The sequence below is a fragment of the Sceloporus occidentalis genome, unplaced genomic scaffold (genome assembly GCF_023333645.1).
Source record: "Sceloporus occidentalis isolate IW3139 unplaced genomic scaffold, rSceOcc1.0.p SCAF_5, whole genome shotgun sequence".
Taxonomy (NCBI): Eukaryota; Metazoa; Chordata; class Lepidosauria; order Squamata; family Phrynosomatidae; genus Sceloporus; species Sceloporus occidentalis.
In genome coordinates this window covers 182,986,020-183,052,970 of record NW_028316985.1, presented here as the reverse complement: position 1 = coordinate 183,052,970, position 66,951 = coordinate 182,986,020, and the positions used below count along the sequence as shown (strand labels likewise).

The 66,951-nt window shown below is 43.3% G+C and overlaps 1 protein-coding gene across 1 annotated transcript; it reads right to left on the bottom strand.

The window, feature by feature from the left end:
• Window positions 1–8,902: 8,902 nt before the first annotated feature.
• Window positions 8,903–63,920, bottom strand: LOC149313251 (alpha-1D adrenergic receptor-like). The gene is made up of 2 exons (XM_089526347.1): window positions 62,691–63,920; window positions 8,903–10,686 (listed from the first exon to the last, which is right to left on the bottom strand). The coding sequence occupies exons 1-2, from the start codon at window positions 63,664–63,666 to the stop codon at window positions 10,112–10,114; spliced, it is 1,551 nt and encodes a 516-aa protein (XP_089382473.1). The 5' UTR covers window positions 63,667–63,920; the 3' UTR covers window positions 8,903–10,111.
• Window positions 63,921–66,951: the final 3,031 nt, after the last annotated feature.

Here is a 66,951-nt window from a genome sequence, read left to right as displayed (position 1 = left end):
ACAACCATTGCAACATCAGAGCAGGGCTTTGGGGTGTACTTTCCAAACAGCAGATCTGGCTTACCCAAAGTAAGTTCAGTAATAGGCATTAGCATCCCAAAGTGTGTGGTGTGCACACATGTTCGCAATTAGTCTGGACAATCAGTATGCAAAAGGATCTTGTAGTACCTTGGAGACTAACTGCAAGAAAGAAGTTGGTAGCATGAGCTTTTGTAGACTTGACATGCATCTATTTCTTAACATGCATCTGAGGAAGTAGGCTCTGGTCTATGGAAACTTCTTTGTACCAACTTCTTTCTTTCAGTTAGTCTCAAAAGTGCTACAAGGTCCCTTTGCATAATGCCTATACAAGATTATTACATCCAAAGTGTAAAATAATCTAATTGCATCACTACCTTGGTGCTAGCCCTCCACAATTTTGTGGATTTCATTATTTGCAGTTTTGATTAATATGTTACCTTTAGGAATCTCTAGATCCTCCAGCTCAGTTCTGCCAGAAGGTGACCATAGAGCTGTGCTGGAGAACCTAGACGTTCCTAGAGAATGTCTAACTATTTGTAGGTCTTCCAGCATGGTTCTGTGAACAACCTCTGGCAGATGTTGACCATAGAGTTGCACTGGAGGAACTGAAGATTGCTAAGGAGGTGTTCCCTTAAGTAAAAAGAATAGTGTCTTTTTTATTTGTGGTTTTTCCACATTCACCCCTAACCCCAGTGACTGTGGAAGGACCACTGTAGTAGCTATGTGAGCTGGGAACAAATGAAAACATTTCCCTTCCAAATAAAAAATCTGACCCTCCAAATGAAATTTTTATTTCACTTTTTTTGCAGGTTGGGGCAGAATTTTATTTGGGGGCAGTGCCCTTATTCCCCAACCATATTGTAGCTACACTGTTCTGCTGGAGGCCATGCTATCTCGGGTTTTATGGATTTTTAGTCTCAAAAAGTGACATTTCCAAGCTCTGCTAAGGATTAGCAACTCAAGTAAAGAGACTGCATATTTAAGTTAAGGAGGTGCTTTTTGGCAAAACTACAGTGATGTTAAAGACTAGCCCAGATTACAATAAATGAGGTGCTAAAAGGTGCTTCAACGCATGTGTGTGATATGAGCAGAAGTTCACATTTTCAGTGTTGACACATGTAAGTTTTTTTAAAAAAAACTCATCCTTGCATGTAATAAACTGGCACATCATGTAATAAGTTAGCTAAAGATTTAACACAATCTTGATAGGCTAGTTGTCTGGAGGCAGAGGCACTTAGATGTTTTGGAGCATCCCCAAAGATCACCACTTGTTGAGACTGTCCAGAATTGTGTGGAGTGTTGTTCCTCATGATATTTTGACAGTATTATCATAACTCTTCTGGGCTTTCCTTGCTAGACCTTTGAAGCCTTACCTGAGTCACTGCTTGTTGTTGCTGTAGTTATGTGAGTTCAAGATTTGTTCTTGTTGTTGTCTGCTTTCAAGTTGTTTCTGACTTAAGGCAACCCTAAAGTGACCCTATCATGGGGTTTTCATGGCAAGTTTCTTCAAAGGGGGGTTGTCATTGCCATCCTCTGAACCTGAGACAGTATGACTTACCCAAGGTCACCCAATGGGTTTCCATAGGTGAGCCAGGATTTGAACCTTGGTCTCCAGAGCCACAGTCCAACACTCAAACCACTACACCATGCTGGCTCCTCAAGTTTGAGTTACCACAGACATATGGTGACTCTGGGGTTTCTTGGTCCTATTTACTCACAGGAGGTTTACCATGGCCTCTCTCTGAAACTGAGAGTATGTGGACACCCAAGTTTGAGTGGAGATTTGAACTCTGCTCTCCCAGAGTCCTAGCCGAACTGTTACACCACCACACCATGCCAGCTCTGAGTAACCTATGAGTTTGCTTTGACATCTCTAATGTTATGGAAGCTCCACAGAAGTCCTGAAGGTTGATAAAGAAAGGAAAAGTACCACACGCCTAAAACAATGCATTTCCTTAGGCAGGCTTATCTGTGTATTTGGTACAAATGAACAAAAGATAATGTGCATTCTGGTTTTTGCAAAGGTATACAGAAATCAACCCAGCAGAATTCGCATCAAGTGATAGGAAAGAAAACCTCACTCCAGCAAATAAATACACTTGCAGATTTCAAAAATGAAGGAGGAAAAAAGATAAGGAGACATAAAATACCCAAAGATTCATTTAAGGAAATGTACACCTATGTACACATCTGTAAACCATAAAATAGAGAGGTTATAAAATACAGTATCAGTCCGACATGACTGTGGATGAAATTTTCTGACTTCTTTTGTGTTAAGTTGTGAGATCCAGCTGATCCATGGACTCCAGCCAACTGTACTGATCAGAGCCTTGTGTAACAGAAAAGGAAAAATGAGGAGGGTCAGATCTGAAAATTGAGACCCCCCTCGTGTTATTTCCAAGATGCAAAGCAGGGCCCCCTGGTTGGTCTTTCTTTGGTCATAACTATGGTCAAAGAGGCAAGTGTTTTGAAGAATGGAACAGTGGCTTGTCTCTTCAGCAGTGGAAATGTCTACAAAGAAGGACCAAGAGAAGGTCTTGCTATTTGGTGACCCTCTCCTGCCTTGTCAGGATCCTTTCTTTGGATCAGGGCCTGAGCAAATGGCCACGGATCCTTGTGCCTACCATTCATACAGACCGACCTATAGATTCAGTGCTGATTCACACCCTGTGATTGTGAACCTGTTGTGGAATTTAGGAATGGTGAAGTTTCTTCACTGATTTTACCTGGAACTGCCATAGGATCCCTTTTACCCAGCCTGCTTAGATGGCAGTTCACTACAGACTGGTTCCACCAAGCTATTTTGCAGTGATTTCTTGTACATTGGTCTCTGTGATCTGGGCACATTCACAAGACAGGCTTAGCACTACCATCCCACGCGACACTATGAGCCCTGCCACTTTTGACACACGCACACACAAACACAAGCAAACAAGCCATAGCTGTATGCATTAGCATGAGTTCTACTCTGGAGATCCACCCTTGTGATCTCTCTGTTGTGGGTTCCCTGTGTGAATCCTACTTTAATTCTTCATGAGTCTGGCCACCTAAGATAAGGCATTGGATTACCCAGCCATGCCAAAGGGTGCAGATGCTATGTGAGAATGACCCTTAAGAAAACCTGTTCCTGAACTCTCATAACATACACCTGTTATGTATGTTGCTGTTGGCTTTTATTTTCCAAGAGACTGGCAGCTGGCATTTCAACTGCCCAGCTGATACCAGACATAGGCAAGTCACGGGGTATTGGGAATTAACCTGAGGCTGTCATATTTTGGACATATCATGAGATGGGACGTGACCCATTGGAAATGACGATAATGCTCATTAAATTGAAGGCAGTAGGAAAAGAGAGAGACCACATTATAGATTCCATCAAGGAAGCCGCAGCCCTGAGTTTGCAAGACCTGAGCAGGGCAGCTGGTAACTGGGGCTCTTGAAGGTCTCTCATTCAAAGGTCACCATAAATTTAAATCAACTTGATGGCAAATAATCCCACTAACAACATAGTGATCTTCTAGTCCTTTGCCAGGAAACCAGTGGTTTCGATAATTTCAGTACAGCTTTAGGTTCTCTGTACTTAAAGCAGCGTCAAAAAATAATTGCACTGGGGGATTGCAGAACGAATTTAATTCTCAAGTTTAAAAGTGTTTCTTATGGGTTGGACAAAGTTATAAAAAGCTTTTTGTTATGACTGCCAAAGTTAACAGTCTTCACAGTTTTGTATATTTCATAATAATCACTATAAACGGAGTGTGTTGAGTTTCCTCCTGCCTTCAGGTCTTAGCTATTGATTTATCTCTCCCTGGTCCATTGCACAAAGAGACATTCCCATCATTTCCTGAGTTAGCTGTATGCAGAAGGCTGCCGCCAGGGCCATTCCAAATAATAAAGTAAACCTTTGCTTATTTTATTCTTGCATGCAAGGATAAAATAATTTCAAAGATCATGTCCCTGCTGGATGAATTTATAAGAGGTTTTCACCTATTTTTCAATTAGATCTAGCCATTTAGATCTTTTTTTTGGGGGGGGGGGATTGTGCAAAAAAAAAAAAGATTTTGTGCAAACTTACAACTTTTTTTCGGGGGGGGGGGGGAGAGAAAAGAAAACAACCTGTTTTGTACAAAACATAGTTTCCTAGGCAAACCTCCCAAAGGTTTATTTTGCAGAGAAAGGATGGGTTTTAGAATGAATTTTTCACAAAAAAGCTCCAATATGTGAAAAAAAAAATCTTTCCCAAATTCACCCACTTTCTCAACATACTGTCAAGACTTTTTCATTGAGAACAAGAAAATGGGTGATGGGCGTTCTCTAGTTCCATGCAGCTGTCCTCCTTTTCCAGAACACGTCCTACATTTCAACCTTCTGTCCAGGAGGAATGTCAAAATCTCCTCCATTTTGAGCAGGACTAAAAAGTGTACATTTACATTTGTTTTCAGCATGAATTTACATCGTGTTTTCAGCTTTTATTTTGTAATGTCTTACATTTCCCTGGAATGCCCTACACTTTGCAGCACCCTGCATTCCTTTGTGGTCAGGACATCTGCGTGCGGCTGCCTGAGACATGTTGGTGCTCCTGCCTTTTCATGTGTAAAACCCAGCTGGTGTGCAGTTGAATCTTTCTTCAACTCCAGCAATGAGAAAGCAGCATCCACCACATGTAGCAACAGGTCTGCTAAGGGAGCACAGAGCTGGCAGTGTGGCATTTTCCTCCTTCTTTGCCACCTCCCAGCATCTGCTGCCTGAGGCAATCGCTTCTCTCTCCCCAGTGGTTGAGCCAGCCTTGGTTGCTGCCTGTGAAAGTTCAAGCCACAGGAAAAAGGAGCCATCTTAGGGCTGGTGTTTATGTGGTGGAAAAGGCACAGTTACCTACCTCTTCTGACATCTTCTCATTGGACATATGCCCTAACAAGGCTCTAAGAACCACGGGGCTCGACAGACCGGCCATTAAGGCAGAGTGATGCCGTGCACTGCTCCACATGGTGTGCAGTATCACAGTGCTCTTCTGGCACTGCATCTACATGATGCAGCGCCAAAGGACCACAGAAAAGCCACGTGCCAGTGACTATGGCGCCCTTTCCAAGACACAAAAAGGAATAACTTTTTGCGGCTCCTTTTTGCACCACAGAAAGGAGTGCGGTTCCTGTGGCCCCGATCTGATGCATATACAGCCAGCTGCAGGCCGCCCCTTAGGGCTGGTCTGTTCAGCCTATATATGATCCAGCAAACACTGTCTTGCCTCAGTCTCCACTTCCTCCATCAAATTGGTGGCTTCATAATGACATCATCCCGTTTACAGCTCAATTCTTAAGGGTACGTTTGATGAAATGATTGGAATTGTGCACCATTTTGGGCAAGAGATATTTCCACCCACCACCAATGGCTACTTTTTACGTCTGAAAATCAAAACTATTGAATATTCATTGCAATGGAGTCCTCTAGTATTATGCCAGTATCCCAAATGGTGTGATGCTCACTAACCACTGTGGGGTCATCTACACTGTAGAAATAATGCCATTTGACACCACTTTTACTGCCATAGCTCCATCCTACAGAATCCTGGGATTTGTAGTTTTGTGAGGCACCACCACGGTTTGACAGAGAAAGCTAAAAACCTTGTTAAACTACAAACCCCAGGATTCCATAGGATGGATTTACAACACTTAAAGTGATGTTAAACTGGATTATTCCTAACTGTAGATACACCCAATGTGGCCCAAATCCTGCCCATTTTGAACCTCAGACAGTAGAAAGCCTGTGATTTTAATAGTTGCTCAAACTATCCATTCAAAAGAAATACTCTCCATGTTTGGAACTTCCCAGGGATTTCAAGCTGAACTTTGACCATGTGCCAGTGTGCTTTCAATCACCCATCAAAAACTTTGCCCATGAAAACATCTACAGGCATCGTTCAATGACGCCAAAGCTATTTTCAGGGCTTGGGTTTGATTCACAGTCGCTGTATAATTGAATTTGCTGGCTCCCACCCAAGTTCAAATACACAAGAGGAGGTGGGGAAAAACTACCAGTCCCACCAAGGCATCTCATGGGGAATTTCGCCATCTACTTAATATGAGGTTTGCAGAGTTTACTTATCAGCTGGTTGTTTTAAAATATTAGTTGGTAAACCTGTCTGTCATCTGTAAAAAAACAACAACCCAGAAATGGTGGACCAGAGGCACTTGTGTCAAGGCCAATGTTGCTTGATGCTATTGGCTGCCTGAGGGGCAAAATATTTTGACAAAATACAGAAAAGCTGCTTGTAATGCATCCAGCTCATGCTTTGACTGCAGAGAGAGAAGGGAACAGAACACATACCAGTCACCCTCTTTCTGCATCCCTTCTTCTTAGTCTTTCTCAGGGTGCATACAGCACCAACCAGGACAGCAACAGCCTTCTTATTCTCCTTTAAAATATTTTAAAACAATTAAAAAACCCTTTCCATCCATTCCACGTTGGTACAGGCTGTTGGAATTCCAAAATCTGAAATACACCAAAGACCAATTTTTTCTATGGATGGCTGAGACACCAACACATTTGCCTTGTGATAGTTCAGTGTACACAGACTTTGTTTTATGTACAAAACTATTAAAAATATTGTATGAAAATTACCTTCAGGCCTGGTGTATCATAGAATCAGTGTAAAAGGTGTACAGTCAGCCCTCTGTCTCCACCGGCTCTTTGTCCATAGATTCAAGCCTCCATGGCTTCAAAATATTTAAAAATATATATATAAATGCCCAAAAGCAAAGCCATTTTATACCAGGGACACCATTTTACTAGGCCACTGTATTTAATGAGACTTGAGCATCCACAGATTTTGGTATCCACAGGGGGTCCTGGAACGAAACACCAGTGGATACCAAAGGCCCAATGTGTATGAAACCTAAATTATTATTTTTTTGTTTAGATTTGGATTCCCTTTCCAAGATATTTCCATATGTCTGTATTTACACAGCACCCCACAGTGCCAACTGCTATTGTGAGTTGCTCCCTCTAAGGCCAGAAATGAGCTGCCCTGTATTGACCACATGGCCAGTCACCTTGGCCTGACATTGAAGGGAATTATGGCTTGAATTCACTGCAGAACTGCAGTGAAGACAGGCTGCAGTTGAGTCAGGGCTTTGGTCCTGCTTTGGAGTTTATCAGACAAGGGAAACTGGAAGTATAATCCAATGGCAATCTGAATGCAATCATGGGGTTTAACATTATTGCGTGATAACACACTACATGCAAATTCGGTCAATGGGAAGTCAGTCCAAGCGCAATCATGGGGTTTCACATTATTGCGTAATAGATTGCCCCACACAAATTCGGGCAATGACATGCTAATTTTGGGCAATGGGGAGCCAGTTCTAATGCAATGAGCATTCACGTAATTTCACTAAACTAGCGACTTTACGTGAATGCATTCTGGCCCCTCTTTCTTTTCATACAAAATTAAGAGAAATCCCTCATGTGTGATAAACTCCTTTGTGTAGACAGGGTGACAGGAGGGTGTGGGGAAACTGGGTCACTTGGCCACTTGTAGAGATGACCATGGACTCTCTAGTCCAGTGATTCCCAAACTTTAGTTCCCAAGGTGTTTTGAACTTCAACTCCAAGAAGCCCTAGCCAGTTTGGCCAGATGTCTGGAATACTGGGAGCTGAAATCCAAAACATCTGAAAGACCAACGTTTGGGAACCACTGATCTATTCCAACCCCTTGCCACGCAGGAATACACAACCACAGCATTCCTGAAAGATGCCTATACAAACTTTGTTTAAAGACCTCCAGAGATGGAGAATCCACTCCATCCCACCAGGCAGGTTTTTCCACTGTTACAGCTCTTACGCTAAAGGCATTCTCCCTAACGTTTAGGTGGAATCTCTTTTCTAGTGCTTTCAATCCATTGGTTTGTGTCGTAGTCTGTGGAGCAGCAGAAAACAAGCTTGCTCCATCTTCTACCTGACATCCACGGGCTCTTTGTAGAGCATGGACGGCAACAAGACATTTTTGCTGTCTGAGGCAAAGAACAAAATGACACCCTTCCTCTCTTGCATGAAAGCTATTTGGACAGGTTCTTGAAGGTTTCTTCAATACTGGGAATGAGAGAACACCCTGGACCATACTTGAAGGCAGCAAGGTAGCATGGGAAGCTCAAGGCAAACGTTTTGGTATACAACTGTTCACTCCCCTCAACGGCTTCCTGCTTCCTCCCATCCCCTGAAGCCTAAAGTGTTGAATTTACTCTGGATGCATCTACACTGTAGAACTAATGCAGTATGATACTGCTTTAACTGCCATGGCTCAATGCAATGGAATTCTGGAATTTGTAGTTTTCTGAGAGATTTAGTCTTCTCTGTCAGAGAGATCTGGTGCCACAACAAATGACAAATCCCAGGATTCCATAGGATGGAGCCATGGCAGTAAAAGTGGTGTCAGACTGCATTAATTCTGCAGTGCAGGCACAGACTTTGTCTAAAGGTTAGTCTGGCCCTATTTTGGAGCTCCTTTTGAAGGCTGGGGTCTTATACCTGGAATATGTGCTTCAAAATATAACAAGAGAGGTGCCTCTGAGCACATGCAGAGTGTACTCCCCTCTCCACTGAGAAAACATTGTCAGTTTCTACAGGCCTAGAAATAGGGGAGTTGGAGCAGATGGAAACAGCTTTGTGGTGAGATGGTGGTCTGTTGTGTCAGGTCATTGTGTTGAAGTGAATTTTCCCACATTCCCATTGTCAGTTGTAAATATGGGGCAGTTTTGAAAGAATAGTTGATGAAGAAAGATGGGATCTTGGGGATATGGATAAATTCCCTTATGTATTATTGACAATCTCAGTATTATTGACACTCTCTCTCCTTGCTGATGCATTATCCCTATCCCCTCCATTCTTTTTTAAAAAATGGCCACAGTGTAATAATTTTGGCTCGATTGCCCTTGGTAGTCAGAATACACTAGACTTGGCTTTTTTATGTCTACTGTTTTCAGTATCTGAGGGGGAAAAATCAAATTTTTAACCATCATTGGACTTGAGCTCCAGAGGACTTGAACCTTTGAAAAACAACTTTCCAACCCAGTCCTCATTCCAAAAACAGGTTTCCAACCCTTATTGTTGTAGCAGTAATGGCTGAAACACTAGCTATAGTTATCTTCAAGGCACAGGGAGCTGTGCTTACAAGAAAATATCCCCTCTCTTAGTGGTTTGTTAAAAACAACAATGAAACCAAAGGGGGGGGGGTGTTGTGTCAATTATCAAACTCTTATTTCCCTCACCCTTGAAATCTAGCAGCTTGATCAAGGACATGGAGCTCTTGTGTGTTGATAGGTTACCTATATCTCTACCTGAAGGCCCATCATTGTCTTCTTACTTTCCCATGGCTCCAAATCCCAATTTTTGCAAAGAAGTGAGATCAGAATAAAGCATCATTGCTGGGTGACTTTAAGCAAACCCTCACTGATGATTTTTTTGCATAATTTATTTCTGAACCTCTCGGCAGATCACTGGCATTTTTCAAGGGGCCAGACCTTTCTGCCCCAGATAAAATGGGGAACCTTTGCCATGGATACCACCACCCCTGCCATTCAGAGAAATAGGCCTTTCTCCTTGCTTCATAGTATTTGCTGGCCCACCTCTTCTATGTATTAATTGATCATCCCCAGAATCCATAGAGCTCTTTTGCCATTTCATGGCCAATAGCATTATTTTTCTTCATGAGGTACCTGCCCATGTACAAGGTGCTATCATCATACAACCCCCCAAAAAACACAGAGGCAGATGCTTCATACTGAGTCAGACCATGGGTCTTTCTAGCTCAGTGTTATCTACACTGATTTCAAGTGGTTTTCTGAGATCTTGGGCAAAGAGAAATTTTCTACTCAGCCTCGCTGGGTAGAGCCCCTTCCTTGACTGGAGATGTTGGTGATTGGGCATGAGACCTTTGGCTTTCTGTAGGCCAAGCCTGAGCAATGTCAACTGAGCTTTGACCTCCTTCAGTCTACCTGTCTCAGGTATGTACCACATCCACCTGACAGCTGACCCGCATGTTAAGACACAGACACAATAAAATGGAACCCCAAAGGGGTTCGAACGCTTATCCCTGCTGGTTTTAAATATCTGTTTCTTTAAGCCCACAGGACTCGGAGTCTGTTAAATCATCATAGACTTGATAGTCAATACATTCCATGAACTCGTTGGGGATCCCTATGGAGACCGATTCCACCTCCGTTTTGTAGGAGGCCGCCATGCCGCCTTTGGCAGATCCTCCTCGGATCTTGTTGGAGAGGCTGTTCATTTTTTCTTTCAACTGTGTGGTTGGCTTTTGGAAAGGGGAGAACATTCTCCACCGCTTGAAGTTCAGAGTTCTCCCCTTGCTCGAGCTTTCCAAGGTGCCAGTGTTTAATATGAATGACCCGTTGATGGTCGAAACCCTCGACCGCGATTCCCGCTCCGAACCTTGGCCAGAGCCGTTGACGGAGGCTCCTCGCCAGTGGTTGTCATACACCCTCCAGATGGGCCTTCTCCTCCGGCGACACTGGCATTTCAGAAGCCGAATGAAAGCTCTTTTGAACTCTTTGCTCGAACAAGGGTAGATGATAGGGTTCACGCAGCTGTTGAAGTATCCCAGCCAGAAGATGATCTTGAAAGCCATTCCCTCGGGCTTCACAGAAGGAAAAAAGGAACCTAAAAGGAAAAGGCAAAAGGATACATGAAGGTAGAAATGGCTGTATGGGCAGAGGGTCAGAGTGCCATCACTTATCTCCTTTGTTAGCAATTTCTTTATCTGAGTGCCAATTATGGATGTAAATAATATTATTAATATTCACAAAATCTTCATTAGGGGTGTAAGGAAAATGCATAAACATCCACAAAAACCTGATTAGAGATGAAAGGAATATTCACAAATATGCACAAAACCCATTTAAAGGTTTATAAATGTTCAGCAAACAAAATCTTATTAGTGATGTGAGGATATTCCCAGATATTCACAAAATCCAAATTAAAGGTGTAAGGAACATTCATAGATAGTCACAAAATCCTGATTTGGGATATAAGCAATATTCATAATTTTCTTGTCCTTGACTAGAAATAATATCTCAAAACACTGAGATGCTGCACTAAGTCCATCCCTGTGGAAATTCTCTCTCTCTCTCTCTCTCTCTCTCTCTCTCATCTATCTATCATCTATCCTATCTATCTATCTATCTATCTATCTATCTATCTATCTATCTATCTATCTGCACACATTTCAGGTCTTTGTTTTTGTCAAAAAAGTCGAAACACTAACAAACTGGGCACAGAAAACATGTTTTTGTTCAGATACTTTCCCCCCCACAAAAAGCCCCAAACTGTGGAGAAAAAACTGAAAAATGCAAAAAGACTCTCAAAATATCACCTGGTGAGGACAAAATTTTAGAAAGGATTAGTTCTTCCTTGCATGGAACAAATAAGTACAAATTTATAGCCTCAGCACGGATTCTTCCATAGTTAAAATAGCACCACCCATATGTAGGAGGAAGGCATCACACAGAGTTTGGAAGCAGCGACTGGCATCATGTTGGTACTTTGTGCACAAGTAAGTTTCTTTATACATGTGGTTGCATAATGCTATATTCTGTTTACAGTTGCATAAGCAGAGTTCTGCAAATATAACCGTTGTGCATGTTGCTGTGTATTCTAGGGCTGCATCTACATTGTAGAAACAGTGCAGTTTGACACCACTTTAAGTGCTGTCACTCCATCCAATGGAATCCTGGGATTTATAATTTCGCGAGGTCTTTAATCTTCTCTGCCAAAGTGTGTTGGTGCCTCACCAAACTACAAACCCCAGGAATCTGTAGGATGGAGCCATGGCAACTACAGTGGTTTCAAACTGCATTATTTGTACAGTGTGGATGCACTCTAGGATGTCACATAGCTACACATTAGTGTCTTCAGTATCACACATGATTCACTGAGATTGCAGGAATAGCAAGTACATTGACAGATATGCAACAAGTGTACCTGAAGTATAGCTATGAGTTGTGTGTGTGTATGTGTGTGTGGGGGATGAAGCCTTTGCGCTAAGTATCCCACACACCAACTTTCCCTTCATTTCCAAGATTTCTAGTATTGCCAAGAAGGATACAGCAAAGATCATTCATAGCTAGAACTAGACTTCTGTTATGCTGGAGTTCCTTGGGTCACTATGCTTGCTCTTTTGCCTTGGATACCTAAACTCTATTCCTAAATGCTCAACTGAAGTTTTAAATTACTGCAATGCTAGAAATATGGGGCCTGAAGGTAAGTTTTGCTTGAGGCGGCAGAACTGTATTGTGGGGCAATGCATTGTCTACTTCCCATCTATACTTCTGGGTTGTACAATGTTGGGATGTAGCAGAAGGGTGGGATAGCAGAACCATCATTTAACTACAGCTGCTTCCATGCACCTTTATCTGCAAATGTTGGTTATTTTGGTGCATTCCAGGGTTAAGTCTGACCTGACCTGCCCCAGTCTGAAAGCAGAGCTCCAAATTCACATTCTTAGAAAACCAAGGGAGGGGAAAGTTTGAGAGGTGGAAAAACAAATAAAACATAGTCTTGGGAGAGACCCAACCATTGCACTGTGTTCTCCCAAATCTCCAGGCAAACGGTTTGAGCATCTGGGCCTTTTGGTTTGCCTGTGCATGTAACCCATCTCTGTAGTTTCCCAGGATCACTGGAAGGATTCCCCCAAGTCCTTAGCAAAAAGGAAAAACACTCCCATTGAATGAAATGGTTTGCTTTGGACCAGGAGGAGAGGATAAAATAGGGGAAAAAACAGAGTGCAAATGCAGAGGGAACATGCTTTTCAAAGTAGCGTTGCTTACGGTCTGAATCCTATTGATATTCCCAACTAGAGGAGACCCACTGGATTGAGCAATTTACCTACGTGTCGACTCACCATTCAACAGTTGATCCCATGGCTCTACTCAGCTGAACTGGGGTTTGTTGTGGCACTGGAGCTCTCTGGCAGAAAAGGCTAAATATCTCACAAAACTACCAGTCCCAGAATTCTATAGCATTGAGCCATGGCAGGTGTCAAATTAATTCTGCAGTGTAGATGCAGTGTACCATACACGTGTGGTAGTGAAATAGTAGTTTAACCCCAGGACATAAGATAAATTATTAAAGATACTCATTTGTTAAAACAATAACAAAATCACATATTACTTTTACATATTTAAAAAGTAACATACAGAATGGAAAGTGGTGGTTACCACACATGATAACAATCCTCATATTAAAAGTGGATGCCAGATACAATTTGGCCAAAAATATATCCGGTGCAGCAATTTTCCTAATTTTAAGAGAGAAAAAGCGAGTATAGATTTATCCGCACTGCAAAAATAATCCAGTTTGACACCACTTTTGCTGCCATGGCTCAATGCTGTGGAATCCTGGGAACTGTAGCTTTGTGAGATATTAAGCTTTGTCTGTCACAGAGCTCTGGTGACACAACAAACTACAAATTCCATAGCATTTGGTCATGGCAGTTAAAGTGGTCTCAAACTGGATTATTTCTGCAGTGTGGATGCAGTTTATGAATTACTTAAAACACATCTGGGAATTTGGTTTAGAACTTGGAAAAGTTACTTTTGGTGATGAAACCACCTAAAATCCCCCAGCCAGTATGGCCAGTTAACGGTGTGAGCCAGAGAGCTTGGAAAAGTGACATTTATGGATGGCAAGTCCCAGAATCCTCTAGCCAGCATGACCACTAGGCATGATGACTGTGGGGATTTTGGCATTTCCCTCCAAAACAGTAACATTTCCATACTGCAGTGAGATGACAGTAAGTTCTTTTTGTGAAAACGCTTCTCCTGAGATTTCAAATTAAAGTTACTTTTCTAGCATATAACTCTCAGAATGCCCCTCCAGTTCACAGGTTTATGATGTTACTATCTGGGGGATGCTAGAAGCTGTAATCCAAAATGTAACTTTTCCAAGCACTGCATCTCAAATATTTGTCTGACTGGGATGGCTGGGGATTATGGGACTCGTAGATCGAAATGATAAATTTCCCAGGCTTTGGGTTTAATGTATCATCCAGTTTTAACTGTGAGCCCATACAATTGCAGTTCATTTGCAAAAGTAATGGAGAGGATTCAACTTAAACACTTTTCTCCTGGCAGAGCTTATCTTCAGAAATAGGAAACTGGTAAGCTGCACAAAACCAATCGTTTGGTTGTGGCATGACATGCGCAAATAATTTGGAATGGCTTTCCTTGCGAGGACTAATCCTCATTTGTTCCCATTAATCCGGATTGATTAATCGTTTCCTTCCCCGACGTATCACTTCTCGGCTCTTGCCAGCAGGGGGCACCCTTGTACTCTCTGGACCTGGATGGACCTCTGCCCAGGCAGCTCTAAGAATAACTTTCTGACTCAGCCCAGTATCTTTTTAATTTTAGATGAATCATGATGCTGCGTGACTGCAGTGTTAATTTGTGTTATGGGTAAATAACATGCGCTTCCAAGGGATCGGCGCTAAAGCGAAGTGTCAAAACAGCTCGGAGGGGAGCATTCGGCATCGTGGGCATGCAAACATGAAAATCCCAAAGGCAGGAAGGAAACGCACACATACACACACAGACTTCCCTAAGAAAGCTTCTGAAACCTGTTAACGGAAAACAACACAATTGCTTCTGGTGCCCCCAAATCAGCAGAGCTTGTAATTATGTTCTTAAGGTTGCGGGATCCGAAGGCAAGCGTGTCACACTGACTGGGGAGCCTGGTTTTCAAAAGAAACTGGTCTGTAGAAACCAGCCGAGTTCTGGCTTTGCGTTTGCATCATTGGCTTTTTTCTTATAATTTTTATTGCAATTGTACAATATTCGTTCTTCACATTTCATAGTTGTTAGCAATAATCACTTATCATCCTCCTTCCCTTTGGCCTTCATTAAATTCAAATTTATGCACCTATTAGCATCATTATTCTTATCCATATTCTTCCTTCTTATTGTGTCTTATAAAATTTTTACAACTCAACTTTTACGTTTATGTTTTCTGTTCATCTTAAGAGCCCATACTCTTAAACCTTTTATAACTAATATTTACATTAACTATGGCATGATAGTTTAACCAATATCTTATAACAGTTCACATTTTGTTCAATACTTCCCCACTCTACCATTACTTAACTGTTTCTTATTTTAGTTATTCAAAGTCATTTCTCTCTGTAATACATATATTTGCTCTATCTTTCTTTGCAGTAAGTCATTACTAGTTCTTCATTTCAGTTTTTAAGTGTTTTTCCAATATTTGCATCGGTTATTCTTGCGGCCAATGATGCAAATCTTTTTTTTTAAAAATGGGTATCCTGGGTTAAATAGGGTTTTTTGGCAGCCCCCCCAAACTTAATCAGGTGCATTCGGGATGCATGTGAACAATGGAGATTCAACCTGGATTCATCCTGGATTATATTCACTGTCTAAATAACCCCTTAAACATGGGAGGGACACAAAACCCAGACTTAAAGCCCTTGTGTGAGGCACACTTTGGATTCCCCCTTGCCTGATTTTGGTGAAATGAACCCCAAATCTTCCCATTGTTTTTGGCTTTCTCAGTCACCCTGCTAGCAGGAGGGAATCCTTCATCCTCCCATCCACAGAACAATTTTTCTCTTGACATTATCACAGCACAAGAAGCCGGTGTAGGTGCATACACATCTATGTGCCTGGGTCACCATCAGCCACATGGCCCCCTAGTCATTGAGAGCCTCTGCAGCAGGGTGAACAGACATCCTCTTTTTCCAGGGCTTGTCCTACATTTCAACCTTCTGTCCTGGAGGAATTTCAAAATATACTCCATTTTGAGCATGAGTAAGAAGCCCATTGAGTAACACCACGTTTGTTGTTCCCTTTTGATAAATTTGTCTACTTAGCAGCCTGTCCTCGCTGGAAATAGGGGGATAAGATGGATCCTTCAAAAGTTCTTTTTCCCTAGGAGATGCAAGAGCAGAAAAGACTTGCACCCAGAGCTCAGGGCATATTTGTTTCTTGGAGGAAAAAAGTACAGCAAACGTGTTAGGCAATGGGCTGCTCAAGGACGCAATGCAAATGTTGGAAGGGTTTCCACCCCCTTAATTTCAGCACAATAGATAAATGAAAGGAATAATTTAAATGTAGAAAGCCCAGTGTGACATAGTGGTTTGAGTGTTGGACTATGACTCTGGAGACCGGGGTTCAATTCCCCACTCAGTCATGAAACCCACTGGGTGACCTTGGACAAGTCACACTCTCTCAACCTCAGGGGAAGGCAATGGCAAAACTCCTGTAAACTACTCTTGCTAAAAAAATCCCCATGATAGGGTCACCATCATTCAGAAACGAGTTGAAGGCACACAACAACAAAAATGCTGTCAAGGGTTTCTGGCTAGTAAAGTACAGTTTTAAGCATTTGTCTTGCTCAGAGTTCAGTAACAGCCTGTACAGACTGACCATTAAGGCCAACCTGGGGGTGGTGTCTGGGTGTGGTGTCCACACAATGCATGCCCTGACTCCATCCCCATGGAGATTTGACGCTGTACACTGCACCACATGGTATGTGGCGTCATGACGCTTCTCTGGCGCTGCGTTTAGATGATGCAGCATCAAAGGAGCACTGTAAAGCTGCGGCGCGGCGACTGTGCCACCTTTTCCAGGGTACAAAAAGGAGGCACTTTTTGTGGCTCCTTTTTGTGCCACAGAAAGACCAGATGAGGGCCACAGCATGCAGTTGCCATGACCCCAATCTGGCTCTAAAATTGGTGGTCTGCACAGCTCCTAAGTATATTGCAAGCCAGTAAGGTATTTAATGAAGAAAAATATGGTTGAGTACATAATAAAATACAGTATATGGAATATAGCTGTAAATAAAACATATAAAATGAATTTATGAGTGTTTTTGGCTTTTATTTGGCAATGTCCTACATTTTTTTTAAATTTTGTGGTGCCTTGTCCTCTTTTGTAGTGATCATATCTGCTCCACTGATGATCCAGGCTTTACTCAGGGTGCCATTTTTGGACCATGAGCCACACCTGGCCCATCCCTGGCTTGAAAGGCCTCAATACTGAGAGCAGGTTTACAAACCCAGCCACGCAGCCTTCCAGCTTCTGCTTCCTCTGCACCACTGCTTTTAACAGCGGAGAGTATTTACGATTGTATTTTCCTGGCTCTGTCCAATGCCCTGTTAAGCAAATTGAGATTTATTCATCCTCCGCCTCTGAGCTCTGCCAATGAATGGGTCCCTCTATGTGTGTGTGTTTGTGTGTGTGTGTGATTTGTGAATCAGAGCATGTATTGATAAATTACTTGCGCATTACAAAACAGAACGGCTTGCCTCGTAGTTGCGCGCTACAAATCTGCCCAAGTGAGACACTATTCTTGGCTTCATTCATCCTTGGGGCTATATTAATCTTTAAAGCTACCCTTCTGCATTGAAGGAGCTTCCACCAGAGGAGGAGAAATTGGCTCTTGGTTGGCAACAGCATGATAGAGATGTGGAGCTCTCCTGCAGATTAAAATATGTATTGGTGCAATGGGGCCGGTGATATTTATTATCTGCTAAGTGGGATGAATTTAACACCCCGATCATGCACATAATATTGCAGTATTCATCCGTGAGTTGCTGAGGAAGAGAATGAGGAACAGAGCATCCAGCAGTTCAATCCTGTTCTGATTAATTAATTAATTAAGGAATTAATCCAGTTTGACAACACTTTAACTGTCTATACTATGGAATTCTGGGAATTATAGTTTGTTGCGGCACCAGAGCTCTCTCACAGAGAAGGCTAAATACCTCACAAACCTACAAACCCCAAATTCCACAACACTGATTCATGGTAGTTAAAGTGGTATCAACTTGGATTATTTCTGCATGTGGATGCAGCCTAGGACATTTTTTTTTTTGCCTCTATTTCTGCAACACATCTTCAGTGTAAGGACCCCCTTTCATTTTACCCTATAGCTACCTTTTGGACAGTGCATAACTATCCAGCCCCATGCAAATCTCTCTTTAGCCTCTCTTCGGCCTGTTACAGACTGCCAAAATAAAGCTGCTTCGAGTCTCTTTGGAGGTATGCTATTTAAATGATGCATGGGTGCTAAGAGTCCGGAAGCTGCACCAAAGCTGCACTCCGGTGCTCAGGAATGGAGTGTGGCTTTGGTGCGACCTCCGGACTCTTAGGACCCATGCATCATTTAAATAACATACCTCCAAAGAGACTCGAAGCAGCTTTATTTTGGCAGTCTGTAACAGGCCTTCATTTGTTTTAAAGAGAATAGAGAAAGAAATGGTGTCTGTATGTACACTGCAGAATGAATGCAGTTTGATGCTGCTTTAACTGCCATGGCTCAGTGCAATGGAATTCTGCGATCTGTAGGGTTTTTTTTGAGAGATTTCACCCTCTCTCTTGGAGAGCTCTGGTGCCACGAAAAATTACAGATCCCAGATTTCCATAGGATGGAGCCATGACAGTTAAAGTGGTGTCAAACTGCATTCATTCTGCAGTGCGGCAGCAGCCCAAGAGACAGGAAAATTATTGTGTGTGTGTGTGCGTGTCTATTAAAAATACACTTTTACTAATTTTTCCCCTTGCCTTTGGAGTCTTCCCAATTGGTCCAAACAAGTTCTCACATTCACATTGTTTTTTGCCAGTTGTTGCTTTTTAAAAATTAGTATTTTAAAGATTTTTACTGAAACATACATATCTAGCAAACTATGCATCTGTGAGATGCATTGTGTCTTTGTTTCCTGAATAGCCAGTGAAAAAATGCTCAGCTTGACACAGTTATGAAGGAGTATCTTTCCTAAAATCAATGTGCGAGGAAGGGGAAGAGAGAAGACTGGCCTTTCCATTTGCGTAACTAATAAACTTGTAACATGTCGCACAGAATTTGGGTGGCCTGTAGTAGCCCTTACTCTTTCAGTTAATGTTTTCTTTAGCATGATGTTCCAGATTTTATCTATCCACCGAGAAAGTGACAGGGCATTTAAGTCTTTCCAATTACACATGATCTCTAAACGTGCTGCCAGACATAAATGCACAAACACTTTTTAATGTGAAATAAAGTCATTTGCATGGTAAAAAAGAGATAGTAGTCCCAACTCTGGTGATAAAAAACATAGTCGGTGATGCAATTTGGCTGATTTCTGCAAATGCCAAATTCCAGAAATGAAGTACTCATGGGCATGACTGACATATATGCTGGTAAGTTCCCAGGTGCATCTGCCCTGTAGAAATAATGCACTTTGACATCACCTTACCTGCCATAGCTCCAACATCCTGGGAGTTGTAGTTTTGTGAGGACCAGGACTCTTGGGCAGAGAAGGCTAAAGACCTTGTAAACTAAAACAATAAATTCTAGGATTCACTTAAAGTTGTGTCACCTGCCAACTTGCCATATGGCTGCCAACAATAGTCATTTGAGCCTTTAGAAAATACTTTCATTTTTACTGGGGTTAAATGCCATATATATATATATATATATATATATGCCAGTTGTTGTTGCCATTAGTCCCATTCATGTGGAAGGCTATCTGTGGCAACCTCCTGACATATTGATCCAGTCTGGAGGAGCCCCCTTAGTGTACTGGAAATAACCATTGGACATATACAATGGCAGCTCTACACAACTGCATGTAGATCAGAAATGTTGAACAACACTTCAGTAACTGGGTGACATTGAGCAATGCACAACATGTGATACTGTAATGTACAACTGCAACAAAAAGCATAGGATGCACAACTGCAATGTGTTACCACAATACAAAGATAGGATGTACAATAAAAATGGAAAGGATTGCATGTACAACCATAACATAAAGTATACGATGCACAACCAAAAAGGAAAGTATAGGATGTGCAACTGTACATAAAGTAAAGGAAGCGCAACCATAATGTACAACCTGCAAAGATAAGGCACAGATGAACATGTTGTTTAACCAACCCTGCTTCCACTCTTATCAGCAGATTAACCAAACCAACAAGCTTAATTAAAGGTAGATTGCAACTGTCAGTGGAGGTTCAACCAGCACCACACAAAAACGTTAACACTTCTGTGTATCTGACTAGATCTTTGAGATCTCTGGACCTTCTGTGTCTGTTGCACAATGGTGACTTTTCACCCTATATGTGTAGTGCGGCGGATACATACATATGTTCAGGGATGTAGCCAAGGGGGGGGGGGACTTGGGGTCTGGACCCCCCCTCCATTAGAAAAATGAATGGTGTGTGCTGCTGCGCCGCTGCACCCAAGCCCCATTATAATGGTGGCACTTAGTCTGGACCACCCTTCCTAAAATCCTGGCTATGTCCCTGATATGTCCCTTAATGAATGCTGGCCCATGTTGTTTTTTCTTCCACTCAAGCATCCTTGTCAGTCCATTACAGACTGACTTGTAAATATCCAAACATCCTCTATGTATTTATCAATTCAGATATGCAATATTGAAAGCAGTAACAGAAGCAGATGTGGCTTGTGATGGCATCAATGGCACTGGAATAGGTAGTGTGAATGACACATACAGCCAGCCATGTGGAACAGCTTGGAGTTGGAGAGGCTTACTACAAAGGAGCACCGATTTATTTACTACAAAGGAGCACTCTCCCTCCCCCTGCATAGAATCACAGAAACACACAATTCAATTTCAGACAGAAGATTGAAAAGCCAAAGGATGAGTTCTGCCAGATCAAACAAGGCCAGAATCTCAGTTTCATCTCATGTGTGTTTCCCAAAATCCCCATTCCTGTCATCTATTACTGGGGATTCTAAATCTTGTTTAGGGGTTGCAAAGTCCATGAAGCATCATTAATCAAAATCAAACCCCTCTCATATCCTAGATATCTAAACAAAGGGGCTATCCAGACTGGCCTGAAAGTGAACTCTACTTCTGCCATCATCAACTGGATACAACCACTGCGCACAGTCCATAAAACATACTCTGCAGACATAGCACAACTTAGATTCATAGAATCATAGGGTTGGAAGAGACCACAATGGCCACCCAGTCCAACCCCCTGCCATGCAGGAATTCACAATCAAAACATCCCTGACAGATGGCCATCCATCCTCTATTTAAAAGCCTCCAGGGAAGGAGACTCCACTACACTCGGAGGGAGTGGGTTCCCCTGTCGAACAGTCTTTACTGTCAAGAAGTTCCTCCTAATCTTGAGGCGGAATCTCTTTTCCTGTAGCTTGCATCCATTGTTCCATATTCTAGTCTATGGAGCAGCAGAAAACAAGCTTGCTTCATCCTCTGTGACATCCCTTACACCTGTATATGATACTTACAAGATGCTGGTCTGTGTATGAATGTTTCTTGTTGTCTGCTGTTTCAAAGGGCAGCTTGTATGTGCAAGTGATCCAGCACATAAAAACTTTAAACATCACAAACATCACCCATTACCCCAGCCACCCAGATGCATGTGTACACATCAAGGACGGTATTTCTAGTTGGATCTCTGAAGCTCTGTCAAAACCAGCTAAGTCAGACCAGCTGCAAACCTGAAGGTCATGAAATGGAGTTCTGTTTTGTTCAGACAGCCTCTAAGCAGCCCATGACTGATGCCTCTCCTTTTCATTAATTGCATTTTATTTTTAATGTCTTTATCATGACATTTGATGGCTGGCTTTTAAAAACACTATTACATTTCTCCTGGGAAAAAAAATTGTTTTGAATCTGCAGAATAATGATGGCTGATGTCCTACATTGAGTCTGAGCAGTGGCATTGCTATGGTTGATGTCACCCGGTGTGGTCAGTCATGGCAGGGGGCAGGAGTTATGGTGGTGGGACTTCTGGTGTGGGACTTCCAGCGCATGCAGAAGCATGCACACACAGTCAGAATTCTCTCGCACACCCCCAGGGAGTAGCTGCATACTCCTGGGAAGGGACGGAAAAGAACTCCCAGGACCTGAGGAGGGTGGAAAATGCCCCGCACGCCTCCAGAAAAGACCAGGAAAGAGCCCTGGGACCCGAAGAAGGCAGAAAATGCCCCACATGTCCCCAGAAATGCTGGAGAGGCGCCCCGGAGACCTAGGGAGGGCTGGGGTCTGACAGGGTGTCACCCCCCCTTCTGGGGTGTCACCTGGTATGGTCCCCACCCCTAGTGACACTACTGAGTCTGAGTAGTGTAAATATACACCAAAGGCTTTGTGTGTTGGTTGTTCTGCACTATCATTTGGCACCTCTCCATTGGGAGAGGAAGGGAAGTTACAAATAAAAACTATTATTATTATTATTATTATTATTATTATTATTATTATTAACATGGTGCAACCGATGGTGTATTTGCCAGTGTGTCTGTTTTTCGTTTTCTTGTAAAATGAGGAATAATACACAATGTTTCCACAAACCCAGGGAATCCCTTCCTTTCCCACCTGTGTGTATGTGTGTGTTTATGTGTAACAGCTGCCTATTTCTAGCAGAGAGAGAAGACCAAATTTCAGGAAGGTGACCAAAATTGTGAAAGGTCGGAAATCATGCCCTATGAGGAATGACTTAGGGAGCTGGATTGGTTTAGCTTGGAGAAGAGGTTAAGGGGTAACATGATGGCTATGTTTAAATATTTTGAAAGACTGTCGCATTGAGGATGGAGCAAACTTGTGTTTTCTGCTGCTCCAGAGAGTACAACATGGAGTAATGGATGCAAACTGCAGGAAAAGAGATTCCACCTGAACATTAGGAAGAACTTCCTGATGGTAAAAGCTGTTTGATGGTGAAACAAGCTGCCTTGGGGAGTGGTGGAGTCTCCTTCTTTAGAGCTTTTAAAGCAGAGGCTGGATGGCCATCTGTCAGGAGTGCTTTGATTGGGTATTCCTGCATGGCTGGAGGGGATTGGACTGGATGTGGTCTCTTCCAGTTCTGCGATTCTATGAGTTGGCAATGGCTGAACCAGGTGGCATTGGTCAGAGGCCCATCTGTCATCTCCTTGTAGAAGGCTTCTCCAGGCTTGATCTTTTGGCTGAAGAGTGGGGTATGTATGTATGTATGTATGTATAAATAATAATAATAATAATAATAATAATAATAATAATAATAATAACAATTCATACCACATTGTGAAGCAAGCTGTGTCTCTGATTCTATGATTCTATGCAGACCAGCATGCTCCAGAGCGAGTGAACTTCTTGTGCTCTTTTAAAGGTTTTGCTAATGTGTTTTTGGCCTGAAATAGTTTGAGGCTGAAAGGGGAAAGGTTTCAGGAAAGCTGAAATGCTCCCTGACAAATTCAATTACTCCATCACTCTTTCTTTCTTTCTCTCTCTCTCTCCAAATTGTGCCAACTATTTTTTTTTCTGATGCTCTGTCTCATTTCCTTCTTCATTAGTGGCTACTGGTGGCCCCTGAGATCTGTAGTTTGCTGAGATATTTAGCCTGCTCTGTCAGAGAGCTCCGATGGCACAACAAACTACAAATCCCAGGATTCCATAGAATGGTGCCATGACTGTTCAAGTAGTGTCAAACTTCAGTAATTCTGCACTGCGGCAGCAATCTGAATCTTCATCAAAGCAAAGTAGAGTTGAGTTGAGTACAGCCATGGGATCAACTGTTGAATGGTCCGTCGATCTGTAGGCAAATTGCCTTGGTTCAATGGGTCTGCTCTAGTTGGGAATAACAATAGGATTCAGGCTGAAGGCAATACTGCGTTGGATTCTTTCACACAGGGACCTATGTGCTTCCACCCCCAAAATGGTTAAAGTGCTAACATCCCAGAAAAACAAGCCAATTTGCTAATGGTTGTTACACACAGAGCACAACAAGGGCTCATTATTTAGGGTCCAATGAGAATTTTGCTCTCAAATGGGTGAGGACAAATACCCATTGCTAGCTTAGAAATACCTTTTCTGAGCATACTCCAAACTGTCATTTCCACAAGTGCACACAAACACAAGTCTGTGATTCCCTGCCCAGGAGACAAAACACAAACTTGCTGCATTTGCACCCTAATTCTTTCCTGTATTTTATACTCTCCTCCTGGTCCAAAGCAAATCATTTCATTCAATGGGAGTGTTTTTCTTTTTTACTAAGGACTTGAGGGAATCCTTCCCGTGATCCTGGGAAACTACAGAGGTAGGTTACATGCACAGGCAAACCAAAAGGCCAAGGCAGCAGATGCTCAAATGTTTGTTTGGAGACTTGGGAGAACACAGCGCAATGGTTGATTCTCTTCCAAGACTATATTTTGTTTGCTTTTCCACCTCTCAAACTCTCCCCTTCCTTGGTTTTCTAAGAATGTGAATTTGGAGGTTGAGCTCAGTTCTGTTTCCAGACTGAGGCACACATAGGTCAGACCTAGCCCTGGAATGCACCAAAATAACTGAAATTGTTATTCATTTGCAGCTAAAAGAAAGAATTTGTTGTTGTTTATGCCTTGAAGTCATTTCCATACCTAAGGTGAACCTATCTTGGGGTTTTCTTTGGCAAGATTTGTTCTGAACGGGTTTGCCTTTGCTTTCCTCTGAGGCTGAGAGACTATGAGCTGAAAGGATTACTCAACTTGTTTTAATGCAAGACTTTTAAAGCTGCTTTTAATATGTCTGAGTTTTTCTCTCCTCCTCTCACTTTCCCCCTTCGTCCTTAGCATTTGCTGCAAAGTTAATTCAAAATGCAGATGCAAATACAAAAGCAGTTTGCACACAAATAACCCATGGAGGGGGGGAATTTCTTCCTTCTCAGTAGGCTTAGGCAAAAGCAAACTGCTGCAGCCTTCCATAGCTTTTCTTACCTTCCTTATTGATAATGTTTGCCATTTGGACCATATTCTAATGTTGCTTGGCCACACGTGTCCCGGTTTTCATCTGCAAAATGTTAAAGGGTGCATTTCTGTTTCCTCTGCCAGTTTAATTCATTGTACAGTTTACTTCCCAGGTCCTGTTTTATTATTATTTTGAGCTGCTGAAATCTGCCCTGGAAACATTGTACCGATTCATTACAACCATCAATCAGTCAGTCAATCAATTGACCAAACCCCTGAGGCTGGAGTGAAGATAATTTATCTTTCTAGATCTGGAAAAGAGGAGGGAAGCCCTAGGAAAAAGATAACTGTGTGATGGCAAGCAACACGGTCCGGATGGGAGAAAGTGTCCTGGGTTTCAAACAGCTGTTGGCTGAACCTACTGCCAAGTTTTCCCTTTTTAGGATCAGTGATGAGCCCTTGCCAAAAGGAACATGGATGACTTGCCAAGTCCCAGCCTTTCTCTGACCGATTCCGTGTGAAAAAATGCACATCATTTCCCAATTTTTTGACAGTGGCGGAACATCTCTTTCTCACTCCCCAAGTTCTTCCTTCCTTCCTTGCTTGTGTATTTATTTAAAATTTTTATTCTGCCTTTTATTGTGAGATCTCAGGGGGGCAAGCGGATAAAACAATATAGACATTTTAAACAGTTCCACACTAAAATCAATAAATAACTAGAAAAAGATAAAACCCCAAACAAGTCAAAACAACTTTTAAAAGACTAAAAGATTTCTTTTAAAAACATGGATGTACTTAAAAGTAGAAGAGCCTCACAAAGGCTTTGATGAAAGGCCCGATGATGAACAGAAACCAATGTTGGCACCAACTGGACCTCCAAGGGGAGGGCAGTGTACAAGTGGGGTACCACAGTTGATAAGACCCTGTGCGGTATCCTCCCCAATTGTACTGTCTTCGCTGGGGATCACAGATGAAGACCCCAATCTTTGGTCAGTCAAATTTGGGCCTCATTCCCATTTACAAATAAATCGGTTTGCGATCCGAATTGATGGATTGATTTGACAGTGGAGCGTGGTTTCCACTACATTTGCCCCAATCACATTCCCCTCCCCCCCTGTAAAATAACCCACTTGTGGTCCACATTCACAAATGGATCGATTCAAAATGGACCTGCACCAGCCAGTTGAAGGGCAAATTTAAATTGATTCCTATCCACATCTGGTTCACACTTGCACGAAATCGATTTATCCAAAAAAGACGTTGAAAAAATCAGCATCAAAAAGACATGGGTTAAATGGGTCTAGCACATGGCCCCCTTTCCGAATTGCTTCAGCGATTCAGTTCAAGTGGGAACCAGGATCATTTGAACCAGTTCAGACTGATCTGCAATCCAGTTAAATAGGTAGTGGGAATCGGGCCATAGCATAGAATCATAGAATCGTAGAGTTAGAAGAGACCGCACAGGCCATCCAGTCCAACCCCGCCATGCAGGAAATCCAAATCAAAGCATCCCCGAGAGATGGCCATCTAGCCTCTGCTTAAAGACCTCCAAAGAAGGAGACTCCACTACACTCCGAGGGAGTGTGTTCCACTGTCGAACAGCCCTTACTGTCAGGAAGTTCTTCCTAATGTTGAGGTGGAATCTCTTTTCCTGGAGCTTGCATCCATTGCTTCTGGAGCAGCAGAAAACAAGCTTGCTCCCTCCTCAATATGACATCCTTTCAAATATTTAAACAGGGCTATCATATCACCTCTTAACCTTCTCTTTCCAATTGTCCTGATTTGGCAGGTCCAGTCTTGATTAATCTGCCATCCCATTTTTTTTGACTGCGTTTAAAATGTCCCAGTTTCTCTCTCCTCTTCCCAGTTTCCCCCCTTGTCCTCATCTGACTTCACTTGCTGCAAACTGAGTTAAAAGTGCAAAAGTTGTATGCACTCCAGTAACTCATAGGGAGAGAGGATAGTAAGGGCTAGAATCTTGCCCTTCCCAGGAAGCTCAGGCAAAAGCAAACTGCTGCAGCTTCTCCTAGCTTGTGTTTTCTTCCTCATTAGTAGTTTTTACCATTTTGCTCATAACTCTGATATTGCTTGGCCACATGTGTCCCAGTTTCTATCTGTGAAATGTTGAAGTGTATGCTGTTTGTATGAGCCTGTGTGTGGCATAGTACTTTGAACATTGGACTATGACTCTGAAAACCAGGGTTTGAATCCCTGCTTGGCCATGGAAACCCACTGAGTGACCTTGGGGAAGTCACATACTCTCAGCCTCAGACAACTCCTTGATGTATCAGGAAGAGGTGGTACCTGAAGTATCAAAGTCCCAAGCCATTTAGGGCTTTGCATATTTACCTTCACCACTTTGATCTGAGGTATTGCTTGCTCTCCCTTCCCACCTAGAGAAACTCAAGACTGAAGGAGAAAACCTTGATTCCTTGGAGGTTTTCACTTTACATCTGTGTTCTCACCTTCTGACAAAGTCCAGGAGCGACAGCGTCAGAAGGGCTGCCCCATTTTTCCTGCTGAAAGGAGGAAGCCTGCAAATGTTGAAAGGGAAGCTCATAAACTCTTCCTTGAAAGGGAAGTGCAGTGTAAAACCAGGCCACTATGAATGGATCCATCAATGGTTTGCTACCTTCTGCCAAAGGGAGGACAGGGGGAGCTTTGTTTCTGAATGTCTACAAGATGGATCTAGGCTTTGGTAGATGACAAGCAACTTCCTCTGGGATTCTTCGGCTCCACGTGAACCAGATTTACTTTTGTCTATGTTGTTGTTGGTTGGTGCCTCCTTATTTGGGGCTATTTATGAGTTTCCTTTTCGACATTTGCAGGCTCAATTCAACTGGATATTCTCAGTTCATCCAGAAAGAGACAGGTCAATCCTTGATTGCAGAGCAAATGCTTTGGCTGCAGGTTTAGAATTCAAGTCCTGGTACCTCTAGTGAGGCTGGGAAAGACCTTGATCTAGAATTCCAAACAGCCACCACCAATTTGGGCAAGTAGGCCCTGGTCTAGATGGGGAATGGCCTGACTTGGGGACAGTCAGTGTTGTATAGCAATTGCATTGCTGGACTCAGGTTTGGGAAATCCTAGTTCAGCTTCCCATGGTGCCATGAAACACACTGGAGAACCTTGGGCGAGTCACTCTCTCAGCCTGACCTTCCTCACAGGGAAGTTGTGAGGTTAAACTGGGAATGAGGAGAGCCCCTTGCACTGTCATATACAGTGGCTGCTAGTGACCTCCATGCCAATAGGCCAGTGATTTCACTCTGGGTTTTAGTCCAAACTTTAAAGCCACAATGCAACAAGACACAAAAGTTACTTAGGACCTTATCATACTAGACAAATCCCATGCAGAAACAGGGTTTTAAAAGTAGAAAAAACCCGCAGATGTGGGAAGTTTTTCAGACGTGTTTGCATCAAAGAGCAATAATGCGAAACTAAAGCCAAGGGAAAGTCGACAGAAATGACACCTTTTTATTTTTGGAAGTTCCCAAAAGTAAAAAGGTGTTGTTTTTGTCAACTTTCTGTTTGCTTTATTTTCACGTTATTGCTCTTTGGAAGAAACATCATCTGAAAAACATCCTGCATTTGTGGGTTTTTCCTATTTTAAATCCCATTTCTGCTCGGGATTCATCTAGTTTGATAAGGTCCTATGTCAAACAATGAGAGCCAGTGTGGGGTAATGGTTTGGGCATTGGACTGCGACTCTGGAGATCAGGGTTCAATTCCTTGCTTGGCCATGAAAACCCACTGGGTGGCTTTAGGCGTGTCACACATTCTCAGCCCCAGAAAACCCCATGAAGGTTGCCATAAAGCAAACATCACTATCACTTGACCTATGATGGTGCTCAGTGGACAATGGCTGCTTCTCCTCTGGGTGTTCCAGGGCAGGCAAATGCTCCACGCTGCCTTCCTCTCAGTCATTGATCAGTTGTGGAGAGGAAAAGTAGCTATTCCCTCCAATAACAGTAGTAGCTGTTTCTTCTCTCCTGGGTCAGATAATGACTGTTAGGACATGTCTACATTTGCTCCTGGAATATTCTGGCCCTGAATTCCCCCCTTACCTGTTACTGTGAAATGTGGCAACAATGGGTGGCTGCCTTCCCATGTGGTCCTTGTGAGCCAGCCGCCACCATCACTGTGGGCATGAGCAGCTCTGAGGTTAGAATGAGGTGCCCAGCCTTGTTCTGACCTCAGAGCAACTTGTGCCCACAGAGCAATTTGGTAGGGACCACATGGGAAGTTAGCTGCCCGCCATCACCACATTTTACTCCAGGTTTTCTTGAAAATCCAAGCAAAAGGTAAAACTTTTTAATGTGGGACAAGGGGTGGAAACCCAGTATCAGGTCCAGGCATTGTGGAAACAGCCTGGATCTGATCTGGGTTTTTGGCACTGTGTAGAGCTAGTGTGACGTAGTGGTTTGTGTGTTGGGACTGTGACTCTGGAGATCAGGTTTTGATTCCCAGCTCACCCATGAAACCTACTGGGATATCTTGCACAAGTCACGTGCTCTCAGCCTCAGGGGAAGGCCATGGAAAACCCGCACTGAACAAAACTTGCCAAGAATACCCCATATCAGGTTTGCTTTAGGGTTGCCATAAATAAAAAAAGACTTGAAGGCAAGCAACAACAACAATAACAAATGTAAACAGCATGAAGTCTGCCTGGGGGGAATTGGAGCTATATAGGTAATATAGACAAGCCTTTAGACAGCTTTATGGGGCACCCTTACAGGCAATCAGTAGCCAGGAGGGCACAGCTAGGCCTGTGGGTGCCCATGCATACTTGGGGGAAAGAAGCCAAAAGTTATATTCAGGAGCTGCCAGCTGCCCTGGTACACAAGGAGGCAAAGATGTACCTGCCTCCACAACTTCTTTAATAGTACTTATGCTGCAGGTTAAATCAGAGGGAACCAACAGAGGATGCAGCTCCTAAAACAAGGAGCTTTCCAAGGTGCTGAACCTATTTTAGGAAGATGAGATCAGTACTTTGGATCACAACATTAAAGTTCAGGCTAAAAGCCAAAGTGGATTCACTGCCCTCTGGAAGCCACCTGCTGCTACTCTTGCCAGGAGCTCAGGGAAGGAATGCTGGAATATAAATGTAACTCATAACAAACAAATGAATAAAGAAATGAGGCAGCTTCTTATGCTCTTACGATGTAAATGCGACAACCAGCAATTAAGGACATTGAAGGTATATCTGTTTTCTAGAATTCTAAAAAATGCACCTGGCATCCAGATAGTGACCTATGCATGTTTAGGTTCTACTGCAGAAGTGGCTGGCCCTTTTAGTCTATCACAAAAATCTGTATTCAGCTGAAGGCTATAAAAGCACTTGCACAAGCAAACTCTCAAACTGTCCTCATTTGGTATGGCCAGCCCTGATTAATTTCTGGTTGCCCTACTTTTTCAGCTGTTTTAAAAATGTCCCAGTTTCTCTCTCCTTCTTCCAATTCCCCCCCTTTGTCTTCATCTTGCTTCAGTTGCTCCAAACTGAGTTCAAAGTGCAAATACAGTTTGTGTTCATGTAACTCAGCATGGAGGAGATGAGAGGTGGAGGCAGAATTTTGCCCTTCCCAGTCAGCTAAGGCAAAAGAAAACTGTGATCTGTGGAATGCTGGAGTATGCACATCCAATCCCATTGCCCATGTGGTGCCATTGTGCATTATGCACTGTAATGTATACATGCACTGAAAGCTCCAATTGTGCCTTTCAAATTTGTTTGTATGTTCAATTCTGCAAGTTTGCAATCCATGAAAGCACAATTGTCATGGGATTCTGTGAGTGTAGGTTACACTCAATCTTCCTGATGTAGGATTTCACCCTCTCATTCTGCAAGGCAGCTTCGTGATCTCCCACAGAACAGAACTGTGTGGTCCTCCAAACTATAACTCTCAAGCTCCTTTTGGAGCGAGGCTGTGACACTTCAGCTGAAATAAGTATATAACCCATATCTGCCCATAAACAAATAACTCATCTTTCTCAGCCTGGGGTCAAGCTGTAGGAGAAAGGAGCAGCAGATGGTAAATGTCTGTCTAAAAAAGAGCAAGAGAGAGCGAGCACGCAGAAGGACGGTCTGCATTTTTGTCTCTCTGTAACCCAAATGCTGGCCTTTCTCCTCATCAACACCCGAATTTGACTTTTAAGATCAGTGCTATCACCAGCCTACCCTGCTGAAAAGCCTTGTCCTGTTGCTCTTTGGGCCTTTTGGGAAGAAACTGTTCCCTGTTGGAGCTGGGATTGCTCAGGCCAAAGGAATCTGGGCTGAGGCCCTGAGGGGAACACTATGTTCCCTTGTCACAGCCAGGGAGAGCTGCGTGCCTATCTTGAGATACCTCTTCCAATGACCCTGCTTGCAGCCACTGCTGTCGCCACTTTTGCCACAATATCAGCTCAGCAAGGGCTGGCTGGCTCCTTGGTATGTGTACTGTAGCACAGGACGATGGGAAAAGACCCAAAAGACACAACTCTGCCTGATGGAGGGTGATCAATCTTTGAGCAGGAGATGGCTGGTATCTAATGTTGCCAGAGTGTAAACAGGAGCAGGTTCCTGTGCCTTATATAGTTGCATGGAAGAAAATATTTCACCTGGTGTCCCATGTCATCTAACCAGGTAAACTGAAGCTGAAGCTTCCTCTTTTGCACAACCATGACAGGTAGAAGAGCCCTCTCCAGTTTTCACACTAGCAGCCCTATTCAGATGCAGCCCATTGATTTTGCAGAAGAGACAACCAAACATTTTAGAGCAGTGCTACTCGAAGTAGTGGTTGGTGGACTGGCACATGCTGAGTTTCTAGGAAAGAAAGAAGCTGTCACCAATGAGTACAACTATCATAGAATCATAGAGTTGGAAGAGACCACAAGGGCCATCCAGTCCACCCCCATTCTGCCATGCAGGAAATCCAAATCAAAGCATCCCCAACAGATGGCCATCCAGCCTCTGCTTAAAGACCTCCAAGGAAGGAGACTCCACTACACTCTGAGGGAGTTTGTTCCACTGTCGAACAGCCCTTACTGTCAGGAAGTTCCTCCTAATGTTGAAATCAAAGCTACCTTTATAAGAAAGAAAGAATTAGGGTGATGTGAAGTAACATTCTGCAACAGTAACTTCTGTTGTGAACAAATCATGAAGTATGGTTCCAGTCCCTAGTGTGTAAAAAAAAAAAAGATTTAAAAAGCTAGTCCTCCACATACAATAGCCTAAGAAGCACTATCTTAAAATACAATCACATTTGTTATGGTGTACTAGTCCATGTAGACAATGAAGACACTGAAATAGTTCAAGATTTTCCATACCTTGGCTCAATCATTAATCAGAATGGAGATTGCAGTTAAGAAATCGGAAGAAGGCTAGGCCTGGGAAGGGCAGCTATAAAGGACCTAATCAAGGTGCTGAAGTGTAAAGACATATAATTGACTATTACAGTTAGGATTGTCCATGCCACCATATTTCCCATTTCTATGTATGTGAAAGCTGGACAGTGGAGAAAGTGGCTAGCAAGAGAATCAAGTCATTTGAGATGAGATACTGAAGAAGAGTTCTGTGGATACGGCCAAAAAGACCAATAAATGGGTCCTAGAACAAATCAAACCAGATCTCTCCTTAGAAGCCATGCTGACTAAACTGAGCCTGTTGTACTTTGGCCATATCATGATAAGACATAATTCAATAGACAATAGAAAAGACAATAATACTTGCTAAGACAGAAGGCAGGAGGAAAAGAGAAAAACCACATTCCAAATGGATAAGCTCAATCAAGGAAGCCTTGGTCCTGAGACTGCAGGTTCTGAGCAGAATGTTTGAAGAAAGGGAGACTTGGAGGTCTTTCATTCATAGGGTCTCCATAAGTCAAAGTTGACAACAATTAACAACAACAACAACAGTTAGCAACACCAACAACATCAATAACAATAGCTTCCATGGAATAGTGACCTCTTTGTCCAGTGATGTAAATGCACCCTCGAGTGGAATGATGAATCATTTCCATACTTTCCTCCTTGCTGTGTGAGAATGCAAGGAATTCTATGCAATCTTCTCTCAATATTTGCACTTTGAGAATTCTCTTGAGGAATTATTCTGCACAGAAATACTCCAGTTTGTCTATGAAAAATACACATTTCTGGGGGAGAGGAAACTGTGGCCAAGATCTTACATGGACCATAGTGTAAGAATTCCACATGTGGAACCCCACTGGGCCTCCCCTGTCACCATCTCTGGGAATCACAGTTGTACTGTGGCTCTATGCCACCCATGGCCATTCAGTGGCAGGTGGGGGGGGGAAATAGAAGTATTTGGCTGGGTTCCTATAGCCAGATGCAGGGCAAAAACATCTTCTACTGAGGTCCTCTTCAGGTTTCAGTCAATGATGTCATTGGTTTATGTTTGGCTATGGGGGACATGGCCAGATGCTTCTCTGCTTTCCTTTGATCTCCATGGGAGGACCCTGTGACACACACATGAGAGTTATTTGACAGTGGAATACACTGCCTTGGAGTGTGGTGGAGTCTCCTTCCTCAGAGGGTTTTAAACAGAGGCTGTATGGCCATCTGTGAGGCGTGCTTTGATTATGTCTTCTTGCAAGAGGGTTGGACTGGACAGACCTCTTCCAACTGTATGATTCCATGATTCTAAGGTGAAGGGGGCTTTCATTCAAGGAAGCTTATGCCACAAAAAATTGTGAGTCTCTGGGGCTTGCCAGCAGCTCTTTTTTGTCTCTGCCAGAACAGTTCATTTTTTTTGGGGGGGGGGGGCATTTCTGGGGGTGTGAACTGCACTGGGTGACACCTCAGAGGGGGGCGTCTGCCTTCTGATGTGGAATGTTTTGCTGTGCCTCTCCTGGGTAGACGGCATGAAAATCACACTGCAGAAATAATCCAGTTTGAGACTGCTTTAACTGCCCTGGCTTTGTGCTAGAGAATCCTGGGAATTGTAGTTTATTGTGGCACCAGGCCTCTCTGACAGAGAAGACTAAATGTCTCATAAAACTACAGTTTCCAGAATTCCCTAGCATTGAGCCAGGGCAGTTTAAGTGGCCTCAAACTGGATTATTTGTGTAGTGTTTTGGACCAGGGACTCCCAGAAAATGAAGGTCCTAGAAGATGGCAAGGAAGCTGGCTAGAATGTTGTTGGCATGCCACGGTGAACTCTTAGAGGTTTCTCCCATCACCCAAGGCACCTGCATCCCTTTGGGACTTGCGAACGAGTCCAGTAGAGTGGAACATCCTGGGACACAGACAATCCCTTTTGGTTCCCTGGTCCACCAGCTACTGGCAGCAAGTAGACTGGAGCCTTTCTGTTCCATAGTGGCTGAATCTACCCCTGAGGGACTATTGGCAGGAAGCTCCAAGCCTAGGGCTGACAGCATGAGTTACCGCACTGGGTGACACCAAACCTAGTGATGCCTTTTTTAAAAAAACTTATTAGAAGTATTTAAAAATGGATTTTCTGCCCACCAGGGAACCCACCAGCACTGCACAATAAAATCTCACTCTGTAAGGGAAACAGAAACAAAACATCCTTTAAAAACCGACTAAAGATCCTCTTTGAAAGCCCTTGGCCTGATAGAAGACAAGAGTATTGGCTGCTTGCCCCAAACCCAATGATGATGGAGTCAGCCTGTCTTCTTCTTGGGGTGGAGGAGGTTCAACAAGGGACTAGAAATGGCTTGGAATTTCATTTCCGTACATTTTCAGTACGGTGTTGAAGAAAATTTATCAGTTTCCAAATTTATTTTAATTTGAATGGCAAGAAATTTACTCCCCCCCCCCCCAATAAATATGAGAGAAACCATATCTTACAAAATTGTAAGTACAGACCCAGAGGTCTGAGTTCTGGATCCCTCTTTACACAGTCACCTTTGTGGTGCTGAATTAGGCTTGCCATCTCCCCCCCCCCCCCCGCAAGGGGCTCCTCATCTTTAACATCAGACTGGTAGGGAAGCACAACATGGCTCTTTCCATATTGAGAGAAGCTCTTACCTACTCAGTTGGCCCAGGGCAGATGGTGGAGAAATTTGATTAAGTCTCTTATTGACGAATATATCCAAATTTATACATCTCTTTCTAGCAGGGATTAATCATGGCTGATGGCTTCCATGTCAATGGGGTGTGAATCCAGTTTCATCTGAACTTCAAAGGAGCAATCTAAACCTCAGAATCCTATTGCCAAAAACTGGTCAGCATCTTAGACCTGTCCTTTAAAGTTCGGACTTTTGCATGGATTCACCATCCCACAGGTATGGAATCACCACTTTCCACAGTTTCTCAGGCTTTCCCTCTTTCTCTAGCCAACAGTTAGGCTGTAACCAGGCAGTGTGTCACCATTTTAATATGTTTCATGGTGGAAAAAGTGGAAAGTCTGCACTCTCTCTTGCATGAAAGGGCTGCTATTTTGGACTTCAGGAAAAGAAAGACCTGCTCACAAGGCGAGGCTCTTTTCCATTTACAAATCAGTCATTCCCCAACACCTAGGAGAACATTTGAGAGCCAGGGTGGTGTAGTGCTTTGGGTATTAGACCAGGACTCTGGAGATTCAGTGTTCAAATCCTTGCTTTAGGCATGGAAATGTCTTAGGTGACCTTGAGCTCTCTTGAGTCTCAGAGGAAGGCAACAGTGAACCCACTCTGAACAAATCTTGCCAGGAAAACTGGGTGATAGGCTAGCCTTAGGGTTGGCATAATCATACAATCATACTATCGAACTCATAGAGATAGAAGAGACCACCGGAGCCATCCAGTACAACCCCTGCCATGCAGGGACATACAATCAAAGCACTCTCAACAGATGGCCACCAGCCTCTGCTTAAAAACCTCCAAAGAAGGAGACTCCACCATCCTCTGAAGCAGCACATGCCACTGTTGAACAGCTCTTACCCTCAAGAAGTTCTTCCTAATGTTTAGGTAGAATCTCTTTTCCCATAGTTTGAATCCATTGCTCTGTTTCCTAGTCTCTGTAGCAACAATAAAATAAAATAAAATAAAAAAGAAGCCTGCTCCATCTTCCATATGACATCCCTTCAAATATTTAAACATGGCTATCATGTTACCCTTTAACCTCTTCCCCAAGCTAAACATATCCAGCTGCCCAAGCTGCTTCTCATTACATATGGTTTTCAGACCTTTCACCATTTTGGTAACACCCCCCCCCCCCTCTAGATATGCTCCAGCTTGTCAACATCCTTTTTGAACTGTGGTGACCAGAACTGGAACCAATATTCCAATATTCTGACCAAAGCAGGAAAGAGTGGTACTATTACTACCCTCAATCTAGACCCTATACCCTTATTGACACCATTGACTCACATTCAGCTCACAATCTATTAAGTCTCCCAGATTCCTTTTGGAAACAATTTGAAGGCACACAACAGCAAGAACAACAGTAACAAACAGGAAGCACCAGTTAGGGCAGAAACTAAACGTAGGGTGAGGTATTTGCACACACCTCCAGCAGTATCAAATACAGGTCTACCTTCATGAATGAATTCAGTTTGTTCGCAGGTGTTACTTTTTTAACAGAAGATTTGGTCCCAGAGGCAGAAATAACACAGAGAGCCCTGGGATCGAACTCACAACCTTGTGGCTGCAGTGCTGGCACTGAGCCACTGTACCACCAGAGCTCCTTTTGTGGTGGTTCCTCCACCACAAAAAAGAAGAGCACTTCAACATATTTCAGCAGAAGGCTTATACAAAACTAGCAATATGCATGTGAAATGAAACAGCCAGGACAGGTAAGCCTTTGGGAGCAGCAAATATCAACCACCTTGTACCACAATTGCCAATGGAAGAGCTATCCATCACTCCACGTGGCTGCTAGCTATTAGAGTAGATTTGAGGAGGCATATGCAACCATGGCAATAGCGCCATGATCATGACTATATGGTATTAGTGAAGACAAAGTAGTTAGAAATCTGTAACTCTAGGTTATGACTCTGTAACTGCCACACAAGATGCCAGCCACTGATTTTATTGTTTATCTTGCACCACCTGCTTCCTGGGTTAAAAGGCAAGGTGCTAATATAAAATTTATACCTTTTGCAATGACGCTGACATCCCTGTACCCCCACCCCCCGAAAGTTGGGCTGTCTTTCTCCCAAGATAGCCATGATGACGCATTTGCCAAAGGACCATGTCTTCCAGCACCAAAGAGAGTGACTGCTGCTTGGGGCTTTTTCAATATTTGCAATTCTCTTATCGAGTCTGCAACTGGAGCGAGTAGCAATCACTGCTACTTTCATGCTCTGCCATACAGGAATGAATACTGCTTTCAAGCGCTCTGCCATTACATTGGAGCCATTCTGATTTCAACTTGGAGAGGTTTTTCTCCTTGAACAAAGTCTTATCCTTTTCTTCCCCTCCTCCAGCTTTCTCTTCATGAAAAGCATTTGAGTTTCTTCAATCACCTGCCTTTTAAACTGAACAGTTCTGAAAAGTAGATGTGTATTATCGAAACCTCAAAATGGGCATCTGTTCCAGAGATTGAATGATGTGAAAGAGCTTATGGGTGTGACTGAGCCAAAAAGGAAGCACTAGCTCTTATTCTTTTCACCTGGAGAGCATTAAGCACATGTTTAAATCAAGCCAGGAGAGGAAGGGATGGGGACCACAAAAAGAGCAGTGGGAGCACATGGACCACATGTCATATTTACCTACACCTAACACAGGGGCTAGAAACATGAGGCTGGCATCCTGTTGGTGTTTTGGCCCTGGTGTAACATCTATATCCAGTTCACAGTTGCCTAAATGGTGTTGTAATTTTTGCACATAGAGTTGCATACTCTTGGATGGAATCTAATTATTCATCAGCACCTTCAATGTACTGCCTGATTCAATGAGGTTGTGGAAAGAGCAAGCACATTTCTAGATACATGGCTGCTTGCACAATGTTGGTGTTTCGTAAAAGGGTGAACGTTCTCCTTCTAAGATCAATGTAATTGAATTAGATTTGAAAGGTGGAAAACCTATACAGCTATGCTTCTTTCATGTGCTAGAGACAGTGGCTGTTTCTCTTGTAGGCAGGCACACAGGGAAAAAGTAGTATGTTCAGAAGTCTTGTAGCACTTTTGAGACTAACTGAAAGAAAGAAGTTGGCAGCATGAGCTGTTGTAGACTTTAGTCTGCTTCTTCAGATGCACTTGGAGGATATGCATTTGAGGAAGTAGACTTAAGTCTAGGAAAGCTCATGCTGCCAGCTTCTTTCTTTCACTTGGTCCCAAAGGTGCTATATGGTCTCTTTACATACTGATTTTACAAGGCTATCTTTGAATTTTATCTTAGGCACAAAGTTGGCTAGAGTAGAATTCCTCTCTTTCTTAGCTTAAGCCTTATTTACTGCATTGTTGCTGCAAACAGACTGCTGCAACCCAGCACAGAAAATCTGTGTTTTTTCCAACCATCACCCCAATATTAATGCTGATCAAAAAACTTTCAAGATTACATAGAGGAAGGGAGGAACGGTGGTGATAAAATCCATTGTAAACCACAGCATCACTCTCCAAAGGCTGAGGTACGCCTGTAATAGGAAGCTAGGTTCTTGCATGTAATAAAGGGAAGGCTTTAACTGGCTGTTTGAAGCAACAGAGCAAACCTTATCTGATACCAGTCTTCTTATCTGGCTTTGCATTCTCTCTTCTGCTTGATCATGTCTCAAGTTTCTAATTATGTGTCTCCTATAGCATCAGTAATTAAAATGGAGTGCAGCCTTTGCAACCGCAGACTAATTTCCATAGCTTGGAGGTCTGTGCGCCCTGATATACTGCCATATAGTTCACCCATGCAATGTAAAAGGTTTTCCCCTTGGAAATGGAGATCCTGCAGTTATCCTTTTAAAAAAAATAGTTAGAAGTCCACAGATTGAATGAACAATCTTCTAGAGAATGGCATTGTGTCTGAAGGGGTAGAACAACGATAGAGCTTTGAGAAGGAGGGGAAAGAAATAATTTTAAAGAGGGGGAAGATAAAGGCTCCTCTTTTGGTATTGTCAGGTTCACACAAAAGGACATCATTGCTTGGAAAATCTGGAGGAACATCAAAGAAAAACAAGGCAAACCAGTGTGGAGGCTTGAGATAGATTGCCTGTCAAGATGATTTCTTGCAAATGGTTTCGTTAGTCTTCTGTCTTGAAGCTGCCTGCATAGTTTCTTTATATAGGCCAGTCTTGCATAGATATACTAAGATTAACTGCTATATTCGGTGTAAGTGTGTATGGTTGCAGATTCCACAGAGCTCCAAGTTGTCTAAAGAAGGGGCAGGAATCGTGTGGTCCTTCAGTGCATGCAGTCCATATGGTTAGGCTGCAACTCCCAGAAGCAGTATGGCCAAGTAGAAGGAATGCTGGGAGAAGCAGCCCACAGACCCCTGAAGTGCTACATGATTCCCAACCATGGTTGAAAGTCAAATTAAAAATGGTTGGGTTGGCATTGGACTATGACTCCAGAGCCTAGGGTTTGAATCCCCACTCAGCCAAGGAAGCGCACTGAGTGACTTTGGGCAAATCATATTCTCAGCCTCAGAAGAAGGGAAAAGCAACCCCCCTCTGAACAAACCTTGCTAAGAGGTGCTTAGAGGCACCATAAGTTGGAATCATAATATGTAACAGAATCTTACAGTACGAGTTTTTTTTTATTTTGGAAAAGAATTAACTTGTAAGACTGCAAATCACACAGTGGTTGAGCAATTCCACCTCTTTAGTATACTGCTGTTGCACAACTGAGTCCATTAAAAATGTGCATTCACATCTTTGTGTGTTATGCACAATTGCAGTGATGCTCTACATGCAATGTTACCCAGCATGTGATGAGGCAGAATGGGCCATGATACACATTATGTTTACACTTCATGCAAAATTATGCACAATGCAAATGTACATCCATATATAATGCACAGCTGTGCTCAGTACCACCATTAGCCAACTCTGCTTCTTCAGACTTGATGTGAATGCAGCTGTTCCACATTAGACAGTAAGTCTCCAATCAGTTCTTTAGGGACTTTACACATGTGTAAGACACCAACTGGATTCCAGTCACAGAATTCCCTTCCAAAATCTACACTTTGGGTCAAGAAAACATAGTCCATCCTACCCATTTTCATGAATCAATTTCTCCCCAACTTCTTTATTTTTCATTGACTTCTCCTTCTTTCCTTCAGCTTCAAAACACTACCACTTTTTCCTCTGGTCTCCTTTTCAGCTTTTCCAGCTGTGTTTCCCTTTGCTTGATGCTTTTCAACCTATTTTCATCTTGCCATCTCAGCACAGCCCATGCTCTATATGCAAAGACATCTTGTATTACCTTTGAGACTAACTGAGCAAAAGCTTTTGCAGTCTTGGTCTAGTAACTCAAATGGATAGAGTACATATGAGAAATTAGATCAAGAGTGCATCTACACTGTAGAAATAATGCAGTTTGGCACCACTAACTGTTGTAGCTCCATCCTATGGAATCCTGGGCTCTGGCAGCTTTACAAGTTCTTTAGCCATTTCTGCCAAAGAGTGCAGGTGCCCCACAAAACTGCAAAGAGATTCCTGAGATTGTGTAGGATGGAGCCATGGCAGTTAAAGTGGCGTCAAACTGCATTTGAGCCCAGTCTGAACAGGGCTTTAGTCTCAAAGGGACTACAAAATCCCTTTGCACATTGATATTCTAGATTAACATGGCCAAGCCTCTGAATTTATGTCCTTACTCTGTTGCTTACTCCTAAACTCTTTGGCTTGTCTTGAATCACTTTCACAAGCTTTCCTTCCTGCCAGGGAATTCAACTGCTCTTATCACTAGGACAAATTTTCACCCCACCCCACCCAAACCATCACAAATGGATGCTTCCCTTTCCTCACAGAAACTGCACTGCCACATCAGCCTCGGGGGGGGGGGGGGGGGACAGTTTAGAATGCATTGCATCCTGGATAAAACCATTGACAAAAGGTCACCTTGCTGTGGATGCTGTTGTTTGCTAGCCAGAATATCTGATCATCTCTAGCCAATAATGTCAAAATATATATCAGAATGACTAAAAAAGTCCAAGAGGCTAAACAACATCTGCCAACAACTTCATTGCAACTGTCTTATTAACTTCAGCTGCTGGCACTCTGCAGAATTAATGCACTCAGACACTTCTTTAACTGTCATGGCTCCAACCTATGGGATCTGGGGATTTGTAGTTTGTTGTGGCACCCGAGGTCTCTGACAGAGAAGGCTAATTTCTCACAAAATGACACATTCCTGAATTCCACAGCATTGAGTCATGGCAGTTAAAGTGGTACCAAGCTGCATTAATTCTGTAGTGTAGATGCAGCCTTGCTGGTTAGGACTAGACCACATCCTTCCAGCCTGTATTTCAAGGCTGCAGAAAAAAGGACAAGAAAAAATAACAATCTGAATTGCCTGCTAGTTTTCAATGTTGCATCAGACTGGTTGCCCTAGATGAGGAGGTACATGCTAGTGGCATCACAAGATGCATCTATTAAACCCATTGGGGCCTAGATGGGTTTAATGCTGCACTGTCAGGTTGTGCAGGTCTCCCTACAAGTGCAAATGATAGGGATATCTGCCAGGGATAGGAAGCGACAACAAGTTAGGAGGAGAATATATTAGAGCATGTTCAATTGTTTTTATAATTCCCAGTATAAGAGCTTGCCCTTTATGCCCAAGTGATATTTCTCTTAATATCTTGACCTATTATTACTTCCATAAGAAGAGAGACCTGCAATCAATGGAACTTAAGAAGCTAATATTTACTTAAGTTGTATTGATTCAATGAGTCTGGATTCTAGTTCAGTCAGTTTTAGTTCTGTGGACTGCAACTGGGACTAAAAGGAGGATGTCATCTGGATGTGGGAAGTTGCAGATCTCCAGAGGTTACTGGACTGCCTCTCCTAGCATTCCTCACCACTAGCTAGGATGGCTTTGGTTGATGTGAGTTTCAGTCTGATAGCCAAGGATCACACTAGAGAATTGTAGCATCATAATTCTATTCAATTAGAATCATGGAATCATAGAGCTGGAAGAGAAACCCAGTCCAACCTCATTCTGCCATGCAGGAATACACAATCAAAGCACCCAGACAGAAGGCCATCCAGCCTCTGTTTAAAAACCTCCAAAGAAGGAAGTGTGTTCTACTGTTGAACAGCTCTTACTGTCAGGGAGTTCTTCCTAATGTTGAGGTGGAATCTCTTTTCCTGTGGTTTGAATCCATTGCTCCGGGTCCTAGTTGCTGGAGCAGCAGAAAACATCTTCAACATAACATACCTTCAAATACTTACATAGGGCTATCATATCACCTCTTAACCGTCTCTTCTTTAGGCTAAACATCCCCAGCTCCCTAAATAATTCTTCATAAGGCTTGGTTTTGATACTTGTGGAAATTTTGGTCACCCTCCTCTGGACATGCTCTGGCTTCTCAACATTGAATTCTCAAAATTTGAATTGTGGTTTTGAGAAATGGATGCCTGACCAATGCAGAATAGAGTGGTGCTATTACTTCCCTCAATCTAGACATTATGCTTCTATTGATGCAGCCTAGAACTATATTGGCTGCCTTAGTTGACGCGTCACATTTTTGACTCATGTTCAACTTGTGGTCTACTAGGACTCCTAGATCCCTCTCATATGGATTGTTGTCAAGCCAGGTGTCCCCCATTCTATATCTATGCATTTCATTTTTTCTGCCTAAGTGCAATACCTTACATTTCTCCATGTTGAAGTTCATTTTGTTAGCTTTGGCCCAGCTTTTTAATTTATTAAGGTCATTTTGAATTTTGATCCTGTGCTCTGGGGTACTAGATATTCCTCCTAATTTGGTGTCATCTGCAAATTTGACACCACATTAGGAAGCAGCATTTAGAACTCTCAGTCAGATTGCTCTAGTGCCTCTGGACAAACTACAAATCCCAGAATTCTATAGGATGTAGCCAAGGCAGTTAAAGTGGAATCATAGTGCTATAAATCTGTAGGGTGAAAGGCCCCCCTGGACCCAGGTTCTGGGCCTTTTCACTACCAATCTCCATCCGAGTCATCCTAAACCATTAATTCTCTACTTTGCCCCCTTAACAGGAAGCCTTTCCTTCCATTTCCTCCCAAGTGTGGCCACTGGAAAGATGAAAAATAAAAGAAAAAAGACAAGAAGGGGAAAAGATAGACTTTTTCTTCAACTGATGTTTCCATGCGCCATTTGACCCAGTCACCATAGTGACAATGCCCATTGGGACTAGGCGAGATGGTGAGTCAGCCCTGAATGGGTTCTTCTCGGAGCCATGGCACCAGCATGGAGCAATGTTAAAATCTTCCGTCTGTCCCGACATGTAGGGCTCAGAGAAGTTTTTGAGGCAGACGCAGGCAGCTTTAAAAGGCTTGTGTTTTCATATTTCTTGCCCTGATTGACAGGGCTATTTTAATACGCCCGAAAGAGCTCAGAGAAGGCCACTGTGTCACTGGAGTGCTAGGACTTATTAAGGAACAAGATTCAAAGGAATGAAGCACCCGTCCCCAGTGCTAACTTTGCAAGCAAACAGTTGGGTATTTTTAGTGCAATATCATACCACCCGTCACGTCACAGGTGAAAACAGAAATAATGTGAAGTTGAAGACTTTCATGGCCAGCATCCATAGTTTTTTGTGGGTTTTTCAGACTATGTGGCCATGTTCTAGAAGAGTTAATTCCTGACGTTTCACCAGCATCTGTGGCTGGCATCTTCAGAGAAATGCTGGCGGGATGTCAGGAATTAACTCTTCTAGAACACGGCCACATAGCCTGAAAAACCCACAAAAAGCTATAGAAATAATGTAGTTTGACAGTGCTTTAATGCTGTGGAATCCTGGGATTTTTTTAGTTGATTGTGGCATCAGAGCTCTTTGACAGAGAAAGTTAAATATAATCCCCCATGCTAGAATTGAGCCATAGGAGTTAAAGCGGTGTCAATCTGCATTATTTCTGCAGTGCAGATGCACCTGAAGTCATAGCTGTCGAGTTTGCAAGGCTTGAGCATAGCTGTAGATGACCAGGGCTCATTATAGGGTTGCCATAAGTCGAAACTGTCCGATGACAAATGACAATAGCCACAAAGTGTATGCCATCCCTTAGCCATCTTTTTATTCTCTTTCCCTAATGAAAACAAAAACAAAAACAAAAACCCTCGAACAGTTTAGCCATTTCTTACAGAGAACAAACAATGAAATATTAGTCCTTTTCATTGCCCTTTTCTGAACTTCATTCCAGGTCACGTTTACCCTTTTTTAAGATGGTGCACACAACCAGGACTGCATGCAGTATTCCGATGTGGCTGCGTCATACATTTATATAATGGCATTAGTCTGGCTGCCTTACTTTCAGTCGCTCTCCTAATAAATTTGTTTCTCCCATTGCCACAGCAGCCTGCTTTGATGCTTTCTGAGTTTTTCCCATTGCAGCATCTTCGTCCCTTTAGCACTTGGCAGCGATACAGAAAAGAGCTTTTAGAAACAGGAACCTAATTATTACCCTGGCATCTCCCTCAGAGTCCAACTGAAGGATTAAGCTTGGCAGTCATGGCTGAAAATCCTTTCCCTGGCCCAAGACTCTTTTTGTATAGGATTTCCCTCATGGCATATATATGTATTATCGAGCTCTGACCTGTGACCACACTGCAAGCTATCTGCTTGATGCCTCCAGACAGCCAAGCAAGCTGCCCCCCAGAGGTCAATGGTCCACATAAGTGAGGCATTTGATCATCCTGCAGGTCAACTACCCGCATGGTGGCCTAGATAGATCACTGGCTCACATGGCACCAAGTGAATTAAAGGGGAGAATGAATTAATTCACAGAGATGGAAACATTACTTTTTGGGATGCTGGCTCTCAAAACCTGGGAGCTGTCATTCAGAAATGTAAGCCTACATCCTACATCACGGCTGTGGAGCATAAAGCAACCATCATGTAGTTAAAGGTGACTGCTGAAACCCAGCATGGCTTAGTGGTTTGAGCATTGAACAACTATTTGGAGACCATGATTTGATTCCCGCCTTGACCTCCCTGGGTGAACTTGAGCAAGTGACATGCTCTCAGCCTCAGGGGAAGGCAATAGCAAACCTCCTCTGAACAAATCTTGGCAAGAAAACCCCATGATATGTTTGCCTTAGGCTCAAGTTGGAAATGGCTTGAAGGCACACAGCAACAACAACGCTACACTATTGCTATGCTGAATACTGATGTTCTCCCTTGGAAGGGGAAAATAGTTTTTTTTAATGAATATTTTTTTATTCATAAACATGGTCATCAACCGCTATCATTATCCATATATTGATTACAAATACACAAACTCACACACACAAGCATAAAGTATCACTAATTATATACAGAACTTTATCCCTCATCCCCATTATTGCATTCCTTGTTGGGTTGACTCTTGTATTTTGAGCTCATCTTCCCTTTGTTTCTTCTGTTTAACAATTATTCTACATTATTCCACATCACTATAACCAATAAAATTCTCTTATATGTCTTATATGTCATATGACTTTATAATGTTTCATGATTTGTGAGTCTAAGCCCCTTAATAGCCTTCCTCCTGCCTTTGTCCCCCATGACCATAGCAAAAACTGAACTTGTCAGACCCAGTTTTCAGGTTCTGCCACACTGGCAGAGTAAATATACCAGGCTGATCAATGAGTCAGATTAACTCAGCTCTTGATGCAATACCAGTTTTGCCAATTTGCTCACATTAATTTTTGCCAATTACTTCTCCTCTAGAGATAAGAATTTCTGATCATCAAAATCTTTCTCTCCTTAGTTCCCGCAACAAGCAAGCAAGCAAACTGCAACTATCCAGGGGAAGAGAATGCCATTTCAAGACCTCCAGCATGAGTTTTTGACCTTGACCTTTGATCCTGACATTTGAAATGTTGGAGAACATGAAACGGGTAATTGGACTGGAAGCTGTTTCACCTGGATGATCATAACTACAGGATTGGAGAGGTTTCCTTGGCTGTTCAATTGAGTGTGTTTGTTCTGCAAATGTCAGCAGCTGTCTCAATTTGGTTTAAGAGGACTATCAAAGACTCAGCAGCAAGCATCTCTATCTCATTTTGGAGATGAGTCAGCCTGCATGTGGTATGGGGGTCTCACAGAATGGAAAACTCCCCTATGTGTGTGTGAACCCCAACTAGTAGAAAACTAGCACTTCAAGGCAGCCTTAGAGCTCTTCTTCATGATAAACAAGATGTCTGTGAGAAGGGGTTGTTACAACCATGGAACAGTGCCCAGTCACCCGAGATTCCACCAGCAGTCCAGCCTAGCCTCAAATTTACAATTTCAGTAAGAATAAAATGAGAGTCAGCATGGTATAGTGGTTGAACATTGGAATAGGACTCTGGGAGACCCAGCTTTGAATCCTTAATTGGTTACTGAAACCCACTGGGTGACTATGGGCATGTCATACACTCACAATCACCCCCTCCAGCAAATCTTGCAAAGAAAAGCCTTAGGTCCACTATAAGTTGAAAAAGACTTGAAGGCACACAACAAGAATAATGGAATGAGAGTCATCCAAATGTATGGGCAGCAAAAGTTTAGTTGACAGCAGTGGTGGCCCCATAAAATCATAGAGTTGGAACAGATCCTAAGGGCTATTCCCCTGTCATACAGGAATACACAATCAAAGCACTCCCAGCAGGTGGCCATCCAGCCTCTGTTTGAAAACCTCCAAAGAAGGAGACTCCACCACACTTTGAGGCAATGTGTTCAACTATAAAATAGCTCTTACCATCAGGAGGTTCTTCCTAATATTTAGATGGAATCCCTTTTTCTCTAGTTTGAATCCATTGCTCCATGCCCTAATCTCTGGAGTAGCAGAATACAAGCTTGCTCCATTTTCAACATGACATCCCTTCAAATATTTAAACAGAGCTATCATATCACCTCTGAACCTTCTCTTCCCCAGGCTAAACATACCCAGCTCTCTCCTCAAGGGGCATGGTTTCCAGACCTTTCACCATTTTGGTTGCCCTCTTCTGGACACTTTCCAGCTCGTCAACATCCTTCTTGAATTGTAGTGCCCAGAACTGGACGTAATGAGTAGGGAATCTGTTCCAAGATTTAAGAATGGTATCCAAGTTGCTGAACCTGGTGAGGTGATAGGATGCACCACCTTGGACAGTTCCATTTAAGTTTAGACTTCAATGCAGATTGTCCACCCGATGACATGGGAGCCACCAGCTGCCATTGGATGGATCAGGTAGCCAAGTGTGATGGGAGAGAAATTACTCTGTTGATGAACTGTTCACACTCAAAATAGTCTTCAGCTAGATCAAGGATGTGCAAGCTCCACCAATCCAGGGGTCAATTTTTGATCCCCAGGACCTCTAGACTACATCATCCCACTGCAAGCAAGTGGTTAGAAGATCATTTTCTTTGGATTTGAGAGGCAAAAAAGCCCCTCTACACACCTAGAGGAGTAGAAATTGTTGATTTTTTCCTGATATTTTATGGCTGGATGGGCTACATGGGAGGTGTCTGAGAAGGTCCTGGGACCCACAAAAATGGTGCTGAGGGACAGAAGATTCCCATGCCTCAGCTAGAGGAACAGTGAATCTGACCTGATGACTCTGAGCTCATTTCTTCCTAAGTCTCTTTCATTTCAGTATGGCAGAGTTCCATACTAGATATTCATTTGATAACTCTAATCCTGTTGGTGACTTATGCATGTAGCTCGCATCCATTGCTCCATGTCTTAGTCTCTGGAGAAGCAGAAAACAAGCTTGTTCCATATGACATCTCTTTATTTAAACATGGCTATCATGTCCCTCCTTAATGTCCTCTTCCCCAGGATAAACATACCTAGCTTCCTAAATTTCTCCTTATAGGGCATTGTGGTTTCCAGACTTTTCACCGTTTTGTCACCCTCCTTGGGACACACTCCAGCTCATCAATATCCCTCTTGAATTGTGGTGCCCAGAACTGGATGCAGAATAGAGTTTTGCAACTGCACATGACCCAGTGAATGACGTGTGCTGTACACTATTGCTATTCCGCATGGGGGTGGTGTAATGCTGGCATATCATATCTCTGCATGCAGATATTTATCTTATGCTGTGGAAATGTTGGATTACAGCCAGTAGCTTGCACACTGTATGACTCAACATAGCATATGTAGTACTTCTCCATATGGAATTATGCTACAGCTCACCATTCTCCAATTCCTGGATTTACTGTGGAGCAGCTGAAGATCCCCCACAGATATTCTGTGCTTGGCAGAGGTAGAACAGAAGAGTGTCTGGCTATGTTCCAGTAGCCAGGTATGAAATGATAATATCATCTGCTGAGATCCTCTGGTGTCCTCCAGAGGTCTCAATAGATGATGCAGGCATTTTGCATCTCACTACAGTGGCATACCCAGATGTTTCTTTGATTTCCCCCACTTTCTACCAGGCAGAGAATGGCTAGTAGTGTTCAGTCTGAAGCGGTATCACAGTATGTCCAAAGGTGCAATGGTGTCACAGAGGAAAGAAAGGAACCCTAACCTCTGCACTGAACAAAAATAAGACACACATACAGGTATAAGATAGACCTGGAGAGACAACATTGTGTTGTGGTCTGGATGTTGGACTAGGGCTCTAGAAGACCAAGGTTCAATTCCCTACTTGGCCAAGAAAACCGTTGGGTGATGTTGGGCAAGTTACACTCCCTCTGCCCCAAAGGAAGGGAAAGGCAACCCTCCTGAATAAATCTTGCAAAAAAAAAAAAAAAGTCCCTTAGGGTCGCCATAATTTGGAAGTGACTTGACAACACCCAGCAACAATAAAGATTGACTTACACCTGCTAGCCATTATGTGGCATTGTCAACCATTTCACAGATATGGAAAACTGAAGCTCACAGAGGTGGGTCAATTGTCACTTCTGATGGATGGCAAATGAATATAAAAATGAGAGAGAAAGAAAAGAAAAAGGACAAAATCATTGTTAGACATCTGGGCTTCTGCAGTTCTGTTCTAATGCCTTTAGAGTCTCATGATTTCCTCATTCTATTAGCATGCTGTCCAAAATACTTTCCAAGAATATGGTATCTCTCAGCTGCAATGCCTTGTTCTTCAACAGCATGGAGGCAAATTCGATGGCTTCTTTTCTGCTACCTTTCAGAAGGATGGTGCACATGCATGCACTTGCATGTCGCTCTCAGAAGATTGGAGCTTTCTGGCTTTTGATCACATGCATTAGTGAAAGATTGTATTAAGGGAGTGAGAGAGAGAATGAATGAATGAATGAGAGAGAAAGAGAGAGTGCTATTCATAAGGATTAGAATGATTCCTGAAGAATCATGCCTAATCTTTCTCAAGCTATTAAATTACGGGACATTATGAAATGCAATTTTCTGTATTTGGCCAACACAAGCATCTTGGTGGAAGAGACAGAGGGAGACAAAAAGATGATGTGTTTGTTCTCTAAACTCTGTGAGTAATTGGGGCATTAGAGCAATGTAGTGAAATGGCTAGAAAAGAGGTCATCTGGGTATGTCCTGTGGGTGACTTTTTGGATGGACGTTAGTACCAGTTGGAGCTTCTGTGTCCCCTATCACTTAAAAATTGGACTCAAACGGAGAATTGAGTATAGTTATATTCTATGTAAACATGTTATAGGATCTTGCCCATTCTGAAATGACTGTGCACTGTCCCTTTATGCATCACCACCTTTTGAGTCTCCGCCAGAGTGACCAGATGTCCTAACTACAAAGGAGGACAAGGCACTGCAAAATGTAGACATTCAAAAAAAATGTAGGACATTCCAAAAACACTAATACAGTTGTTCCTCCTTATCCACTGATTTTTTTTCTATGGATTCAAGCATCCACAGCTTGAAAATATTTTAAAAAAGTATAAATTCCAAATAGCAAAGCCTGATTTTCCATTTTGTATAAAGGACACCATTTTGCTCTGCCATTATATTTGATGGGACTTGAGCATCCATGGATTTTGTTATCCACGGGGGATCTTGGAACCAAACCCCAGTGGATAACAAGGTCCCCACTGTATAAATATAAATTCATGCTTCTTAGCCATGCTCAAAGTGGTGGACATTTTGGAATTCCTCCAGGACAGGAGGCTGAAATGTAGGACACGTCCTAGAAAAAGAAGGGTGTCTGGTCACCCTGGACTCCTCCCTCTCTTAATGTGGCAGAAATCCTGTTGCAGGCCTATATTAAGAGCCCTGCTAGGGACCCATAAAGAACCCTGTTAATAAAACCAAGACATATGGGGAACCTGGATTCTGTAATAGAGAATCATTAGACCACATGGTCCAAATCTCACCTCTACGATATTAACACTCCCTTCCATCTGTTATATATGGATAATGACATTGGTCTGAGATATAGGGTTGGGGAGACGATGATCGAGTGCATAAAGTACTTTCGGCACTTAGGCAAAAAATAACATACAAGTTGTACATAAATGACAAGCATTGGAAACAGGAAAGCTGCCTCACAGTTATATCTCTTCCCATTACATCTCTTCATTTCTTGCCTCGCTCAGGTGTAATATATCATACAATGTTTCTGAATTTAATTTAATTACTGCCTGGCAGAATGAACGGCTCAGTGTTAAAAGATTTTAAAAGGGACATTCTGTTTCTAAAGTGTCGGACAATAAAAGGCTTCGATGGCAAGCTTTTATTTCATTGGGCTCAATACATTTGTTGAATAAAAGTCCCTACTTGGTGGGCAGACTGTTAATTCTGTCTTTTGTGTGTGTGTGGGTGTTGTTCATCTCTTGGCCATCCATCTATTTCTGCAACAATGCTGGGGATAAGCGGCAGCAGAATACGTGGACCATGGAGAACAGCCAAACAATTCAATAAAAGTCTACCAGAGCTATTGCTTTCCAAGCTTGGAAGCACCGTTGTTTACTATCCTGATTATTTTTAAGAGATGAGGGAGAGAATAAATTAATGTTTTGGATAATTCTGTATGTTCCTGTAGCGCCAATTAGAAAACAAAAGGAATAAAGGATAAATAAGTATCAGTACCAGCTGCAAACCTCTGGCTCAAAGAAAACAGTTTTCCTGAATAAGATTGTTTCATTAGCTATACAGGTAGACCTCTGTTAACAAAACATCTGACAAAGATGCTCTTTTTTACAAAGTCTTTTAAAGCCGGTTCAGCCCCCTGCCTTTATCTCCTGGTCCTTTATCTAACTGGAAGTTTTGGTTTTTTTTTTTTAGCAGTATCAGCATTGGGAGGATGGTGAAGGAGGGCTGCACAAACAGACTTTCAGTATTAGGCTGCAGCAGCGTGTCTGCAGTAAGCAATGCAATAAAGCTTGAGCTGAGGAAGAATAGGATTCTGCATTTGTCAATCCTACTGCAGCTTTATGAACCCTGCCTACAACAGGCAAGGTAAACAGCAACTGCCTCCAGAATCCCTTATGCAGCATATGTAAACAGCAAAACAGAGAGAAAAAAGGGAGCTCCACCTGCCTCACCAGGTGACACCCCCAGCATGTTAAAACAAATATTATAGACCAGTATGTTTGGCAGCCATAACAGAAATATTAACAAATGTAGAAGCTGGTGAAATTAAAAAGATAATCCCTAGATGTATTTTGGAAGAAGTCATCTAGAGGTGTCATTAAGGGGGTGTAGGCAGTGCGAGTTGCACCGGGTGACATCCCGGGGGTTACAACCGGAGGGACTGGCACGGCTACTGGATGAACAAGAAAGGGCAGTGGATGCTGGGGGCTGGTGGTACCATACCAGATCCAGAACGGGTCCCCTCAGCTGCAACCACTGTTGTTTGGTGTGATGTCTTCCGTTCGAATTCTGGTGTGGCTGCTGGAAGAGCAACTATGCCAGACTCTGAATGGGCTGTCTGGAGGCTGCAGAGTTCTGGCTGGGTGGCAGCTGGGTGGCCAAGGGGTAAGTGAGTGAGGCAGTGGAAAGGACCCATACCGGGTGACAGTAACTTCAGTGATACCATTGAAGCCATCAGGTGGTCTTGAGAAATTTCAAAATGTTTTTGTTTCCTTATGTTAGGCTACCTGTTTCATATTGCAAGTGCATATTGTTGGTGTTGAATAAAAGGTTTGCCAAGACATGTTGAAATTTTCTTTCTTTCTTTCTTTCTTTCTGGTGCAGGAACCCACCCCTATTATTTCCATATCATTTCTATCTCTGGTACCAAATTTTCTGTTGAAGAAGGAATGTCCAGGAAGAAATTGACTTCATTAACTGAGTAAAAGCATCTGATGAAGTAGACTGAAGTCTACAAAAGCTCATGCTGCCAGCAAGATCTCTCTAAATACTGAGTTACACCTATATTACTTGGTGGTCACCTCAGGGAATAGGGATTAGATCTGTGCTAAGGATACACTCCCCTTGAAGACACAAGTTCATCGTTTTGGCATACTCCTGGACTTAGCCTTGAGCCTGGAGGGTCAGGTTGCAGTGGGGGGTAGGGGTGCATTTGCACAGTAGTTTGATAGTGAGTTACTTGGTATTATATGCTGGAAAATAGTGCAGTAATTCAGGACAGTAGGCTAGAACTCTCCAGCAGATATATCACTAAGTATGTCACTGTCTGACAAACCCCAGGAACCATGACAATTAAAATGGTATCGAACTGCTGTAACTGTGTGGTGCAGACACATGCCAAGGTGAGAAGCCAGGCCAGAGCCTGCAGGTTTAAAGGGTTAAATCATCACGAGGAATACATAACATTCCTCCTTCGAAACTAACATGGATACAGAGAGGAAGGAGCTGAAAGACCTGGTTTAGCAGCAGCACAGGCAACTTGGCACCTTCTAGGTCTTTCCTCCTTTGGCTAGTCCAGTAGCTTCATTTGTCCAGATCCCGCCATCCTTCTTTGAGATAGGTAAAGGATGAGTCATGCCTATTCAGCCGGACTGTATAAAAATAACCACGTCATTTTTGCCTCTTTTCAATCAGATAAAATCTCTATGTTAAATATATCCAGGGACTGCTAAAAGAGGCGACAGGGTTCCAGACAGCTTCGCCTTTCCAGTTGTTTTTTTTTAAATTAAAGCTTGCATAGATCAGGATTAGGAGACGTCTGACCTCCTGTCTTTGCTCCTCAGTCATGGCAAATTGGACACTCTGCCCCTGATTTAGACAACCATCACCTCACTGCTTCCTTAGAGTCTTATTGGAGTTTCTTGAAATTAACACAGACAAATTAGTTAACCTCACACTGACAGTGGACTTCTGCTTAATATATGGCTATGTTACCAATGTTGTCATCCATCTGGTCCAACCATTCCTGATCTCCTCCGTTAAAAAAATCTTTATGAATCTAGAAAGTTAGTACAGGTTGGGTCTCCCTTATTTGGAATTATTTGGAATTTTGAATTCTGAAATATTCCAAAGATGGGTGGCTTGAGACACTGACACCTCTGCTATGAATCTAAAGAATCCCTGAATCTAATGATTCAGTGTACACAGACTTTATTTCTTGCACAAAGCTATTTAAAATACTGTATAAAATTACCTTCGGGTGCTGTGTATAAGGTCTATCTGAAACATACATGAATTTTGGGGTGACATCAGCCTGGCTGGCCACACATTTCCCCTGGCAGACTCACTCTGCTCTGCTGTTTTTTGCCTTCTCAGCATGCATCAACCTATCAACCAATAGCTGCTATTATTTGCCTGTCAATCTAAGGACTGCCTTGCTCTGTGGCTGCATCCCTACCCATCCAATCCCAGCGAACGAATGAGAAAATTTTAAATGTACAGTGGATCCTCCACATTCACTGAGGTTAGGAGTGAAGTACCCTCATCAATGGGGAAAAACAGCCAATTGGAAAAAAACCCACACCATTCTTTATACTCTATGGTCAGCATCTGCAAGAAGTTGAGAATCATGCCTAGAGAAGTGTTTTATTTAGGAATTTCTAGGTTCTCTAGCACAGATCTATGGTCAACTTCTAGAAGAATTGCACTAGAGGACTTGCACTAGAGGAGAGGAGTTTATCACGCTAGCAAGATCCCATGGGCAAACAGGATTTAAACATGATTTAAAGCAAAGAAAACCCGGAAATGCCTGAAGTTTATCACACGACGCTGCAGTTAACGTGAAATAACGCAAAGTAAAAATGCAGTTAAAGCAGCCGCTTTTTATTTTCAGAACATCTCGTAAGTAGCCACTTTTCTCCACTTTAACTGCAGTTTAACTTCGCGTTATTTTGTTTTAGAAGCAATTCGATGTGATAAATTCCCCAAATTTACAAGGTTTGTTTAGGTTTGAATGTACTTTAAATCGCATTTAAATTCCGTTTGCCCGCTAGTGTGATAATCCTTAGAGATTCCTTGAGAGGACATATTAATCAAAATAATCAAATAATCGAATCCGGAAAAGTCAAAGCTGCAAATGTGGAGGGCCAACTGTACACACACACATATACAAGACAGAAGAAAATAAAATTAGTATTAGTATCTCTTCCCACTTTTCCCTCCCCATTTGAATCTTGCATTTAATTTTACTGTTTTTACTCTCTGACTTCTGCCCCCCCAAATTAGCATTTTGTCATTTGCTTTCACTTCAATGAATGGAGCTCATGCATTCCCTCTCCCACCATCAGCCTTGGATCACCTTTTATTTAACTTTAGAGAATGTAGGTATGGAGATCTCTTCATAGTAAGGTCATTCACTCATTGGCTTGCTTACGTTTGTGAATAATGCTCTGTTATCCAACCTTTTCATTTGCTTTTTAAATGCCCCAGTTTCTTTCTCCTCTTCCAACTTTGCCTTTTGTCCTCTGTTTACTTCAGATGCTGCGCGCTGAATTCAAATTACAAAAGTAGTTTGCACTCGATTAACTCAGCAGGGAGGATAGGAGAGTTGGGGAAAGAAAAGGGCTCTTTCCAAAAGGCTTTGGCAAAAGCAAATTGCTGCACCTCTTCTAGCCTATGTGACCATTCTCATTCATAATATTTGTTAGCATGACCAATTTCTAATGCTGCTTGGCCACATGAGTACCTGTTTCCATCTGTGAAATGTTGGAGAGTACGATACACAAGATACACAATGTAATGTTAGAATGAAGTAGATAATTCTGTGGGTTTTGCAACTTCATAGTGCAGTAGGAGGACTGTATTTTCTAAAGTTTCCTCACACTGAATCAACAAAAACTGTAACTCCCAGAATAACAAAAACAAAAGCACTCAGAGGAAAAGGTTTATATCTGTGGTACCAACTTATTACATGCTAGGATGATTCCAGAAATGATGTGCATTTGAAGCTGATATGACTTCATATATTATTCCAATGGTGGTGCAGTGGTTAAATGCTGGTACTGCAGCCAGTCACTCACAAACCACAAGGTTGTGAGTTCAAATTCAGCCAGGGGCTTAGGGTCGATTCAGCCTAGCATCTTTCTGAAGTCGCTAAAATGAATAACCAGCTTGCTGGGGGCAATTAGCTTACAGTTGTAAACCACTTAGAGACTGCTTGATGCGGTATGAAGTGGTATACAAATGAAGCTGCTATTGCTATTGCTATTGCAATTGCAATGAGATAGCTGAAATATCTGAGAAAGGTATTTTCTTGGTTTCCCTTCTCCAGGGCTTTTAGATGTGTCACAAATGTCTCTAGGACAAACTAGATGATATGGTTAACCTTCTACCCGCCTCCCCCAAAGTGTTCCTCCAAATGGTGAAAGCTGTCTATTTGTCATGATTTTCCTCACTTACATATCTTGCCTTGAATACATTTTGTTTTATGATTGGCTCAATCTGACTATTGCCTGTTACAAACGGGCACCCTAGGATGGACTTAGTCCGTGCTAGGGTTAGAAAGGGGCGTCTCTTCCAGACGCCCCTAACCTTAGCATGGACTGAGTCCGTAACAAATGGCGGCGGCCGTTCCACATGGCCGCTGCCATTTTGACGTAACGGACGCTCTGTGTCCGCACATAGTGGGGTGGAAGTGATGCTGCGAGTGTGCGACTAGCGCCTTGCAGCGTCTCTTCTGGGCTGCAAGAAGGAGCGCGATTTTCGCGCTCCTTCTTTGCTGCGTCTGGGAATCACACCGTTTGGCTGCTGCGGTTCCCGGATGCAGCAACTGGCGGCGGCAGCAGACCGCCGCAATCCGGCAGTCTGTAACGCGCCTATCTAACTGCTAAGGCTTGTTGTTGTTAATTGTTGCTGTGTGCCTTCAACTTATTTCTGACCCATCGTGATCCTATCTTGGGGGTTTCTTGGCAAGATTTGTTCTGAGGAGGGTTGCAATTCCCTTTCCCTGAGGCTGAGAGACTGTGACTTGCCCAAGGTCACCCAGTGGGTTTCATGGCTAAGCATGGTTTCCAGTGCTCCAAACCACTACATGGTTGTGCAATGCTCAAACCACTATGCCGTGCTGTAGTGGCATAGTCCAAAGCTCAAACCACTACACCACAATGGCATATACACTCCCCTTAATATCCAGCTGCATCCTTAGATGAGCATGTAGGAGAGAAATGTTCCCTTGGTAAACTGCTGGGCTTATATTTTTGCAGCTTAAAAGCCGATGGAACTTTGGGGCTGGATGTGTGTCATCCTGGGAATCGTATAGGACAGGCAATGGATGGAGTCAATCGACACGCGTCTCTTTCCCAGTAGCTCTGAGCATCCCTTACCGCAGGCACTTAACCTCTAAGTCTAGGGAAGGGACTCTCATCTAATCAGCATTTTCTCCCTTGTTGAACAAACAGCTTGTTTAAATTGCCTCATTAGCCATGCAAACATGCCTGATTAATTGCACGGGTATTTCTCAACGACTGCATCATTATCATTACGCTTGGGAGCAGGGAATGTGGGAAGCAGAGTTGTTCAGTGGCATGATCCCTTGATCAAAAGCAAGAGGAGACTGCCACCTTTCCAGGCCGTCTTTCTCATCAGCCCTTGAAACAAACCCAGTGAGAAAGATTCTGCAAATTCCAAGGCAGCATGGCCTTCAGACCTTGGGGGAAAAAAAATAACAATTTTTAATTTGGATTACAACTCCCAGAATTTACCAACTAGCGTATTAGGAGCTGTAGTTCAACTTTTCTAAGCTCTGTTTTTGTTACGAGAGCTGGATCCCAATTCCTTCTTGTACCGGTGGGGTAACATAAGAAACCTCAGGCCATGTGTGGATGGGGGAATATTTTGATTCCTCCCCATGCCAGTGTAGTTCCACTCTGAAGTGGGAAAACAGAGCACTGCAGATGAGCAGAAGGATCTCAGCATGGGCCTTGTGCACATGGATTTCAACTTCTTATTCAAAGGCATAGCCGTGTGAATCTGGAATATCAGTATTGGTCCCTGTTGAGATGCAAATGGACTTTAAATTTCATGGATTTTGCAAATCTTTCTATTGCCATATGGCCAGGAGGAGGAGGAGGAGCCTGTCTGCAAAAGATATCCCTCCATCACAACATCTTTACTAAAGACTGAAACAACATGCGGGCATCTGACTAACATCTCCAATTGTTCCCCCCCTTCTTCCCCTGTTTGGTCTACTTCTTCCATGCATTTGTAAAGGGAGGAATGTATGTATGTATGTATGGATGGATGGTAGATAGATAGATAGATAGATAGATAGATAGATAGATAGATAGATTAAAAAAGATTGTATGTACAGCGCTGTGTAAATTTACAGCGCTTTATAAATAAAGGTTAATAATAATAATAATAGATAGATGATGATAGATAGATAGATAGATAGATAGATAGATAGATAGATAGATAGATAGCGTCATAGTTGTCAAGCAGACCCACAGTTGCTAGACTGAAGACTGGAGAGAGGCTTCTGTATCTTTAATTGTTGTGCAGAAGAAGGAATTTCAACAGATGGTACTTGTTTACTTAGTAGCATGGCAAGTAAGATATGCTGAAATTCCTGTTTCAACACAATTAAAAGTACAGACGCCACTCCAGTTTTCAATTTGGCAACCCTGGTTCTGCTTGGTGCCTAAGACTGCATCTCCCTTCCTTTTCCTTTTCCTTCAAGGCAAGTTTCTAGCCCACACTGAGGCAAGTATATACTCAAAACTTTGTGGGCAATGTCTGGTCAAACCATTGATATTTTACGTGAGTTTTTCATAAAGAATATTTAAAAGCCCAGCCTTTAGTATTACCTTGTCAGAAAGGGATACAGGGTGGCAGGAATAGGAGTTAAACAAAATGGATTTGAGTGACACTCAAACTGCTTTTTGCTTATCCCAAGACTGGCACCAGACACTTGGATGGTAGTGATGGGAAGATACTTGCAGCTAATAAGGGCTAGAAACTTGAGGAAATTTTCTTTTCACAAAAGAATGTGAGATTCTGGACTCTGTTGCTAATAATATTGCACCATGGCCTTTTTGCACTGTTTGCATAGAACCATGGAATGCACACTGGCATGCCATCTTTTCCTACTGTAGATGGACATGTTTGTACGAGGCTTGTGGAGGTTCATGGGAAAGGTGGCAATGCCAGAGGTTTGGATATCACAGTACTGATTCCTAACTTTCCTTTTTGCCACTTCTTGCCCTGCTTTCTTGGGGGGGGGGGGGCAGGAAATGCTGATAGTAAAATTATAGAATTCTAGAGTTGGAAGAGACTCCAAGGGCCATCCAGTCCAACCCCATTCTGCCATACAGGAAGACAGAATCTAAGCACCTGACAGATGGTCATTCAGTCTCTTTTTAAAACCTCCAAAGTAGGAGACTCCATCACACTCCAAGGCAGCTTATTCCACTGTCAAACAGCTCTATCAGGAAGCTTTTCCTAATGTTTAGGTGGAATTTCTTTTCCTGTAGTTTGCATCCATTGCTTCAGGTCCTAGTCTATAGAGCAGCAGAAAACAAGCTTGCTCTCTCCTCAATATGACTCCCTTCAAATCTTTAAACATAGCTGTCATGTCACCTCTTAACTTTCTCTCTCTCAGGCTAAATTTATCCAGCTCCCTAAGCCAGTCCTCATGGGGTATGGTTTCCAGACCTTTCACCATTTTGGTTGCCCTCCTCTGGACATGTTCCAGCTAGTATTATTTAAGAAGAAAGAGCCAAAGCTCTTTGAAACACACCACACACAGTATTGTTGATGCATCTTCATCAAGGCTGTTCTTTTGGTAGAGTATCTTTCTCTAACAATGAGAACTGATTTCAAACCAGTTTAACATTCATAATTTCCAACCATGGCCTGAATCAGGGGTAAGAATTATGTGGCCATCCAGCTGTTGTTGGATTTGCATCTTCAGCATGCCTTGTCGTTGGTTATGTCAGTTAGGACAAAGAGGAGTTGCAGTTCAATGATATCTGGGGTGGGCACCATAGGGTTGCCAGATGTCAGGGCTTGACTTTCGTGGGTCATCTCCATGTGGGAGATGATGGTGCAAATTCTCCAATTGTGATGGATTCGTCTTGAATCATCCTAGAATCATAGAATCCTAGCGTTGGAAGAGGCCCCAAAGGCCATTCAATCCAATCTCCTGCCATGCAGGAATACACAATCCTGACTGATGGCCATCCAGCCTCTGTTTGAAAACCTCCAAAGAAAGAAACTCCATCCTACTCCAAGGCATTATGTTTCACTGACAAACAATTCTTACCATCAGGAAGTTCTTCTTAAAGTTTAGGTGGACTCTTTAATTGATTGACTGCTGCAACTTACAAAAGACTCTCTACATGATCTGTGGATTTACTTGGTTAGTTTCCTCCTCCTTTCCCAAGACTCTCTCTCAACTCTGCTGAGCACAAAAGCAAATAGGCTAGATTAAATTATTTTTATCCCCATTCCCTAAACAGGTAAGAAAGAGGAATCCCCTCATTTCCCCTAGAAATGAGCTCCTTTATTTAAGATTTCTGCCTCAATTTCCAAACAGGAAAATATAGAATCATAGAATCATAGAATCGTAGAGTTGGAAGAGACCACTAGGGCCATCCAGTCCAACCCCCTGCCATGCAGGAAATCCAATTCAAAGCATCCCTGACAGATGGCCATCCAGCCTCTGTTTAAAGACCTCCAAGGAAGGAGACTCTATCACCCTCCGAGGGAGTGCATTCCACTGTATATTCTCTCTCTCTCTCATTTCTGTATGTGTTTCAATAAGAAGCTGTGAACAACTGTGGCTGGTACTTAATGCATAATGCTTAATGACAATACCAGGGGCTGCCACTAGGTCTCAGATTTTGGTCCAGGCATGAGACAATCCTGAACTGGGAATCCTATAGGCATGTGATTCCTACTCATGTCCAAAAAAAAAATCAATTGCCAGTCCTAATGAGCAGACTTACAGACTCAGTTGTTGAACATTATTAACTCAACCTTTATGTAAATCTCATTGGTGTAATTCAGATCCACTCTGGCTGGGATTCACAGTTGGGTTCAGGGCCAGGAAATTTTGCTTCATATTGTTCAGAGACAGGGATTTGTACAAGTCTCCTAGTTTGGAAATTGGGTGAAGTACAATGATTGGAGGCTGCAGGTGGAGAAGAGAATTAAAATCAGCTGTGCTTTCATTTCTCCTGAATTTCTCTTGCCTTTAATGCTGCAGCCAGGTATCCTCAAGCGTGTGGCCACGATGGCTGAAGGATTGTGGAAAGCTGCACTTCAAAAAATCAATTATTCCAAGCACCTTCCAGAGTCAAAACTTCCAGTGTTTTGAGTGGGATGCAAAAAATAGGAACAGGCCAGGGAGCAGCAGTCTGTTCTTGCTGTACAGTCAGCCCTCCGTATTCACAGATTTTATTATTCACAAATTCAAGCATTCACAGCTTCAAAATATTTTTTAAATATATCCGTTCCAAAAACTAAACCTTGATTCTGTTGCTTTATGTATGGGATACCATTTTACTATGCCATTGCATTTAATGGGATTTGAGTACCCATGGATTTTGGTAACCACAGAGGGTCCTGGAACCAAACCCCAATGGACACCAAGGACCCACGGTACTACAGCTTCCACCGTCTCAGACTATTGGTCATGCTGGCTAGACCTGATAAGACATAGTGTCCAGAAATACCTTGAGAGGCATGAGTATCTCATCTTTTCTGAATCAGAAGGAAAGCGGATTCCCCCAGAGACAAACGTAGAAGGAGCATAGTGCTTCCGGATATTTGGGTGGAATTTCTTTCCCCCCCACTGAATCTAGAATCCATTGGCTCATGTTCTAATCTAGCCTCTGTAGCAGTAGAAAAGAAGGGTATTACTTCAGTTGTGAAGCCTACAGCTAACACTGCCCCTCCACTGCAGCTTTTGCTGCCTTCTTGGGGAATACATTTGTAGAAAAAGATTATTCATTTTTCAAATGAAAGTATCTTTAATCATATTTGTGTACAACGGGAGAGACTGTCTGGGAAAGTGATGAATTCTCTTCTAGGGTTTTTTACAGAGAGGATGCATGGCCACCTCTCAGCAATGCTGGAGTAGTGGGTTCCTGCTTTGGCATGGTGTTGGACTAGATGTCCCTTGGTGTCCCTTCCAACACTTTTAGTCTATGCTTCCATACCTTTCCAATGCTGCTTGTCCTCTGATTATAAAACAATTCAAACAAGAGGACAGAAAGGATGCTGTGGCAAGATCAGCATCAGCCCCAGAGCCCCCCAGTATGTCCATACCAGCCCTCAGTTTACTAGTGCCCCATAATGTGCCACTCTCTGGACTGGTCATTTGTTCCTGCTTCCTGGTTGTAGAACCCTAGTCTTCTCCCCAGCTATAATAACACATTGCAGAATTCCCCCAGCCAACCAGCGGTGGAAGCAATCCTTGTTTGGTCTAAAGCTTTCACAGCCAGCCTTGGGGGGATTCTGGGAATTGTAGTCACATAGAAAGGAATGCTGTAGAACTCTGTTCTACAGGCTGCCAAGATGAAGCATGTGTGTATCACCTTCTACCTGAATGCCAGGTTTCAAAGTGGGGAAGACAGGACTGATTGCTGCTTTTGCTTTTTCCTACTTTGACAATTAACTTTTTTTGATGTCTTTAAAATTATTTATATATACATATACACACAGTGTACCATCCTGAGAACCATCAGCTAGTGAGAAGGACACAAATATTTCCAGTGAAGAAAAATAAATAGTTCTTCTAACACTCTGCTACTACAGAGCCATGTGGTGGCAGCTGGTAGGGTCAGTGTCTATGGAGACTGGTGGATCCGTGCTGGGTTTCAGTCCAAACTTTAAAGCAATATAGCAATAGCAAGTACATTTCTATACAGCTTACCAGTGCACTTAAGCACTCCCTACATGGTTTGCAATATGTAAGCTAATTGCCCCCAACAAGCTGGGTACTCATTTTAGATGGATGCCAGGCTGAGTTGACCCTGAGCTCCTGGCTGGTATTGAACTCGCAACCTTGTGATTTGTGAGTGGCTGCAAATACAGGCATTTAACCACTGCATCACCAGGACTCCTAAAGGAGTGATCCAAGATGCTGAACCTCTTTTGGGCATAAAGTTCAGCAATTTGGTTCATTCCTTTTACCCAGAGTGGAGTCACCGCTGCACAGATGTCAAAGCCACCAACCATCCCTAAAACCATGATGTTCACTGGGCTGACAACAACTTTGGAGGGAGACTACAGTTGGTTATATCATTTTCTGACCAGCTGCTAAGGCTAAGAGATAACGCCTTGCCACTGTTGACATGAGTCTGGAAAGCAGAAATCTGTCATCTTTTGGGTGTCCCCTAAAGCTTGATAATTGCCAAGAAATCTTCTCTGGAGCTTAAGCTGATCAGTAAAAGAATGATCCAGACTGTTGAGTTATATTCACAGCTGTACTGGAGCTGGAAGCCCAGTCTCAAGTTGAGTGGGTGGCTCCCTATGGGCTGACAATTGCCAACATATCCACTCTGGGTATTAGTCTCAACTTTAAAGGAGCTATGCAAGCTGTTGAGTCCTGTACCCCAAACTGAGATTTTGATTTCTAATGAAAGAGAAATAATAATAATAATAGAACGATAGCCCCAAAGAGATTATGCAATGCTAACCCTTCTTAACCACATTGATGTGGAACTTGAAAGTACCATTCAAAGCATGAGAACATCACCACCGTGAAGGTGGGCCATCCCACTTACCAAAAGACAGTACGAAAAAGAAAGGCAGCCAGCAGAGAATGAAGACCCCAACCACGATTGCGAGGGTTTTGGCGGCCTTCTTCTCTCGAGAGAACTTCAAGAGGCGTACGGAGAGGGAGCTCCTGAAGGTGTGCCCTTTGTTCTTGGCACTGGCCAGGGAGTCCTCCAGGACACTGCGACAGTGGATCCGGAGCACAACCTCCATGGATTTGCTCCTCTCTTTCTTGACCCCAGCCTCTAGGCTCTTGGTGGTCCTCCTTGCCACCACATAGATGTTGAAGTACATCACCAGAATGACGGCCAGGGGCAAATAGAAGGAGAAGAGGGAGGAGAAGATGGCGTAACCTGGTTCCTCAGTGATGTTACAATGTTGGTCATTCTCAGGAGGTGCCTCCTTCCATCCCAGGAGTGGGCCAATGGAGATGACCATGGAGGAGATCCAGACTGCCACCATGATGATCACCGCCTTCCTCTCAGTCATGATGGTGGGGTATTTGAGAGAGTATTTGACCCCAATATACCGATCCACAGAGATGATACACAGGCTCATGATGGAGGCAGTGCAACACAAGACATCCACTGCTGCCCAGATGTCACAGAAGATGCGGCCAAAGACCCAGAGGTCCTCCAGGACTTCCAAGGTGGCTGAGAAAGGCAGAACAGTGGTGCTGAGGAGCAAGTCAGCAATGGCCAAGTTAATGATGAAGTAATTGGTCACCGTCTGCAAGTGACGGTTGCAGGCCACCGAGAGGATGACCAATATGTTGCCCACAATGGCCGAGAGGATGAAGACGGCGAGGAAGATCCCCACACCCACCGACTGCAGGGTCAACTTCAAAGCCAAGGAGGTGCTGCTGTTGGCATGGACATCTCCTTCTTCTCCTCCTCCTCCTCCAGGCAAGGTCCCATTCACACCCCCAGCCTCTCCCGTGTGGTTCCCATTCAAGCTGGCATTAATCCGGTCAGAGAAAGTCATTCTTTTTTCAAAAAGGTCCGGTCTCCATGGGGTGGGATGGGCTCAGTGTGGCAGGGGGACAGAGGACAAGGGTAGCACAGACATGTTTCTACTTCCCTGACTCTGAGGCCCCTGAAACTTCTGATCCCCAATCAGGAATTTAACCCTTTCCCTCTTCTGAGGTCCATGCTCTTCAAAGGAAAATCTCTTCCTGACTTGTGTGCTTTTCTCCCTTCCTCAGCACTCTGGTTTCAACCACCAGCCCCTGCATATATATATATATATAGTGTGTGTGTGTGTGTGTGTGTGTGTTCAAGACTTATGGGAGCCCCATGAATTTGAGGGTTTTCTTAAGCAAGGAATAGCTAAGGCAAGGAATACTTAAAGCCCACCAGGGATGCTGTTGAGGTGGTTTTGCCAGACTTAGACCCTGAGACCCTTGCAGATCTAAACCCACCACGGATGGTGTTGTTGTGGTTGTTTTGCCAGACTCAAACTCTTGCAAATCTAAACTCACTAGGGATGCTGCTGAGGTGATTTTGCCTGACTCAAACCCTTTCAGGTCTCAACCCACCAGAGATGGTGTTGAGGTGGTTTTGCCAGACTCAGACCCCCTACAAACCTCAACCCACCAGGGATGCTGTTGAGGTTGTTTTGTCAGACCCAAACGCTTGCAAAACTAAACCCATCAGGGATGTTGTTAAGGTGCTTTTGCCAGACTCAAATTCTTGCAGATCTAAACCCACTAGGGATGCCGCTGAGGTGCTTTGCCTAACTCAAAGCCTTGCAAATCTAAACCCAGGTGAGGAGGTGCTTTTGCCAGCCTCAGACCCTTGCAAATCCCAACCCACCTGGGATGCTGTGGAGCAGCTAACACCTCCATCCTCCTTTCCTGATTTCCCTTGGCAAGATGCCCATCTTCTCCCCCACAGCCCACAGCTTTTAAAATAGGAAGGGAAAAAAGTAAAAAGAAAAACCAAGCAAGGACTTCTCTCTCTTCTGTTTCTTTCAGTTCTCAGCCTTTTCCTCCTCCATCCGAAGCGAGTACCTGATCGCAGCGCCTCCAGCCAACTCTTGCAAACAGCCTCCGCAATCCAACAAGAAAACTCTTGCAAAAAACAACAACCACGATGCCGACTCTTACGGGAAAACAATCAAGACCAGCAACAACATCAATAAAATACAATAAAATAAAAAGCCCCCAATTTTTTCCCCCCCTTCCTGGAGATGCTTTGGCAAGGAGGAGGCAGGCGCCAAGGGGCCACTCTTTGCAAAGCTTTCGTCTCCTCTTGGCCAAAAAGGATGCTCTGGAAGGAGGAGGCAGAGCTACACCCCAAAGCCCCCTCTTCTTGGCATCTTTGCAACCCAAGAAAGGCAAGACCAGCCTCCGATCATCTCCTCTTTGGCTTGGAAAGGCAAAGCAGCTGCGATCCTTCAGAGGCTGCAAAGTTTGCCTCCATCCCAGTGCATCTCCTGGGCTTTGGCTGCCTCTCTGGCTCCGGAGGGAGGGCCAGGGGCCAGGATCATGGGGCCCAGTCTCGCCTCCGCCTCGCCAGACTCCTCCTAGAAGGCTGGGGATAGCCCCCCAAGTTTGGCAGGAGAAGGGAACCCCCCCTCTCTCTGGGATGTGGGCAAAAGATTCTGCCAGATGCCCAAGCAACAGCAGCAGCTTCAATCAGGGCAGAGAGGAGGCTCTTGTTGCCTTGCTTGTGGAAGGGGTGGGAAAAAAGGGAGAAAACACGTCCTGGGTCCTAAGGGATGGAGCTGGGAGGAGGAGTGGAGGAGGATGGAGATGGTACCCAAAATAGATTCATTGAAGGATTTTCCAAGCCTGGGCTCCACAATGGCGACGGAGAGCCGCCAGGAGGCAGCAGAGAGCTGCTGGCGTTGCCTTTCGCTTGCTGCTCTTCTTCTGGCTCAGCAGAGGAAGGCAAGGGGCTAGGGCCAGGGTCAGCAGGGGTCCTCCTTTTCTAGGACCTGTCCTACATCTCCGTTATTAAGTCGAAGAGCCAACATTGTCTGAGAACTGCTCTGTTGGTCAAGTGGCCAGCATGACTGCACCAAACTCTGTTACCTTCCCACTGAGAAGTGGTGCCTATCTATCTCCTTGCATGCTCATGCTTTCGGACTGCTAGGTTGGCAGAAGCTGGGACTAGTGACAGGAGCTCACCCCATCATGTAGAATTTGGGCCTCAAACTGCCAACATGCCAATCTTCCAATCATCAGAATTGGCGTTTTAACTGCTAAGCTACTGCATCCCTAAGATTCTAATCCTAAGGTCCTAAGATTCCTTAATAACCCCATCTTCCCTAACCCTATTTTATATTCAAAGCTATAGCTGTGTTAGAGGTTTATCACTTGGGGCTTTTTGCAGCTCAGATCCAGGGTGACTCCTGGTTCAGCTACGCGAATTTACGTCGTAACATGAATGTTTTATCACACCTGGTTGTCCTTCCATTGCCCTTCTGAATCGAGGGGGAATTGAATCCAAGGCAAGTCACGTGATGTGGATTCAGGCAAAGCGGAGTGAGTGCAAACTGTATTACCACACCGGTGCATACCATGTGGATTCAACTATTTGAATTGGGACCCTTGCGCATGCTCAGTGGGGCTCTGGATGCTGTCCTCCTTCCCTGCCCCCTCCTTAGCTGTCATCCTTCACTGGGCTGAAGGAGCACTCAGAGGATGATGGGATAAGTCGCAGGGGGTCACTGAAGCCAGGATTGGGCTGAAGGAGCAGGCAGGGGATGATGGGATAGGTTGCAGGGTGGCAGAGAGGACGAGATGGGGATGCAGGAGCAGGCAGGGGATGATGGGATAGGTGGCAGGGTTGCCAAGAGGATGAAATGGCATGAAGGAGGAGGGGGGGATGAAGGAGCAGGATGCATAGAGCCAAGGGTGGGTGACATCAGAGTGATCTTCCACACCAGACCAATTGAAAGTGAAATCGAAGTGAGCTTGAAAGCAAATTCTGTGAATTCACTTTTTTTCCAATTTCACCAAAATGAGAGGTCACTTTGGAATCACTGCGGAAGAGCAAGGGAAGGAGCTCCCATAGAAAGGAATCATGTCAGATAACACATTCACGTTATGACATGAATCCACATTGTTGGACCCGCAGTCACCCAGGATCTGAGCAGCAAACAGCTGCCAAAAGCTCCGTGTGATAAACACCTTAGTCTGTAGAATCAGTACGCAGAGAGATCTTGTAGCAGCTTTGAGACTAATGGAAAGAAAGAAGTGGGCAGCATGAGCTTTCCTAGACTTCATTCTACTTCCTCAGATGCATTTGGTCCAACAGACTT

Coding starts and splice junctions, on each gene's coding strand:
- LOC149313251 (XM_089526347.1), bottom strand. CDS start 63,666: ATGACTTTCTCTGACCGGATTAATGCCAGCTTGAATGGGAACCACACG. Junction 10,687..62,690: donor CTTTTTCGTACTGTCTTTTG/GTAAGTGGGATG, acceptor TTTTCCTTTTAG/GTTCCTTTTTTCCTTCTGTG.